We start from the raw sequence: 72,089 nt of genomic DNA, 5'->3' as shown, positions 1-72,089 counted from the left end.
TGGAATCCAAGTGGTATGTTAGTGAGAGTACAAGAACATACATGTGTATCAGCCTGAGGAAGCAACATATTAATTGTACATATAAACTCCATTGTCACTCAATATCACTGTAAAACTGTTGAGTTTTTAATAAAAGAAACAGTCTCAGATGGACCATCTTTGTGGTGTTGTAAAAGGTTTAAATGCTGCTACATGTATGAAGTCAGTGGATCATGGGATTAGCATTATCAAAGGATTTAAAAAAAAAAGCCAAACAAAGCACTACATAATCCCTCTAACTACATAATATGTATGTATGTAATGTAGTGTTTGCTCCCTCTTTACAACGTGTTGTTGCAACAGTAAAGAAATTCTCCTGTGTATTGTTTTAAACTAATCCTTTGATAATAAAAAATCATTTAAAATGCAGAGCTGCACATTCAATGTAAAGAGTTAGCATTCCAATACATAGTGGCCAACACACTTCCATGTACATTTAATGCCAGAACAGTAAAAAGCTTGCAGCCACTGGAAGTCTGAAGAGGGTAAGGCAAGAAGGAAGGTTGGAGGTGTTGCCTGCACTGCTACTGCTACTTCATAAAAAATGCTTGCGTCTACACTTAAGAAGTTTTCTGTGATTTATTTTTCTTCTGCTAAATTTGATTCCCCTGCTGTAATAAACTTAGAGAAGTTAAGCGTATTAGATGACCAACATTTTGCTGCTACTGTATGCCTCAGAGTTTTTGTCATAACCTTGTCGGGAAGAGCACCGTCACCTTCTGGTCAGAGCATTTATGTGAGTGAGTGATGATGAAACCCTTGGTAGTTTTGACCTTCATCTATCTGAAAGAGCTCCCTTGGCTCCTTCATCACACTCTACACAACCTCTGTCTCTGCCTGTCAACACCAGCATATAAAGAAAGAGCCGGCCGACAGCACACACAAACATACACACATTTGCAGACACACACCTCACAATGCAAGACAAGAGCAGTTTGCTCAGCAGTTACAGAGTGCATATCTGTCTGTACAGATGAATGGCACCACTATCCAAGTCACCCAATTAAGCAATTGGTGACACAATGACTGGCAGAAACAAAAGGGAAATTCCTGGACTATAGCTTATTCTCATCTGGCTTGAGAACAGAACCCAAACTGCCACCCTGCTGCCTCATCCCCTCTTGTCCCTGCATTGTCCCTTAAGTCCCTTTTCCTGGAAGCCCATCCCCTTGCAAACACATGAACTAGCCCCATCCACCTTACAGTCATAACTCTGACCACTGGGCACTGACCAGTAAGTCTCTGTTTACTCACCACCCTAAGCCTTGGATGAGCTGTCCTTGCTAGATGTGTCATTGGCACTACCCAGGGAACCAAACCTTTGCCTGGAAGACATGCCGTCAGATTTTGATCCATGTTAACACTCACCACCCAAATATTCTGATGCCATGGGCTATGGCCTGATTCTTCTAGTTTCCCTGCCATGAGGAACTCTTTCATGTGTTTTTGTTCTCTATGTGATGCAAGTTACCTGTGAATAGAATTTCTTTGTTTGATGATTTGAATCTCTATCTCCAATAGTAATAAAATACAATATATATTAATACTATGTGTATGATTGCATTGAAATCATCTGCCATCAGTTGACTTATTTTCACTCTGTCAAGACTACATGATTCACAGACTGCCCTGCTCTTTATTTCATCAGAAAATGTTGAAAGAATTTAACAAATCTGTGTTTTACAACTTACATATCCATATATGATATGATATGATATGATATGATATGATATGATATGATATGATATGATATGATATGATATCCAAGGAGATAACATGTTAAAGTGAAAACACTCCACACGACCAAACATTAAGAAACACAAAACATTTAATATAAAAACTAACTAATGAATGAAGAAACTCAGTCTTTTGAATGAATACACATGAAACTTGGTCGTGACTTGTGGTTTAACATATCCTCATAATAAAACAACAGTATAGCTCTAAAATTCAGCTGGCAAAATACAACCTACAGTTACCTTTCTGCCATCTAGCGGCTGTAGTAATACACTCCAGAACAATCCATTGGACCGTAATATGCTGTTTTATAAAACCATTACAAATGTTCCAAAATGTAAAAAAATAATGATGTTTATAGTGTGACAATGCTGTGGTTAAGGTCTGATTAGGTTTAGGCACATAAAACTTGGTTCGGGTTAGGGAAAAGATCGTGGTCTGGGTTAAAATGGTCACTTGAATTGTGGTTTGTACTTCCTTAAAGTTACACAACCTTCATCATCACGCCAACAGTAAACACTGTGACTTACAGTCGCAGTTGGAAACATTACACTTGTGGTTGGAAACGCCATCAACCCCAACAGGCCTTATCCTAATAAGGCAAAAAAATTCTTATCAACTCATTTTATACTGACATCATCTGAACTCTGTCACTCCTCCGGGCCATAATTACTACAGCCGCTAGATGGCGTAAATATAACTGTAGATCATTTTACCTGAATTTGACCTAAATTTTAGACCTAAATGGTCATTTTTCTTGTGCGATGGGCTTTGTGTTAAATAGGCACAAAATGACAACAGATTTTATATCCAATTAATCGTCAAATTTTAAGAAACAACAGCAAACATATACTGGTTCCCATTTCTCAAATGTAAAGATTTGCTACTTTTTGTCTTTTTTATACCATCCTCAATGAATAGATAAATTGGGTTTGAAGCTTTGGTTGGACAAATCAAGCCATTTGAAGATGTGACCTTGTGCTCTTGCAGACTGTGATGGACATTTTGTTAACAACCCCCCACAAGTGAAGGATGTTTGTTTTTCAGGATACTATGATCAGTCTGTAGCCATGACAGCTCTGTGATTCCAGTCCAGGATGCCCCTCACCTTCTCTCCTTCTCTCTGCCAATTCGCTGAGGGACAAGTCAACAAATCAGTGGCTTCCTATGCCAAAATCATTACACAACGCTCAAACTGTGCTACACTGGCTCATTTACAGAAAGACAGATATAGACATGTATACATGTACATACCCATATACATGCATGTGTACATGCCTGTAATTAACCTTATGGTTACACTTGAAATATACACTGTTTGTCACTGATTTGTGTACTTGTGTGTTTATCTGTGTTTACCAGGCGCTAACATGACAGTCACTCAGTTCACAGCCAGCAGTTTGGCGGCTGCCTGATTTAATTTTTCAGACGCTAAGAATAGACTTTTACAGGTTTCCTCTACGCCAAAGCAAACACCAACACATTTTCACAACGACAACAGGGGCTCTGAGAGTCAGTCAGATCAGCCTGAGCTGGTGCCCCAGAAGAGGCCTGAGCTAACTGAATAAGTTTCAGGTAGAAAGCAAAGAGATTCTTAAATATATTTCTCTTCATTGTCTGTCTCAGTTACTGCTTTGCTGTCTGAAATATAAAATATAGTAAAGCATTATAAAGAATCCTCCAGCCAGATGAACAGCAGCAGCTTACTCATACAAAGCAGCCGTCTATAATGTGGCATGTAAATGTCTCATGTATTTAATCAGTGGGCAGCACATGTAGCCACTCATATTTTATTAGCCAAGCCAAATGTTTAAAGGGAGCTCCCAAGTACATTTTTTCCACGATTTAAAAATACTTATGTAAGAGTATTTGAAAGGAAACAGTATACTTGCCATATCTGTTAACTGGGTGGAGGGGATATGCATGTACCATGAAAAAGGCAGAAATGATAAAGGCCTATTGTTGGCCTTCAGGGTAAAAAAATTGATCATATCTTTGTCAAAGTAAAACTACTGCATAGACAGTTGTGTGTGTTCAGTCAGGCAGAGACAGAATGGTTGCAATAATTCATGTTATCACTCTAGAAAATGATGGTTTTACTGGCTGCCTGTCAACAAGTAATGCTCTAGGAGAAGATACGGTATCAGAAAGGTGGGTTTGTGCACGTGTATGTGTCTGTGTGTTTGTGTGTTAGGACTGGTCATGGTCAATGAAAAATAGTTATCAATTAGGGTGTGTGCTGAGGGTTCTGGGTAAAGGTTATATCTCTAAGACAAGGACAAACATCACACAAACACAAGGCAGGAGTCACAAAGCATCAGAATATATTGAACATTCCAATAAAAGAATGGATACAAGATGAACTTGTGTGTGTGTGTGTGTGTGTGTGTGTGTGTGTGTGTGTGTGTGTGTGTGTGTGTGTGTGTGAGAGAGAGAGAGAGAGAGAGAGAGAGAGAGAGAGAGAGAGTCTCTGTGTGTGTGTGTGTGTGTGTGTGTGTGTGTGTGTGTGTGTGTGTGTGTGTGTGTGTGTGTGTGTGTGTGTGCATGTGTGTGTGAGTAAGAGCAGGGGCCTCTCAGAGCACTAATGACAGCTGATGATAGGCTGAGAGGAACAGCTCTATGACTGATGAAAGGTGCTGCGACACTGAGGCAGTGCGAGGGGTCAGATTGTGGCTGGTCGGACCACGAGAGATAACACTAATGACACAGCTATTTCACCATTTAACACTTCCTTACTCAAAATACAGAGCAGGAGGCTGACTGCTAAAAGTCCAAATGAGACTGCAGTTCAGTTTTGTGAGCTCTCTTGCTGTGTATTGTGCATTTTTTGTCATGGTTTAGATCAATTCAGTTACCTCAGATCAGGGGAAATACCAATTAATTCCAAAGTCAATCTGGGTGATCCTATTCATCTCTCGAGTTGATGGGAGTTGGCTGCCTGCAGGATGACATTGGCCATTTCCACTGGGTCCTGGTAGTCACTAAAATGTTTTGAGGTGCATAAAAATGATGTGAACCATATGCCATGGCCATGTCAGTCATATTTAACACTTATTAAATTGGACATTTTGGATTGGCGCCTAAAGCAGCACTTTCCACCGACTACCAACAGCAATTAAAAACCCAATAATGTAATTTCTCATGGAAGAACATTGTCACATCCGTCCTACAGAGCTGCATACTCTCATAGTATAAGATGCCAGAGTTCAAACTGTTCTGATGGCTCTGGAGCAGTCCAAAACAGCTATAAAGCTTAATATTTGTTTTACTTTGTGTTTTGGCTACCTGTGAGGCACTTGGTTTTAGTGGTGCAGCTTTTTGCAGTACAATAAAAATACATTTTTGAGCTGTCCAAATTAGCTGGATATACAAGCCAGAAAATACTTAAACTTTTGAAGCATGATGTAGGAAAGCTGAAACAAGGCTGTGACTGATGATGGCTGACTTCATCAACAAAGAACTTCAAAGGCTAGCTAAGCCTCTACTGTATAGCCTCAGGCAAACTACTCATCAATCTGGAGACAGCACTGAGGTGGTGCTATACATCCAGTAGATAGCATCATACATCAAACAAACTCTGGAAATACTATCCTGCTCCATGGCTACAGCAGAAAGCTATCTGATTTTAGCCCACACATGGCCTCATATGGAAAACATACATGTTGGAATGCTTAAATACACTAACAAGGTGGTGTTTTTTTGTCAACTATGGACTTTCAGTGTCCAAATCAGTGTTGCAATCGCACCTCACTGATCCTACATATATCTGTTAAACTCATATTACCATGGAATAGTAAAATCAGATTTGACTAAAATTGTATCCTTTTCTACAGTCACAGGTCAAATGTACACCTGGTCCTGTTGGAATGTGAATAACATGTGAAACATTCAACACACCCCTATCTTGATATGTCTTTATCCACTCCTTCCACTGCTGAATAGTTGGAGAGTGTGTTAAAAAGGAGTAGATGCTACACCCAACCACTGGGTGAAAGCCACGGTGGCCAATGTCTTACTCAATTACACCTGATAAGAGCTGGTTGGAGTGGATCTGTTGGATTTTATCTTATGTTATAAACATAAACTTCAACATTCTGTGGTTTTTGGAAAAAGTTAAATCAGTGTATGAGGTAGAGCAGTGGGAGGGGCAGAAAATTGCACACATGATCAGTTATAGATAGACATACATGGAGCTGATTGGAGACACTGAGCTGCAAACAGTAACCACACTAATCTCTCTTCAAACTCATTACTACAGTAAGTGAAATACAGCCCTTCTCTCACTGTCCATACATAAAGTGCTGTGTACAGTAGGTGACAGCATACTGATGCTCTGTTGACACAGTATACACAGACAGTAGACACATCCTGTATGTATTATAGAGTACATGGCACCAGGGAGCCCACACACTGAACACAGAGTCTTAAGCCTCCAGGCTGAGAGCACAAGAAGCCTTCATGGTGAAAGGCTATAATTGCAGCTTAAGTGTCCAGCACAAACACAAACAATTATACCATATCCTGAACAGATACAAACAAACAAAGGAAGGGAAAGAGAAATAAGAGTTACATTAAATATCATTCTATCATTACTGCTGTGGTTTTCTGGTGGCAATCCAGTACAACTTTTGCAGACAGTAAAATCAATTGTATGGTGAAAAACTGTTGTCATATATCTTATTGCTGGCTGGAAAGTTATGAAAGTATAAATAGACATAAGTAACAAGCAAAGGAATGAGAAAGTGACCATAAAGTGGAGAGAAGTGAGGAAGTAAGAGAGAGGGTGAGAGACCAAACAGGAGAAGCGGGAGGGAGAGGGGCAACGTCTGAGTGTAGGAGACCCAGGAATGTTAATCCTCTTTGTATGTCTCCCAGCAATGATTAAACTTTTCTAATATCAGGCATGACGAGAAAAAACGGGTCATAAATGGGTCAGCTGTGGGAGAAGAGGAAAAAACAAGGCTAAAGCCAGTGGTTTTGCTCACAGTAGCAAAGCTTTAAAATCACACAATGCAAAGCCACAAACAAGCCGGGGTTACTGCCTGCAGGCTTTCACGTAAAGCAACAGAACCAAAGCCTGTTGTTAGTTAGCCTGTCTCAGCTACACCGGGCTGCGTGTACATCACTAATAAAGTAGATAAGCATATTTACACCCTAAATGTAACAAAGCTACACTGGACTGTAACACGCCAACCTGGTTAGCGGTTCACCACAATAGCTGTGGCCACGTGACAAGTGAAGTACATCATGTCTGATGCTACTGTGTGAAATTGGTCCGAGAAGGCTGGCAGGATGAGTGGAGGAGTCACAGAGAACCACTTAGCGGCTACGCTAGGCTAATCAGAGGTGAGAGGTCAGCGCCAAACTGTGTGTTCTTAACCCCTCCACTTCCTGGAAACTGTGCTCTCTGGAGGAGGATGAAGAGAAGACGAACGCACATTTTCCACAGCTCGGGAATCCCTGGGGTTCTGTGGACTGGATGTATCCCTTTTTTTCCTTTTTTTTCCCCCTCTTCTTTTTTCCCCCTCCCAGACTCTCTTTCCTCTGCTCTCACCACTTTCAATGAGCTGCATCATTACTGCACATTTAAAGACAGGGCAGATGAGGAACAACACAGGGAAAGTGAGGGGGATGAGTTAAGAGGGGGCATGTATGTGTCTGTTACACACTGGTGTCAGAAGGGAGACAGATTGGAGAAGTATTTCCTTGCCTGTCAGAGGAAAAGCTCTCTCACAGGAGGGCTCAGACATCATAAATCCTCTGTGATTCTTTCCATGCCCCTCTCTCTCGCTCTCTCTCTCTCTCTCTCTCTCTCTCTCTCACTCTATGTCTCTCTTTGAGCCCAAATTCTAGCTGTAGTGTCGAAAACAATCTGATTCATAATTTCCCCTGAGTGGCTTTGTGAATTAGCCTCACACACAGCTTAGCAGGCCTCACTTTCACACGGCCTCTATTCATCAGCGTCTGTGGTCACACACTTCAAAACCTGCGGTAACCTCCACACTGGACTGTCTCCACTGTTACTTCATTAAGCCATTTATCTCTGTGATTCTGTCATGTATTACTATGTTAAGCATTATGTTCAAGCACAGTTTTATGAGGCCTTTATTGCGAAATACCATAGACACCCATACACCCACTCAGGCTCTTTCACACGCTCTCACTTGGCTCTATATATACTCTTCCATCAAAAGCAGCGCAGCCCTGATCATTAACATTCTTACATTGAAGGGCAGTTTTATCACTCCAACCACACGAAGCAGCCGCTCCCTTTGAAGCTGAGTTATAGTCAGCATCAGCTCTGTTTGCATGCTAACTGCATGGCTATCTGCTAAACTACTGCTAATCTGATGAGAACGCCATCTTTGTGTGAAGCAGCCACCCATCTGTCACACTCCACGGCATTGCAATGGACTCTATCCAACAAGGATGAGCAAAAGTGGTTAAATCTTGTTGTTTGAGAGCGATAGGGTCTCAAGTGTCTGATAGAAAGATTTACACCATCACCTCTGGACTGGTTTACTGATCGGGCCATGCACGTTCCTCAGATTCTTTGTTGGAGTGGGGAAAACCCACTGCATGAAACAGACACAACAAACACACAGCACAAGTACACACATACAGACATATACTGTGTGATAAAAGACAGTGAATATAAAAACTTTATCTGAGAAGACATGGATGCCAGCCAGTGTGTATTTATATTGCACATGACTGCCCTCTTCTGGTCTGAGTTCTTTTGAGTACAGATTTACTTTTCAGATTAAAAGATGAGAATTGGCATTTCAGTTGTTACAGGTATGTGCTGATATCATTTCTGCCTTAGAATGTCTTTATTTTAGGGAAAAGACATCAATAAGTTGCATTTTTTATTTGCTCCATCTTGACCTATAGATTTGTTGAGTTAAGGATTTGGGGAGACTTGGCGGTTTCCAAGGGAAGAGAGAAAAGTAGGACCAGAGTTCACCATGCCTTGTCCTGCAGCTCAGCGGCTCCAAAAGTTTCTTCGCTGTCTGAGCTATAATAGGGTAAAACAGTACTGCTCTGACCACAAGGACTACAGTAGGTCTGGTGGTCACTGATTCACCAGCGCATACAGATGTGGACATCCAAGAAATCCCACTTCTTTTTTTTTACCGTAGCTGCTGCAATCTTCTTCTCCTCTCTGCCGTCATAAGGCACAAGATCTGATCCGAAAGACACGAGAATCACAAACACAACACTATAACTCAGTTGCAGACTACAGCACACAACATTTACATAAAATAAAAAAGAATACAGCAGCTGCAAGTGCAAGATTCATAATATAAGGGAATAACAGCCACTTACTTATCATCAACATTTTAGGTGTAAAAGGTAAGGTGCTACAGCAATGTAAAAATCTTCTACTTGTGGACTTACTGCCCTTTGCTTTCCCCACCTACCCCCCTTGTTTGATTTCACCCCCGCTCCCTCTCTCTCTCAGGTGCCTGCAGAAGCAGAGAGGGTCCCATGTGTTCGCTCATCTGTCCCTTGACACACATTCCCTAAACAAGCACTCTCCAAAACACTGCTGGTTGCCATGGCAGTGCTACTGAGTAAATAAGAGAGAGGGGGAATAATGTCCTTTAATGTGGTGAGGGGTGGTGGTGTGTATGACTCTTTGCCATTGCACTGCCCCCACGGGAGAGCTGCCTGGTAGAATCATTACAGTCTGTGCAAACACACGCTGACATCTCAACTTGAGTTAGCCCTGCCACACACGAACACACGAACACGCACACACACGCATGCATATGAGCTGTATACACATATTTTGCTTGAGTTCACCACACGTACTCAATTAGGTGGTGTCGGTGGCTGCAGATGGTCACTACCGGCTGCTGTAGCCGAACCGTATGAGCTCATTGTTCTAATTGCATATTTCCTCATGTTCGTTTACAGAGTGGCTACTTGTAGATCTGGAATAAACCACATCTACTGTCTATGTCTGTTAATTTTTGTTTAGTCTGACATATGTGCACACACACATAGAGGTAACTATGTTTAGTCTGGCTCATTATTTTCCCTTTAATTTCCTTTAAATGCTACATCACTTATAAAAAGGGAGCTTAGGGCATCCGGTTGTCCAAAAACAGGTTATGAGTCAGCACCAGATAATGATAATTTACAATGCATCAAACAAAATCACATACAGATGAACATTAAAGCAATGCTAGTTTGAGGCACTGTTGTGTACATTTTGTATGATTTTGAGCATGGTTGTATAATTATCAAGAGAGTGAAATTTGTACTAGTGAGAACCTTCATTAAGCTACAGTAACTTTACAATAATTCCAACCTCAACCAGAAAATGTCCGCCCATTGAAAAAATGTGACCAGAGAGAAAGAGGTGGACACACACGCACACGCACACACGCACACACACACACACACACACACACACACACACACACACACACACAGAGCACCACCCAAGCAGCTAAATGCCAATTAGACACTGATGAGAGACATGAACGGAGGAATGTAGGACTAAGTGAAAGTTTAGTCCTTTCTTGTCCAAAATCCACCGTGGCTTCCATTTTTCAATCTCAGACTTGGAGAATATAACCTGAGGACCCTCCCTCTGTCCCTCAACCCCCCTGGTTGCATATCACACAGTTCAGCAGTAAATCTTACTGGGGTTTCTGGATATATCACTGTTTTAGTTGGCACTGCTCTATGTGTGCATGCATGTGCACTGCAGTTTATGAGTGCATGTGAGTACAGTATGGTATGCTGTGTTTTTGTGCTGCACATGCAGGCATGAAAATACTTTGCGTGCACTGTATGTGGCTTTGTTATTGCATATATAAACCAGTGATTAATGGAACTCAGCTCTACAGATGAAAATAAAAATGTCTGTAGTCTTTAAGAGATTTAGTTCATTTGTGATATTGCAGGACAAAGGCATTCAGCCAAATACTAAAGTTTCAGCTGAAATAATTTCTGATTCAATTTGGCCTACTTTTCAAACTTTAGATTTTAGGTCCCTTAATCTCCTTAATGTTCTAATGCCCCAGTAGATATCATACATCATAATCTAAAAATTTCGGCTTCATCTAAGTACAGAGATGATGATGAAAAACACCTTCCAGGGTGTTTTCACAGCACACGTGATCTGTCTGTGCAGTTTTCTTTCTGTGTGTGATATACGATTTATAAAAGTAAGAAAAGGCTAAAAATCCAGTTAACTAGTTCCTTGGTTACCACTAGGTAGCTTAAAAACAATCCATAAAACACACCTCGGTGCACTTTACGCACACATAAAGCATGCTTGGAATACCCATTGGAGCAATTCACATGCATGGCAGAACTACCCATTGGATCAGCTTTAAAACGCAGTTACTCCCCGCTCTATCAAAATCACTCCTGGCTCGTTGGGGGCCCACAGGCAGGCAGTAGCCAAGTCCAATTGGCCCTCCATTATGTACTTAATCATCCGGGCTCCAAAGACCACATCTGGAGCTAAACCGGACCTCTAGGCCTGAGGCGAGCCAGAGTACAGCCTGTCATGATCAACACATGCTGCAGCAGAACAGCTAAAGCACCTGGGCTCTGGATACCGGAGCCCAAGGCCTGGAGGCACAGGACACAATACAGAGTGATGTCTCAATCTGCATGCTAACTGTGCTGGTCAGATTGATAACAATTTAATTGTCCATCTGTAGCTTATAATTTAATGTAATATAAAATATATTTCAGCACCCTCTGTCTGTCTGTTAATTTAGAACGTGTTAGTGTTATGAAGACAGAAGGATGGCAAGACTGTCTTGTCTGGGTATTTGGGAAAATCCATGTGTGTGGTCATATGGGAGTGTGTATGCACATGTACGCAATGCAGTATGTATGTGTTGGCCTGTGTATGTGTGTGTGCATGTGTGCGCGCGTGTGTGCGTGTATGCGTGTATGCGTGTGTGTGTGTGTACGTGTGTACGTGTGTGTGTGTGTGTGCGCGTCTGTGTGTGTGTGTGTGTGTGTGTATGTGTATGTGTGGGAGAGTCTTGGCTCTAAGTGTTTATGATTATTCTTTATCTCCAAGCCTACATGAGCATTAGCAACATGAGTAAGGCTTGTGTCAGTCTCAGCACCACATAAATCTCCTCTCCACCCTGTCCCTGGCTGATGACACATGTCTCTGTCTTGCTAAACATCTTGTTCCAAAATACAACTTGTTCCAAATGCCACGTCAGTATGAAGCACATTTTCATTAACAGACGAGAACACACACAAAGCACTTCTCTAATATATACAGTATACCCAAACAGAGGCACACACTGCAGAGGTACACGTCATTGTGCTTGCACATGCACACCCAGTCGTGACTGTCACACATGCATGCATAAGAGCACGCACACAAGACAAGGAAACAAAGCATAATAGCCAAAATCCGAAAATCCCTCCTTTATGTAATCAACTTTTTAAAGAAGTTGCTACACAGTAGTTCCACAGTTTGAGGAAACTTTAAAGTGAACAGACAAATGAGGCTTTCTGCAATGTTATATCAAACAAGCTGTGCATTCACTCAGAGAAGATGTAAAGCAACAGGATACACTGCAGCAGCCAAACAGATACCTTCGTTTGATGATGTGGTCAGCATGATGGAGCTCCAGGTGCGATTAAGCAAACAGATCATTATGGATGTAGCTGTAATAGATGTTTAGCACAGTAGTCGTAAACCAGGCCTTTCACCTGGGCACCGTAGATCAACTTTCACCTGAGAGACATTAGTGAACCATCTTACACACACAAACACACACACACTCTCACACATACACACGCACACACAAATTACACACTGATCTCTGTATCATCTGACATTTTTCCTGTGCTGCCTGAGTGTGCGTCCACCTGAGATACATAAATCATTGACACCAGACCTATTGAGCGAGAGCCAAACGCACAAACACACATCAGAGAGAACCGCCTTGGCACTGCTGTCATTTAGGTCTTAGCAAAACAGAGCAGAACTGGAGGAGAAAACTGGAGGAAATTATGGATATTGAATTAGAGGAATAACAGCTTTCACATTCACACATACACATAATGTACATTCACACAAAGTACACATACAGTGAGGTTAGTGGAGCCCTCACAGGTAATTTTGTTTGATGGCTTTAGCAAGTCACCACTTCCATTTCTCCAAGAATGTCTGTTTAAACACTTGTTGTGAAATATTAAATGTTCTGTTTGGTCAGGCCAAATTGGCCATTTGGCTGACCTACAGGAACAAGGTAACAAGTATGTACTGCAGATCCTGTGACAATGTGCGCCGCAGAGTGGAGTGCTCCTCAGAGGTGATATTGTCACATTTATGAACTTTTGAGGACTGATTGAAGAAGAAACATTGAATGTATTTAAAATAAATTAAAACGTTTGCTTGCATGAAACACTTCACGGCTTTCACACAACAGTGCCTTCACCACCATCAATCTAGAGTTCATCTAACACATCTCTATATATAAAATTCCCTTCAGTTTCTTGGGTCATGACAAGTTCAAAAGTTTTAATAAAAAACACATTTCTACTTCTTGCCCTAAATAAGGTTGACCCAGTAATCAACATAGCAGAAAATAAGCAGATTCAATGATCTTACTGGCTTATCAAAACATTTTAACTCATGTTTAGCCACATAATTTAACTGTGACATGCAAAGAAATGAATAGCAAAGTTGCAAAAATAACTTGCGCTGCCTGATACTGATCAATATCAGAGCAAAGTGATTGTTTTGCAGAAAAAAACATGACAGACAGACAAATGTCTTCATCAGAGTCAAAATGAACAAAGACAAATACACACAATACATACAAAACATACAAAAAATAAAATTGCTGTTGCTGATCAAAGAAGCACCTGGGCTTCACATTCCTGCATGATGTGCAGAGAACCCTTTTATATCAGAATCAATAGTGTTCACTAAATGCATTACTTATGTAATACCATTATACAAGTTCAACAGTTACTCTTGAAACTTTTAACATTTTAAATTTAGTTCCTTAAATCAAACTAGGTCCATCACTGAGTTTTGTCAAAAACATTTCTTTAAATACTGGTTCGGAAAAAAATGATCAAATCTACACTATGCAAAAGGCAGCACTATGTGGACTCAGCTTATTCACTAGTCCATGCAACTTTGATACAGTACTCTGATACAACTATTTAGTTGTGATGTGCAATTGAATTCGACAGGCACAAGAATTGAGCCATTACATTAAGTTTCCCCAATCACAACAAAACTCCTCAGTGTATAAAGTCATTGTTGTACCTGTGTGCGCTGCCTGAAAAACGCTGCTGTATGCTGTATGCTGTTGTTATTGTTGCTTGTGATAGTATTGTTCTGATGTAGATTACACAATTACACACTTCCTCCGAACACTCACTCACACTCACACTCTCACTCTCACTCACACACACACACACACACACAGTCAGTCGGTCAGCCCCTCTGAGCCCTGCGTAGGCCTCAGGTAGACCCTCACTCAAACCACTACTGTAATCTAATCATCTATTGGGCCAAGGGACTGCCGGAGAGGAAATGTTAAGCACAGGTCAAAATTTCAACAAACACTCAGAAACACACATACACACACACACACGGTTGTACATACTGCCTTGTAAATGTTTTTGTTCAGTCCCAACCACAAGATCATTAATTTGGTCTTGTAAACTGGAAAGCTGAGAGCCCTTTGTTTAGAAGAAAGAGAATAATGGCCTGTTGGAAAGGGTTACCCTGCTTTACTTTCATGACGGTGGTTGTTACGGATTTCTGGGGATTTAGAATAAAGCCATTTGGGGATCATGTCATTGTTCGGCATGACATGGATACACAAGGAATGGAAATTCACAGAGCTTAGGTAGAGCTTGCAGTTCGACATGTTTAGAGATGTTGATGGAGAGATTAATGGTCAAAATCAACTGTATGCATGCCTGTGTGCATACTGTACCACACAAATGCATGCCTTTCGATGTGTGCGTGTACTGTGTGCATATGAGCATCTCTATAATCTGATGCTTCTGGGAAAATGCAGAGCCTTCATACAGTATTGCTACTTAAATACACCAAAGAAAAATGCAATAAGATCCTCTGCAGTGAAGAGAAAGTTACGGAGTGATTGGAGGAGTGGAGGGCTTGGATGTGATGTGATGAGGTAGAAAGTGGGGTTTAAGGGATTAGGTTGACCCCACCTCCCAGTAAAAGCCAGTGAAGAAAGCAATCATGAGTCACACAGCCCGCTGTCTGGGTGCAAAGTACGATTCAGGGCTGAGTTCATTAGTGACACACTGCAAAAGCATGCTCACCAACCAGCACAGAGACTGAGACATACCACAGACAGAATGCTAATGCATGTATGCACTGCAACATAATTAAATTCCTCCAGGCAAGCACACACACACACACACACACACAAACACATACAAGCACAAGCAGATGCACAGCAAATCAACACAAGTGTTTAAATTCCAGTGAGACATCTGTAATGAGGGCTGAGTCATTTGGATCTAATTATGGGCGACCAGGTGGAAAAGATGGAGTAAAACAACTAAAAGTGATTTTAGTAACGAAAACTCAATTCCAGTGAGTAAACTTAATTTGCCATAAATTTAATTAATGTTGGTTTAAATGGAAGCACTCAGCTGATTGTGCATCATAAAACATTGTTGAGGTTTCAGCTTCACTCTCTCTTCTCTCTCACTCATTAGTCTTTCCTCTTTTCGCAAGAACCAATGAGCTTGGAGTCAACAATTGGTGGTCTAGCGCCATCTTGGGTCCTCTAATGCATCCTACAACAGACCATAAAGTCTCCTCAACCCTTCTGTGAAACATACAATTAAGATTCTAAGAGCAAATTAAAAAAGTAATGTTAAAAGTACTACATAGCACAGACATATACCTATACATACATATCACTCAGATATCCAATCCAAACAGTGATAGCTTGGGTTTACAGTATGAGGCATTAGTGGAAGAACTATTCAGATGCATGTATTTTATCATCTTATATGTAAAATCTTGATTTGAAAAATTATTGTTAACTACCACTGTCATTTAAATGGGTAAAATGTAGTGGAGGACAACAATAATGTAACATAAACTTTTTTATGTTTCCAATCTGTTTATTTCTTTTTCTTTTTGTGGATTGCTGGTTAATGTCACTTATTCTGGCCTTTTCAAAATTATTCGAATAACATAATCTGCAAGGGTGGAGTCACATGTCCTATATTACAACTTGTATGCAATACACAGCCTGTGACAAGAGCTCGCAAATAGACATAGCTTTGTTAGGGGGTCATAGGCTAACAAAGACTGGGAACCAGTATCAGGTACACTGATGGAAACTGCACTGTGTTCATTTCTCCTCTAGATGGCCATGCCCACCAACTGCAGACCACAGAATTAGAAAGAGTAGTGCATTTGCAGGGCAGCAGGATGCATTAAATACTGGAGGTCAACAAAAGTCATATTGATTGTATGTTCCAATCAAGAAAGTACTTCAGGGACTGTACCTGCAGACTATTTTGACAAATGATTTATAACAACTTAACAACCTTCATGTTGCTTTGACTTAAATATTTCCATAAGATGACGTAAAATGATAACTATGGAATATAAAGAAGGTTGGGTGTAAAATGAATATGATGGATCATTCATCACACCCAACAACCAAACAGACATGAAGGAATCTAATGCATACTCCAACTCTGTAGGTGTTAGTGTAAAAATACAGGCCCAGACATCTGATGACAAGTATCATGTTGGTACGGCATGGCTGATATAGATCTGTCTGCCACCTTACTATAAATCATGTTAACAGTGCTGCAGTTTGAGGTTACACAAAGTCAGATTTTATAGTTTGTCATAATGAGAAAAGGGAGAGGTTAAAAGCTAATGATATGAGAATTGAACCGTCTTCCTGGCTGTTTTTTTCAGAATGTATTGACAGTTTAAAAAAAATAAATAAATAAAGTTGAATTTTAAAGTTTAGCAGAGACCGTGCTTATGTAAGGTCTACACATTTATTGCCATCAGCAATTAAATGAGAGCAGAGATTTATATTTGAGTTGCTTTAATTAGCTGTGGATAGTAAAGAAAGAAGGCATTAATCACGAGGATGAATTTGTGTTGGAGTTGACTATAGATATCAATTACTCTTCCCCCCTCTCTGTTTCTTCTTCGTCTGATGTCCAGGGTGGTGACAAGATCACATTCATTTTGATTTAGCCCCTTCTGTGTGCTCTCAGTGTCAGCTGTCCTCTATATATGGCTGTTTGTAAGCCATCTGACCTGTAAGTGTGTTAAGAGTTGCTGATGCTCCTGAAATCAAATCTCCTTCTCTGGATTATCCTTCACCTGTTTCCAATAAACACTTTATTGGAGAGAACATGGACCCATATTTGTGTGGATCCTCCATGTTCATCTAACTCACAAACTCCACACACACAAACACACACCTACATACCTTTTTGTGTCCCAGCAGTCCCCGTCAGGCTATTTCTGTGTCTCTGACCTGTAGTGGACGAACAAAGGCATATCAGTTTTGTTAATACTTTTGGGACCATGATTCTTGGAGCTGGTGTTAATCTTTCTTTCTCCCCAACTATAATGGGCAAGTCACCCCGCTCGGGCTGGCCACCAACTGGCAGTGCCGGTAGGCTGCTCCCGGACCTTGGAACAGTATCAAGCAGAACGGGCCAGTATCCCAGCAGCCAAAACCCGACAGATGCACTGCGCTGAAGTCGACATCACAAAATCAAGGGACGAACATTTGAAATGTTCCCTCACACATTAACAGACACATATTCACATCTAAATATAAACACTCACTCAGCTAGGGAGTTACCAGAAGAGTGGAAATAAAATCTGGTGTATCAATTTAATCTCCACTGATTTCCCTTCACCCTAGAAGGATCTGTTTCTGTATGGTTTCACTTTTACATCCACTGTCATGTGTAATAGAGCACACAAGGAAGGCCATCAGTACTGATTTTAAGGGTCTATTAAAAGTAACATTGTTACATTGTATTTGGTACAAGTCCTATATTTTCTGGTGTTAATCAAAAGCTTTACAGTATATTTACTTTGTATTCTATTAATTATACTGTGTGTCCTCAAGATGTTTTATCTGATCCAAAAGTGTAAAACTATTCATTTAGTTCACCATAAAAAATTATCTGAGATGAGTATGCAGCTCTGCAAATGACGTTGGTCCATATATAACACACCGATTGTTTCACATTTTAATTGCAACATTAAAGATTCATTTACCCAAAAATCAATAGGTGAGGGAATAAAGGAGTGAATGAGATGTCCAAAGAGTGTAAAAAGCTACTGTCACGATCCAATATTTCAAGACGGGATTCAGTCAAACTCAAGCAACACATCTGCTAGCAAATATCCAGTTCTAAAGCAAATCTCTCTCTTTGTGTCTCTAACTTTCTCTTTGGTAAGATGAACAGTTTGGTGCTGTGTTCCTTTAACAACATTTCACTATACAAACCTTGTGAGATGTTCAGTAAGAATATACAGCCTACAGTACAGACACATCGTGTTCTTTTTTCTATCTGAATACAACCTCTTTCCAAGCTCTGCACCGTGCCTTCTCTGTAGCTCTGTCCTGCAGCTCTCTAATAGTGGATTAGTTTGGGCTTGTAAATGCTGTGAAGATCTGAGAATGAGCATCGATCTTGCAGTTTAATGATAAATAACATGGGACAGACCCCAGGACCGTTTCTCCCTCCCTCCCCTCATCTCTTTTAACAAACAGACGCATGCACACAATCTCTCTTCTTTACACCAAAGTGCCTGACAATCAGAAAAACTACAAATCCCTTTGTCATGCAGCCATGTCAGCTGGAATCAGTGTTAAAAGGTGTTGCATTTTACTGGGTAAATTGGCCAAAGGCAACAGTACATGTTGTGTTAGAAGGAATGACTTAACTGTCTAGGCAAAGAAAGAATGAATAGTCACACAAAGTTACACACACTCGCACACGCATACACACACACACACAGGCACATCCTTCCCTCTTTCAGCAGACCAATGCTGGCACTATACGTCCTCAGGCCTGCCTTGGCTGGTGGTTTGATAAATTGGCCCTTTCACCTTTCATCTCGTCGATGTACATTGTGTCAGTGGGTTCGTGTGAATTCAGTTCTGCGAGTGCATGCTTGTGTGTTTCTGAGTATGTGTGTGTGTGTGTGTGTGTGTGTGCATGTCTGCCTGGGTACATTGTCTGAGCTGTGAAGTGTTTGGCTTCCTCACTGAGGGCTGCTGTCACAGCCTCTGAAAGCGTGTAATAGGCGCCCATTCTCCCAGAATGAATACACATCCATACACTAGTGAGAAAATGTGGCATTTCAAAAGGAAATAATCAAACAGAAAAACTATTTAAAAAAGGCGCACATTAATGTCATTCTTTTCAGCTAAGCTCTAAATTTGGTGCATATGATTGCTTTGCGAAGTGTGTGCAGCCCGTCGTGAATTAATACCATTTTTGATAGATCAAGAGTGGTTATTACTGGCTGTGCAAAGCATTTTGGCACTAAACATGGGGTTTCTGGGAGCTGGACTGTGATTCATGGCTGTGTAATTTGGTCTTGGTTTGACTGGGATTCAAAGGCAACTGTTTGTTTTATTCCTCAGAAATACTTCATCTTGAAATGTGTGTTCATTTGCAGCATTTTGGTTTTGCTGAGATACTGATTTGTAGACTCATTTTAATGGGACACACCACAACCATTATCTATTGGATGAGTGTATAATGCAGGTCCTCAGCATAATGTCAAGTCTGTGCAAAAACACCTTATCGATATCAAATGATAAGAAGAGAAAATGAGGCTGTAAAAGGAAAGTACAATACAATAGGCCTACTGGGTACAATAAAGTAAGGCTGCAACTTATTATGCTTTCATTATTATTCATCTGTCAATTGTTGTTTTTTAATTTTATCAATTAATTGCTCAGTCAATAATTAAAAATGGCCAGACTAAGCTCACAGTGCACAATATGATGTCTTCATTCCTATGAAAGTTGTTCAGTAGCACATGAAGGCAAAAAAGTTCTTCCACATCTGTGGGGCCCACAAAGCAGGAGGTGCAACAGTGACTTCTGCTTGCTGAGCTAGTAACTTCCTGTGTAGCCATCCAGCTAACTTGAAAGTGAAAAAACAATTCAATCTTCAGTAGGGTTGGATCATTGAATCCAAATAACTGAATAATCGTTTTTTTTTTCATTGGACATGTTTAATCAAGAGTTGAACTGTGTAGTCTAGCATGATGGGTTCATTAACAGCTACTGTAGAGCAATTTTTACTTTCAGCCACTAGGAGGATGTCTACATTTTTGTAAACCGCCTCCAACTTATTTTGAAGAACAGCCTGATACGGAGTGAATTTTTATTCCTATCCTTGGCTGCTGTGACTCGGTTGTAAGTTAGCCTGCTAGCTAGCTTTACTGTAGGGAACATGATGCAGACAAAGCCATACAAAAGTCCAGCATGGGCAAACTTTAAGAAAGTAATGGATAATCTTGTCAGGTGTGAAATATGTGGAACGGAGTTCAGCTATCGTGGTTACACATGGACAATTGCTGAGTCATCTGAAAAAGCATCCATGTGCTGTGACAGTTCCTGAGGGAGATGTGCCTGACTTTAATCACCAAATATGTATACATTTGTAACAGCTCCTTGAAAGTGTGACAAAAGTTGCAGTGAGTTAACGTTACGTATCTCATTGCTAGCATGATTGTAAAGGATATGGTCAGTGTTGTTTTTGATAGGTAGGAAAAATTCAACGCTGTTATATTTTTAGGGGTCTGTAAGCCTGTAAGATTTTTTTTCTTTTAATTAAAGTGTGTAAAGAAATGAAGGGTGATTATCATTTAAATACATACAAGTATACGCAGTTAAAACTTGTTTGTTGTAAATATTGAAAGTTATTTTTTGACTCATCATCTATTTAGCCCTTGTGAATGTCGCCGTGCAACAAATATATGATTATTCCTCAATAATGCCCCCAGATTAGTTGACCATGAAAAAACAGGCTCAGGCACATCCTTAATCTTGACGCTCATCTAGACAAATGGATCAAATTCAGGTGGTGAAATTAATCACCAACACAAAAAACATATCTGCTGATTTAAAGACATCTCTTTCACAATATAAGTCTATGAGAAAAAGTCTCATACACTTACAGTTTGGGCCAAACAGCATCACTTGATGTTGTAAACAGTGTTTGGCCACTGTATCAAATTGACTTTAATGCCAGGTGCTGCTTCTGGGGAATCTGGTTCATGTCTCTTTTTCTGAACAGTCACTTCAACTATAGCTGCTAACTGAATCTGAGTGAGTTTATAACAATTGTGATTAAGAGTGAAACTTCTGAAGACATTTCAGTTAAATCAGTGTTACAGAGTGAAATGAAATTGGAAATGTAATAATATTAAATATATTATAAATTTAATATTTTTTTGTTTTCCTATTGATCTAATTGAACCGTTACCCTTTGGAAGGTGTTATAGGTCCATCAAATCCAGAACCACCAGATTCATAAACAGTTTCTATTCATATGCTCTTAATCTCGTTGTACTGTAATGTACAATGACAATAAAGGCGTTCAATTCAATTCAATTCAATTCAGTTCCTTATTGTTATTAATTTATCTTGTGTTTTTGGGAAACTTTTGATAAGGAACAAAAATAAATCACTATTAGTAATATTAATGTTTGCAGTAGTCATACAATGCAGTAAAATTACATTCTGCACATGTAAAAAATGTCCCTGGCTCTGGATGTTCTGGGTTTAGCCAAGGATTTTGCCAACTCCTAAATCTGCCCTTGGTGATATATAATAACTTGGTCAATATTTCCACCACAGGCTGCTTTAATAACACTAACACAGAGATAGAGCCATAATAAAATCACAGGATTACAATATGACTGAGTGTGACAAGAGGATTCTTCACACCTGCAGCATAAGCACTTAATTATCACACACTCGTAAATGACGGGAACACCACAGCAACAGGGAATTTGATTACTGTCTCTGTCTCTCTGTTCATTTTATGTAAGATGATATTCATGTGGGTGCACTGTGCGGAAACCTAGTCACTCGACCAGTGCTCCCACTCACTCACTCTGCTAATCGAGCATTCAGTGTACACTATCACACACACATAAAAAACACAAACTCACACACACTATGTGAGCCGAGAGCGCTTTCTGTCTTTCATTCATCCCGGTGCAGGCTGCTTACACTTTCTCTCCCCCCCACCCCTCCACCCCCCTTCTTCCCTCCCTCCCTCCCTCCCTGGCAGTAGGATAGCTTACTTTGTTTTTGTTTTGCCTCCTGTCCGCGGTGCCTTTCGCTCGGGAGTAGTAGTGGATGATATCAACAGAGCTCCGTTTCTTTCCTCCGCGGTACTACGTAGAGAGGAGTCGCTAGAGGACACGCGCGTCACGACAGAGCAGCACGAGGCAGTTTCCCTTTTTATTTTATTTTATTTTTTATTTTTTATTTTTTATTTTTTCTTCTTCTTTTTTGGAGGGGGACGTTGCGACTAAATACAGAATATAAATAAAACATCTTTAGTGAAGAGCAGCGTTACCGCGGGAAGGACTCCCGTTAAGTTTGGACGGATTGTACGGTACAGGTGCGTTAAAGGATCTCACACCGCCGGCTGGCGGATGGTTGTCGGGTTTTGTGGAGAGGAGCCACTGCCTCTGCGCAAGGTGAGTGATGGACTCCGAGCTGAAATACTGAGGGGTTTGCTCAACAGATGAATTACTGACCTCGTCTTCAAACACCTGGATCATTATTTTGTCTTTTTCAAGCGGAATAACCAAAGTTGTGGCATCTTAAATCACTCAGTAGCCTTTTTCTATGGATTTCTTGCCGATGTTACACCGTACTCGACCCGTCAGATTATGTGACCTGGGCGCTAGAATAAGTAGCATACTCTGATCTTTTATTCAAGTAAAAGTATCAATACCACAATGTAAAAATGCATAATTGGAAGTAAGAATCCTGCATTTTAAAACCTACTTAAGTAAAAGTATTACATAGGGTACTAAATTAGAAGTACTCATTTTGCAGAAAATAGGACACTTTTACTTTAGTTGCCTAATTTAAGTAGGATTTTGAATGCAAGAGTTGTATTGTAATGGATTATTTCTACATCGTTATGCTGATATTTTTACACTTACTTTTACAGATCCTTTATTTCTGAGGATCTGCGTCCTTCTTCCAACACTGCAGGTCACAGAATCTGATGGGTCACCAAATACGGTCGAACACCTGGATTGCTGAGTGTCAGCAAAGTCTACTACAACTTCTACAAACTTTGTGGTAGGCAAACATATTGATCCATATTTTGATGTACAGCATCTACAGCTGCGGGATATTAAAACAAGTTTTCCGTGATGCTTCAAATATCCCTCTTCAGCATGTAATACTTTTTTCTCATGAATGAAGTAATTGGAAGTACAGTATACATCAGGTCTGTGTCTTTAGACTGTGTCAGGTTGTTGACCATGAGGTGTGGAACTGGTGTAATATAGGGCTGCAATTAACCATTATGTTCATTATTAATTGACTGATTATACGATTAATCGTTTTATCTAGATGTAATGTCGACAGATGTAATGACTGTTGCCTCTCATTCACCTTTTCATACACACGCACACAGAGAGGGAAAGAGAGAAAGAGAGAGAGAGAGAGAGAGAGAGAGAGAGAGAGAGAGAGATGGTGACAAGCTACCGTTCAAGTTACTGCCAAGTCCACTGGGAGCAATTTGGGATTGTGTTCATTGCCCAAAGACACATGTGGACACAAGGAGATGGGGATTGTAATTGTGTCTTGTTTTATCCTACCAATGGTCCAACAGTCCAACACACAGAGAGAATCAGTTTTTACAATGATGCAAACACAGAGAAAATAATTAAATCATAATGTCAGAGAAACCTGAATCAGAGAGTAGTTGAGAGCTTGTGCTTGATAAATGACTTTAAATGATTATCTGATTATTAACATAATAATCAGATACATTTTCTGGCAAACAACTAATGACTTAATTGACTAATCATTTCGGCTCTGCTGTAATTCTCGTGAATTTAGTTAATCTAAATTCATCTTATTGGCAAGTCTCTATAGTTTGAATTATATGTAGGGATTTTCATCACATAGAAAATCCAAGCCCTGCCCTCTCAGTAATGACTTTGTGTGAAATCGGAAAATGAGATGCACGTCAAATACAATATGGATTAGTTCTGATACTCGTTGCATCTAGTTTGACTGGCTCTGATCCATCTCATTGAAAGCCTTCTCATTGCAAGCATTTGTCACTTTGAGAAGAATGTCCAGTCGGCCTCGTACATGGTGTCTGTGCCAAGATGATACCAGCTTGCTTTTTTTTTCAAAGCACCCGCCTGCCTATCGCCACGCTATCCCTAAATATCTAGGTATAAATATATAGTCCACTCACTACAGTCTGTACTTTCCACTCATCGGGTCTATTTTTCTACAGTACATGTAGCACAACTGCCAGAGCTGAGTGAAGGCCTCTTGCTCTGTTTACTTACAGTTATCGATCAGAAGTCAGCATGAGAGATCTTCAGTCCTGGGCTGTGATTGATTCTGCCTGCACTGACTTCTACTGTACTTCAGGTCACTGCAGCAGACAGCGTGGTACAGGGTGGCAGTGGGGTATTAGGGGTGCTTCTATTTCATTTTACATTAATCTGCTGAATACCTTGCTGATTTTTGATCTATCAAATGTCAGGAAGTAATGAAGAATGCCCATCACAAGTTACCAGCACCCAAAACGACTTCAAAATGCTCTCTTTTATTGGAATTAAAACTCTAAACCCAAATAAATTCACTTCACTATCATAAGAGCATCTAAAACACCACATGTCAAACATTTTTCCTTTAAATTTTTTTAAACAATTATCAAAACTGTAACAAATTAATGTCTGTGGATCAGCTGGTTCCCTTCAGCTCTTCACCATATTCTGTTTAATTACAGTTGAAGAGTGGTTTTGTTTGTTTCACTGTGCTGTCAACATTATGCTTTGTGGTGTATGTGGTAACACTGTAAAGATAAGGTTAATAATGTAATGTATTGATGTAATTAGTGATTAGTTGAATTTTTTATAGCATTTTTCAAGCAAATGTAGTCAAACCCTCAGTGAGCCAAGGTCCTCAAATGTGATCATTTTCAGCATTTCTTTGCTTTACATTATAGAGAATTGGAACATTTTTGGATTTTGAAGTTCATTAGCATGTTCATAATATAGAACATATGCAGCGTGGAGCTCTGAGCCTCTTCTGCGTTCTCTCTGTGTCTCTCATGAGGTGAACTATGAGGGAGAATTTGATTAACCGACTGGCATAATTTACCCAGTCCTAGAGGAATAAAACGAGTAAGCAATGTTGTTCTTGAAAAGTGCCCTCTTTCCTTCTGTACATACAAATAAACTGTAAACACACACACAAAAAAAATTATATATATATACACACGCACAGTAATAAGTGTCAATAAGTGAGGCAGTGATGCTCCTGAAAAGTGGTTGCTGCTCCTTCTCTTTCTTCTTTTCTTAATAGGACAAGGATTGATTGAACGAGTGCATGTGCGCGCGTGTGTGTGTTTGTGTTCAGGGGCGTGCAATTGCTCTAGTTTTCTTTAAGATTGATAGAGCATTGTGCGTAGGTGTATGTCTTTGTGTGTATGTTCTCCTCAAGGACTACTCCATAGCAACAGGCAGCACATCTTCTTCAAATATCTCTTTCTCACACACTGTATGCTGTGACCTTTCAGCTGACTGTGTGCATGCGAGTCTTTGCATGGGTGCATCTGTGTTAATGTGTGTGTGTGTGTGTGTGTGTGTGTGTGTGTGTGTGTGTGTGTGTGTCTCTGTGCCTCAGCATGTGGGCCATATGACCTTTCTTAGTGTTCATTCATTAATAGCTGCATGATAACTAATATGGAACTGCCTGCTGTGCTTGTCTATAGATCCACACATTGAGTCTGTCTGTCTCATAGAAGTGTCAGTGCCATGACAACCTTTAACAAAAAGTTTTTTATGCTTCTTTTGCTCTCAAACAAAGCAGATATTAGCACCGTTGCATAGTATTGATAATGATTTAGTATGCGTTGAACAAGTGGCAGTTCATCTTTTTAGCCCATTTCATGTATCTCTCAACAGGAACAAGAGAGACATCTTTAATATATATCTTGACACAGCTGTCATGTTATATTAATATCAGTGTTAGACTAATAACTGGTTTCATATCCGGGCATAGGAGACAGAGCTCTTTAGAAATCAATTTTCTTTTGCTCCATCACCGGGCCTGGAAACTGGCCCAGTGCCAGATAGGGCGGGCATGAGGGAAGGAGAGAGGGGGATATTGTGGGTACATCAGTCAATGATAGGTGAAAATCTGCTCATCAGATGTAGAATTCACCCTTCTCTCTCTTTGAATTTGTCCCAACAAAGTAACTTCTCAAAACGTCTCACACGGTCCGACAAAACACTCTCTCATTAAGGAGTAGATGCAATTTGATCACAGCTTCCTAGGTGCTGCAAGGTCATGGCCTATTTAGTCCATGCCAGTATGTGTGTGGTGCACTATCCCAGCATGCAGTCTGAGCTCTTACATATCAGTAGCATATTCCCTTCTGTTCATGCGTGGTTCAGAATTTACACAGTGTATGAACACACTAAGGTATGATGTTGTATGGGCCTACATGCTGTCTTTGTAAATTAAAGCAGTGTGTGCATGTGGATAGTATATAACTTGCTGCTCTACTCTCTCTCTCTCTCTCTGCTGTAGCAGTTGGTGTACAGGCTGTTGGCCTCTCTGTCTTTTTCTTGAAAATATTTTTGGAGGCAAGAGTATACAAACACAGCCATCTTATATTCAGTTTCCTCAAGACATTCATGCTCATATTTAGAAAAATATATTCATATTTTATCCTGTGAATCAAAGTCAAAGAAGGCAGAGTTTGTGTAAATGATACAGACAGCAATTTGTACAAATGGTTTAATATCCAGGTGTTTTTTATGTTGTTTTTATTTGATCTTAATTGATTTACTTAAAATACTCCAAAGATTTAGCTGTCTTCCTTTTTGGAGCTATTTTCAACATGGATCTAACAGTTTTGCCTTTGTGTAATCATGGCAGTTGAGTCCCATGATCAATGCCATTGATTGCCTCTGTTCTTGTAGCTTCAGTTTTCAGAGTTCTCCGACACACACTTGAGAGCCCAAAACAAGCTCAATTTAACCTAAAAGCCTAAATCAATCCTTTCGATGTAATAACACGCCCATTAATGAACAGAGCTATTGGCAAAAGGTAAGGTCATCATCCGAGCAATATTTTATAAGGATAGTCCTTTAACACTATTATAGCTGTATTGTATTAAACTTGACGTTGAATTATTCACGCAGCAGGTTATGCAGCATGGATAAAGCTGCATTCAAGTTTGTAAGCTTTCATACAAACAATGTACAGTAAGAGAAAACATTGCATATACACACATACACACAGACAGACAGACACACACCTCTACGAAAGGTGCATTAATAAGTTGTCTGTTACCTCAGGCTTATTGTGGGGATCCCTGCAGTTAAACCAACTTACACTTACCCAAGCAAACACAGTGTACTAACACGCTGGCAAGATCTTAAACACACATTCACTTACTGTTACACACAAACATAAAACTGCAGAGCTGTGATTGACAGTTGATCCTACAAGGACATTTGTGTCACCTAAGGAACCAAATGTATCATTAACTCTCAACCGTGTTGTACTGAAACTATTTATACATCTGCTTTATAGTCAAACCACCAGACTTGCAGCGAGTAGGAGGGATTCAAACGAATTACACTGTGTGATATTCTAATTGGTCGAGCCTTTTGTGCCACCGAACAAAGAGCATATTTTTCTAATTAGTAAGAGAGAAATTGTCTTATTGCTAATTAGAGAGAGAGAGAGCGAGAGAGAGAGAGAGCGAGAGAGAGAGAGAGAGAGCGAGAGAGAGAGAGAGAGAGAGAGAGAGAGAGAGAGAGAGAGAGAGAGAGAGAGAGAGAGAGAGGAAAGTCATTACGAAGCATTATTATTATTTGGCTTGTATCACTACAATTGTTCTACTTATGGCAATTTAATGCTTGATTTCCTTTACACTTAACATTTTTATTTCATCAATCTCTAAGGTAATGTTGTGAAATCTGCCCATTGTTACAATACATATTCTATATGAGAAGTAGTAATGTGAGTTTTTTGGGGGGTTTAAGAAAACACATTTCTGAAAATATTGAACTGTAATTGTATTCTTAGGTGTTCTGATCCCTGTTTCACGCGTTGCATACCAAGGAGGGTCTTGTGTGTTTGTGTCTATGAATGTTATATTGAGGTCACAGAAACAGAGACAGGTATTGAATGTAGGTGTTCGGTGCAAAAAAGCCAATCAGTCAGTGATTGGTCTGTAATTACCCGACCACTTTGAAAGGGAAAATGTGATGATGAAAACTTTGCCGGGAAAGTCGCATTAAACAGGATAAGAACAATTGGACAAAAAGTGCCAAAGTAAAAACAGTGTAATTAGTTGTGAATGGAACAGATAGACCCCAACAGTTTTGTTGCCATTCAGCATAGCATCCTCCATATGTTACAGTACCATAACAGCCCCCCATTCAAACTTCAGGCTGCCTCTTGTCTCCCCCCATTAACTCCATTTGCCTAGGAGTCTGTTAGTGAACACAACACACACCCATATGAACACAGGAAGGCGGAGATGGGAGATGTGCACGATTACACTGGAAAACCTAACGTTGCCTGTGATAATAGTCTTCTTTCACCCTCGAATGAATCAATATTGTGGCCTAAAGCGATAGATCTGCTATTAATACCATTAACAATTAATGTCCCAGGGAGAGAGATTCATTCGATCTCATTTGTCTCAGATGGGCAGCGAATGTTCTTTTGGACTCTATGAATTCAACAAAGTAGCAAAAAGAACTGTTCTTGTATTGCTTTCATTTGTAACGAATGATTCCAACATTGTTATATTATTTCATTACAATATCCACTGTCAACATGACTGGAATGGATCAGAAGAACTGGTTCTGTATGTATTTAGGGCTAAGTAAAAGGTTTTGATACTGGTGTTAATATATTATCTGAGTTTTAATACAGAAATAATATATGTTTTTCAATTCCTTACTTTTGAGACCAAACAACTTTTTCATTCAACAAATTAGATTAGATTATTTTTTTTATTTTATTTTGAATGTGTGAAAGAAGAAAAAAACAAACAACATATAAAAAAGAAAGCACAATGGTCTCACTGAAAACAGTGAACTTACACCTAACAGAAAAAATGATGCAATGCAATGTCAACCACATCCAAAAGGGAGTGGGAAGAAGTCAACATTTATTGAATCCCACCCCTACTTCTTAATGCTTGCTAGAATAATAGCTTCCTCATAAATGAAATCAAATGAAGACACACATCAAATGTTGGTGTATTATAAACAGCTACACAAGAATGTTGTCAAAAACTGGCAAGATTGTGATTATGACAGTGCAGTGTTTTAATGCTTTCTTTTGTTGTTTTAATTGTTGCACCTCTGACCACATACAGCATCAATGATGTCAGGATGTACTGACCACATCCTCGAGCACTGTCAGAGAAGTTAAGCCTCAGTTAAGCCTGAGGTCAGTGTATGGATATTTCTAGACCTACTGGTTGTTTCATTTTTTCGCCTTGTCTGTGCTGCTCATTAAGAGATGTATTTACACAAAGAGATAGGAAACCAAATCCACTGTCATCTTTTTGTGCGAAAACACAGTCAAGTTCATCTGAAGGTAATGAGGCTTCGGCAGTTTGAAACTAATCAAATGGGAATCTTCCAAAGTTACAATTTTTAAGTAAAATATTCCCTCTTTATTTGATGATCCCTCTGCCACTGCTTAGCAAGGAAACACTGTCTGTGGAAACAAAAAGGGGAATTTTGTACAAAAACAGCAACTTTGGAAACTAACTTTAGCTGCAGAAGCTTCATATTAGCTTCAGCTATATCTTGGAATTCACATCCGCAGAATAATAACTGGATTTTATCCCCTATCACTTACACCGGCAACATGTCAGAAAGGGATCTTCACCACAGTATGGAGAAGAGGAGTCATTACTGAGACTAATACAGTAACTCTTTCAATGTACATACTGTATGAGCATATATACATCACAAATGTTATGAATAATATGAGCTCGGATTCCTCAGTGGAATGGATGTTTCTAACTTTGAATAGCATTGCAATTTATTTCAGTAGTAAGGTACATAATACAGTAGCTTATCTGCTGTTCTTTCTCAAGAGTAGATAAGTCTAGCCTCATGAATAATCCCCACCCTCAAGGCTGTATTTCCACCACTGGGAGAGAAAAGAGAGGAAGAGAAGGGGCCAGGGAGACAAAGAGAGATGGAGAACATAGTCTGACTGTGTGCTTGACTTTTTTTGGCCATCAATATCTACATACTCCGTACACACTGTAACTCAGAGGGGAGCATATCTCCAAGATTGAATTTGGGGCACAACAAACAGTGAGAAATGGGGGAAAAGAGACAAACACACACACACACACACACCGACTCAGTGGGAGAAGTGTGTGACCTTACCTTGGCATTAAGAGTGTATTTTTCTATACCTTGACACAACACTGTGTCTCTTCCTAGAGATTTTCTCTTCTTGGTATGACTATGTTTAAATGAATGGGGAGCTGACAGGAACCATAATCACACAATTGTGTTGCTCATTTTGGATTCTTTAGCTTTTAGCGTACAGTGTTATACTGCACAGCAAGACTTGTGTCTTTCTACCCTGGCTCTATTTGAATTTGTGTATGTTTGCAATCTTCTGTATTTAGTGAGAGCAGTACAAAGGGAGCTCCTGCAGTGCAAACAGAGCACATGTGAATTTAGAGTCAGACTCTAGCTCCAATTCCTTTGAAGACTTTATTCCCTCAGTCTAGTACCTTTGATTGCTACTGTACAAAGGGGAGGGTTGTTAATCTTGGAGCGAGTGCAAGAGGGGGGAAGACCGTGTTCGGAAAGATTACATTACCAAGAGCGAAACAGAAAAAAATACTTGTAATGTGAAACATCAAAGTGACACGGCAGAGTGCCTTTGCGATATAAGGTTCCATATTATTAACCCTGCAACCCTTTCTCTTGTTATTCCCACTAGTGACTCATTAGACAGGTCATTGGCTCACAGGCTGGTGTCAATATTTCATCGTCTGTATGCATAATTTGATAGTTAAATCAGAGCAGCGCTTAATTTCAAATGAGATAGGAAATATAAGAAAGTGCAGAGAGACAGGGGGGAACAGACAGTCCAGTTCACAGCAGTTACCCTCCTGATGGAGCAGAAATGGATAGATTGAGGAGGGAGGAGAGGAAGGAAGGAACTTAAAAGGAGCCCTGCTGTAGCAACCACCTGCTGTTCTCTTTCTATCTTTATCCATATGTCTCTCTCTCTCTATTGTCTTCTACAAGTGTGGTAGACATTTCTGCCTTTGTGCACTTGTTCCGCAGTATACATTTTACCAATAAAGAGGTGTTTCAGGCCATGAGAGAGCTGAGAATGTATGTGTTATAACAGTAGTGCCTCTGAAGCTCCCCACAAGGGTAAAAGATTACATTATATCTGTTAATGAAATAGGGCTCTCATTTAGAACACAGCTATCTAGTTACAAGTAAAATTACAAACTAATTAAGATTCTAAGCCCAGGCGACAAAAAACAGCCTAAGCGGTTATTAGAAAAGTACAAAAGCCACGTCAGATTCAGTGCCAGCATTTTAATGAATGGTTGGCCAGAGGCTGAGATTTCAAGGAGGGCTCAGAGTTCACGTCCATGTTAAATACTTGATGTGGTCTTAAAAGAGAATACCCTTAAGGTTCATTCTGTCTGCAGATGGCTTCAGCTTTCATGCGCTCACTAAGACTCATCTAGTTTTTGCAATCTTACATCTGCTTGAGTTCATACAGTATATATTTTAACACTGAAAACTCCATTTAACGTCCTCCTCCACCCAAAACTTGTCTTGTTCCTTGTTGTTGGATGTTTGAGCTTCACTGTGCAGAATGATGCATGTGCAGTGTTTGACACTGAAAGACTGTTTTCATTTTCATCTACTGAAAGAGGAGTTATTCTATGATCATCAGGTTGAAGGCGTGTACCTATGAGACTGATTTTTGACATTACATCTAGTCTGGAAGCCAATCTCGGTCCAGTATGCAACAGAATATGATGTGAAAACTTTTTTTTTAAAGTTACCACAAGGAACTTTCATTTTGTGTTGATTTTAGCAGCCCCTGTGGACAAAAGCAGGAAAGTTTTCTTGGACTGAAAAATGTATTTCCCATGAGCACCATCGCTTCGGTTTGTAAAAATCTTGGATAGTACATGTATTTGTTTTGGAAGTAAGTGAAAGAAAAGCTACTGATTTTGAATACCATTTCCAAACACAGCTGTTTCCAGGATACATAGTAATGATGTTATATATCAATTTAAGGCAATGTAGGATTAATAATTATAATATGACAATGGTGAAGCAAAGTAAATGTATAGTACTGTTCACATTCACACACCGCCTGGGCAGGGCAACATATGAGGCTGCATTCACTACAAATTCAGCAATGCATTACCCCCAAGCAGGGTTTTACGGAAGTGTGTGTAATAGCTCTGACACAAACAGAAAACGTTTTATTTATGAGATTCACTCCTTTGTTTCCACTACACTGCCACCTGCTCTCTCCATTCACACTATAGCTCACTCGAATTCCGCTGCTCTCGCACTCACTGATGCTCGCAAAGAGAAATGTCCTCACCTATGTCCTAATAACATCTATGCATTCCCTCATGCTACAGGGCTACATATTAACATACACTCTTCCGGTCTGTTTGATGACCAGTTATAAAGACTATAATAAGATAAATGGATATTTTTTGTAGAAAAACCTAATACACACATAATTATAAGCAAAGCATTTTTTATACATCATACAACAGGTCTGGAGGGGATGTTTATGTATTGTTCTATACTATTAAATATTCACAACTAAATAACAAACGATGTAAGTTGTGAGTTCAGAAACAAATGCAAATTTTAAAAAAGAGTATTATTTAGATTACACTTAAACACCACAAAACCTCAAAACATCTAATATCATCAGGCTGGATTGACAAAACATGAAAATGACAGTACCTTTTCTAACTGAGAACTACCTACTTCAAACCAATTAGGAGAGCGCTGACAAAACAGGACACATGAATGTCTGATGTGACATAACTGACACTTTGATGGATATGTTTTGTGCTCACACAGGACTCCATCGCTTATCATCAAAACAAGATTGGGAAAAATAGGTTTTCAGGGCCTTTAAATTTCTGATTGCTTAATTGATATCAGCCTCTGCTTGCATAGATCGACTTCATACAAACACTTCCGTCATCATCGATTATGATGACTGCATCTCAGCAAAAATGCTAATTATAATTGTAACTCTACTGTATGCTGAACTATAGATGTAATTGAAAGTGGAAGTGAAGCTGAACTGTCCGTTGATATTAAATATGTATAAAAGTAAATGCATTTGTGGTTCACAACTGATTCTAAAGATGCAATAAATTAAATAAAACAGGATGTCATAACACAAAGTAACAGTCCATTGAACAATCGGTCTGGTCTAATATAATGGGAATAAAAACACTTCTAATTCTAAACCCTTGAAACATGAAGATATCACGTTCAGTGCACCAATTATAAACCTCTCCCTCCCTCCCCACCTTCTTTTTCCCCCTTCTGTCTGTTCCTTTTTCATTATTTTACCACTATCTGTCTTTCCATCTTTTCGCTTCATTGGGCCTGCCATTCTATTAATCTCACCAACATATTGCCTCTATTAATTAGTCTACATCTCCCATCTTGCATGTAATAATCAGAGGTAATAGAGATATTAGGATGATACGGATATTTCTGCAGTCACAATCACTTTTAATTAGCCCGAAGATTAAACGATAGACTCGCTTCTGCCTGGCTGACATCCAGACAACGCAAGGCCTTTTCTCTTGCTATTAACTTTCCAGGGCACCTGTTCCACAGCAAATTTAATGCATCAATTTCCAAAATATCCCTGTTTCATCATGTCTCATAGGAATAGGAATAGTGCAGGTAATAATGCCTTGAGACAAAACAAGTTTCTGGCCCATCAGTGACTTTTATGCATGAATATTTTACTCAAATAGTGTATTGGAAATGATCAAGTGTGTTGTTCTTAATCAAATGCATCTGCATTTCCATTAAAATTTAATGTCTGAGAGTCTGAGAGTCTGAACTCTAGATTCAATTAGATAGATAATGGAGGAAATGGCTGTATTGCTTGTCTGTAGTTAATTGGAAGGTCCCGGGTGCACTAAATAGACAAGGAGAAAAGACAAGGGTAATTACCAGACTTCCACTTTGTGTGTAAAGGTGTGTGCGCTTGTGCATATGTGGGTGTGTGAATTGGAATAATTGTAATTATACACTAGCTCTGAGATAAAGAATACCAATTCACTACAGTTCCCTGCTGACACATCGAGTACTTTCTGTCTGATCTTATCACTAACCCTGCAATTATCAGGACACATCTAAGGCCTTGTTCTTCCAAAGTTACTGGAGCTGACCTCTGCAGCATCCATGCATCTTGGGCAATGAAGCACTTTCCCTTGCAAGCTGCTTGTCCTGTCGTTTCCTTGGGGCAAAGATCTCCTCCAGTTTAATGGTTGATGTTCCTGGACCATTCCCTAGAGGCGTGTTACTCACCCTAACCCTGTCAGAGTGATGCCTACAGGGCACACATAATGAAGAGAATAGAAAATTGAACACAAGACCCCAGAGCACATCATTAAACCATTTTCTATTATGGTACTCAGTATAGAAGTGAAAGTTAAAAAAAAAAAAAACACACAAAAACACAGCTTCCAGGTTGTTAAGAATCCACAGTCACAGTTCCCAGTGGGATGCTCAGGTCTCTCATGGTTTTACTGGTTGGCAATCCCAGCACTGATGAGGTTTTATGACACTGTTTCTCACCAGGAACATCTTGCCAGAGACCTTTTAACAGTTTACTTCAGAGACTGTAATTCTCAACAAAGTTGCTTTTGGCTATACTATCCCCTGTACAGCGTTATTACTTCCTGTTCAGTGTTTGAATACTGCGTCTCAGGGAAAGCATTTTATTTGCTTGCAAAATTAAAAGTCAAAATTTAAAAACAGCAAGTGTACATGAAGTTGGCAAGACATTTTCTGATTGCTACTTACTAGAGCCTGGTCTTCAAAAACCATTTGAAGGTTGAGTGGGGCCACAGGGTCGAGACTAACCAAGTCCAGATAGAGAGCTTTTTCACAGCTGATATTTTGTCTTGTCTGCTCTCTCTGCTCTGAACAGTATTAATAAAAACATAAAACAAGGGAGTCTTTTAGTTAGAAAGTTTAGGGGAGAATGATAAATGTTTCTTAATGATTCATAAAAAGTTTAACACTAAATGAAATGCAAAAACTCTAGCCAGAGCCTCAGGCCATTGTTTCTGAGACTGGAGCCAAAATCATCCACGAGAGGATGTTCTGACTTAGGATCAACATATTTTGGGCTGAGCTGTCATGATGAGTCTGTCGTTCTAAAGGAAAACCATTTCTGAATTAAGATGAGACACATGCATGCTCATGCACCTCTAACACAAACTGTAAGGTTCACTGACATTTTATTCCACTCTGCATTTTAATCATATTCATATTTGCGTATGTTTGGGTGTGTGTGTGTTTGTGTTTGTGTAGTCTCAGATGAAGATGAAGTCTGCGGGCGTCGTGGATGGAGGCTTGTTCACAGAGAGCTATTGTAACATCTGCAATGCCCAGCTCATCTCCGAGTCCCAGCGCACCGCACATTATGAGGTGAGTCGGTCTCCTCCCAATTTGGAGGAATTTTTTTCCTCTTCCTCTTTTTGTCAGGACTAAACATACACACGAAGTGAAGAAACACATTGAGGAATCTACGCATAAAACCAAAAAATGCTACGATTACTGCTTTGACAGGGAGATTTCTACACTGTACACTTTGCATTATGCTTATTTGTACCAATTTGTGCTTGTGCCGTTCAAAACAGTGCTCATCCATTATACATAGACTTAATGCAGCACGGTTATGCCAGTGACTCGCAGAAAAACAAACACATACTTTTTGTTTTAATATAGTCCTCTCAGACTCCCTCAGAGTGATTTAATGAATGGCCATCAGCCCTGTGCATTATTTAACTGGGATGCATGTGCAAGTGAGTGTATGTGTCCACATGCACATATGCATGTGCGCTTCTGTGTGTGTACTGCATTGAGGTCATCCTTGATTACAAGGCACAATTGAGATTAACAAGCACACTAATGAGGACAAGGCCCTTATCTGGAGAGAATTAAGCAGGGACAACGACAGTGTGTATGTGTCTGCATGCATGTGTACCAACCTCATTCACTTAACAGCAATCTATTTCTGTCCCAACCCAAGTCAGACAAAAACACACAGCCTTGAGTTGTGCAGACAAATGGGCGAGCTGAGTCATTTTGTTTCCTTAGTGTCACCCTTAACAAACAAAAGGTCTCTGAAGAAGTCAGTGGATCTAGGAGACAAAGAAATAAAACAAGGAAGGAGGGGTTTTAATGTTAGATTATAGAGACCATGAGGACAGGAGCTAGGGCAAAGCAGGGCAACTTTATTTGTGGAACACATTTCATTCACAGAGTAATTCACAACCACAGACTGAAGAGATCATTGAGGAGTGCAAAAAATGCAGAGGTTGTAAAAGGGACCTGCTCAGATTACTGTGGTGCCCTTTCTTAAAGCCTTATTCAAAAAGGATATATCTGCTCTAATGGGAAACTCATGCTTCTTTTTACACAAATGACCAAAGGCACACTTTGGTCAATTCGAGTGACCGACAAGTGACTTTTTATGGTCAATATAAGTGCTTCTTTGGTCAGCACCAAAGCCTCTGGGGACAGTTTCACCAGCTGGATGTAAAAAATTGGGTGTAAGCCTTACACTGGGCATGGCTATGTCCAGCCTGGTGATAAATATTTACACCTGTTGCACCATCTAAAACTACATTAAGGCGCATAGGCATTCTATCATAGTGATAGTTGCATTCACATTTCTATGATTAAAAATTTACATACTAGTGCCAAGGAATTGATTAAAAATGACCGATTTAGGAATCAAAATTAGCTTCATTCCCAAGTAGGTTATCAGACTACAAACGGAGAATTTGACTTGGTGTACTGTGTCTAATTTTAATCACTCTTATAAATGACTGTCTGCTCTTTTAAATGACTGTTTTTGTTTACCGTTAACTGAGCCAGAACAGATACAGTACATAAGGCATTTCACTGGCATTGTACAATTGTGCATGTGACAAATAAAATGTGATTTTGGTGTTGCTATGGTGCGTAATGGTCAAAAATACTAACAAAATTAAGAGGTCCTAAATAATACAAAAAAAAGAAGAAATTATAAGATAAGAAAATGTAAGATATAAAATATAGAATATATTCTGGTGAGAGCTTCAGATTACATTTTAAATATTAAATAGAAGAGAAATGAATTAATGTACAGGATATTAGTAAACAGTGTATGCACTATGCATTATTTATAATAGTAATACAATTTGTTAATGTAATGCACTATTTAGGATCAAAGATCACTGAGGTGCAAATGAGAAATTGTGGTGTGCGCGACATCTTATATTCTGGTGGTTGGTGGGGTAGGGGGGATAGAGTCTTTGTCAGTGAGGGCCTCGAGCCTAATTGATGAGGCCGGCTGCAGTCAGGAAGACACTATTCTTGTGGCATGAGGTTTGGTCTCGATAGACCTCAGCCTCTTGCCGGAGGGGAGCATTACAAAAAGTTTATGTCCGGGGTGAGAGGGGTCAGCCATGTTCTTTCCTGCATGCCTCAGCAGCCTGGAGGCATTCAGGTCCTGAAGGTATGGCAAATTGCATGTGATCACCTTTCGGCACAGAGGATTATACACCAGATGGTCATGGATTAGGTGAGAATGGATTCAGTGATGGTAGTGTAGAAATGCACCATCATTGGCATCAGCTGCCCCAGGTAATACATCCTCTACTGAGCCTTCTTGGTGAGGCTGCTGTTTAGTTTCCACATGATGTACTCCCTGATGATGGTTCCCATGCGGAAGGACCACTGCTCAGTTCAGCATAGGATAAATTATCTACACTTAACTTGAATTCAAATCTTGAGTTTTACGCTGCTCCGCAGGCCCAGCTGGACGCTCTTCTGTCCAGGGAGTACCATGGGAACCGCACGATGAATGACCTATGAAAGTGTGTTGCAAACTAGTCAAGACTTTTCACTTGGCATAAGACTTAGTCTCAGCACAACTCAGCACATTCTTAAAGAGGTGGACATCCAACTGGTACAACTGGCCCATAAAGTGGGATTACGTTGCGTCAAAAATGTGCCTGAAATGGCTCAGCCTAAATTTAAAGTCAGAGGAACTGCACCCTCATCAGTTTCACCCGTACCTCTTACGCCCAATTAAGGCGACACAATATAAACCCTGTAACCCGACCCAGCATGGCTTTAGAAACAAAAATGAGCGCCAATGCTCCGACTAACAATTATGTTCATTATCAATTAATCTGTCTACAATTTATCAATTTGTTGTTTGGTCCATAAAATGTCAGAAAATTGTGAAAAATGTCAGTTACTGTTTCCACAAGCCAAAGATATACAGTTTACTGTCATAGAAGACTAAAGAAACCAAAAATTATTCAAATTTAAGAAGCTGAAATCAGAGAATTCATAATTATTTTTCTTAAAAAATTATTCAATGATTAATTGATTATCAAAATAGTTGCTGATTATTTAATAGACTAATTATTGCAGCTCTACTGGTGTCTTATAGTTGAGAACTACCATCTGGGACATCTTGTGACATCCTGACAAAAAGACAAGCATTGTCAGAATTGAGCTGTAAGAGCTCATACTGCACAAAAAAACACAACTGTAAAAAAACAAAAGAGGGGGTTGAGCATAGCTCAGCGGGTAGAGCGCCCGCCCCATGTGTTGAGGCTATAGTCCTCGTTGCAGGTGATCCCAGTCTTATCCTACGTGTTATTCCCCCTCTCTCTGCCTCCTGTTTCCTGTCTATCTCCACTGTCCTGTACATTAAAGGCAAAAAAAGCCAGAAAAAATATACTTTAAAAAAAAACAAAAGAGGAATGATGTTTTAGTTTCGTCAAAGTGAAACTGTAACAATCTGACTCAACCATTCACATCACCCTTGAGTGTGATTTGCCATCATGAAAGATGGCAGGCTAAAATCGGTCCAAAAATAAGTCTGTTATCTCTCTCAGCTACATCACGGCAAGATGTGATACAGTGATCATCTAATCTGACACAAAGAGCTATCTCAGTCTCAATCTGCGTAGTGTTAAGAATGTTAATCTGAGTGTGAGAGTGAGATACAGCCTGTAAACACACTGGGAAGGTGTGGCGGATACTTTTTTATATAGTTGTCCCCTGTCCTGTCTGTCTTCTCCAACTGGATTTTACTGACAAGAAAACAAGAGGAAGAAGAGACGGACAAACAAGCATAGTCCATTAGAGTTGGGTGAGCACGGAAGGTCTGTGCATGGTAACCATGGTGACACTAGGTCTCGCTTTTAGCCCATATCCCAGAGCCATCAACTACATGACCATTTACACACCTATAAACACAAGCATACACTCAGGCACGCAAACACACACACTAACATACACACACACACACACACACACACAAGCTCTGACAAAATGCATTAAAGGAGTCTGACAAGTGAGGAGGCATGCGAGGTAACAGAGGGGGAGATGGGGGGGGACAATGTCTTGTCCTGGAGGCAAAGGATCCAATCGAAGCACTGGAGCAGCAAGTACAGTGTCATGTCAGAGCCTCCTGTTCAGTTTCTGTGCGTGCTGTTCAACTATGATATACACTTTGTATATTCCCATCTACAGAACATAATTCCCAAAATCACATGATTAAACTGTTAAGTGATTCCCTCAAAGGGAATTCCAGCTCTGGATCGAGTCAATTCAAGACATCTAATAAGCAGTCTATCATTTTAATTTAATCATATCCATCCCTCATCACTCTAATGCACTTATTTCTCCCTCAGTACTTCTTATAATCACAGCCTTGCCTCATGCGGTGGCACTTTGTCTTACAATGTGTATTTGACTGCACATGTGGCAGTAAAGATACAGTGTCTGTGACAGCGTCAACACTCGCTCCTGGAAAATTGCACCAGTGGTGGAGTTTATAGATAATAATAGATGTTATATAGTAGGAGGGAGTGAAGGTCAGAGCATGCCAATAAAATGATATGTATAGAGCGAGATAGCTGTGTCAACCTTGTACACAATTACATGCAGCCGTCTTCACACATTCGCATGCACTTATCTCTCCCCTGCAGTGTCCAGTGATTTTCATTGTTCTGCATTAAAGTGACAGTTAGCAGCTTCAAGGACAGTTCACTGTCCTTTCATATAAACCCTACTGTAAAGTTCTGCTTATTATAGTTTAGAGTCTTGAGAAAATAAATCAGCATCTAATCTGATAACCAAGCAAAAATGGGCAAAAAAAGGTTGTTTCAACTTCTAAAACGTGACAATTTCATGTTTTTCTTTGTCATATCTGATGCTAAACTGAATATCTTTGTTTTCTAGGCTGTGATCAAACTAAAAAAATGATAACAGGCATTTCTCACTATTTTTTGACATTTCATAGACCAGACTGATTAATCGAGGAAATATTTCTTAGTTGCACTCCTAAATGTGAGCCTTACAAAACATCCCCTCACTTCCTTGAGCTTTATAGTTAGAGCACTCATCATACTCACCCTCCTGTACCCAACATCTTACCCAGAAAGCTGAGGCTGGCCTGGGTCATTAGTCACCTAGCCGGGGGCAAAATGTCTGTTAGCATCATCAGCTGAAACAGAGATAAAAGCTCCGAGGGAGTTGCCAAGGTGGAGTGACAGTCATTGATTTTTTTTCCACTTGGCTCACTTGATAAAATAAAACTCAGTCCACTGGCTGACACTTTTTCTCTCTTTATGTCTCTCTGCCAGAGTAAGAAACATGCCAATAAGGTGCGGTTGTTCTACATGCTTCACCCTGAAGATGGAGGACCACCTTCCAAGAGACTGAGGCCAGATAACCCAGTATGTTCATACTGTGTGTGTGTGTGTGTGTGTGTGTGTGTGTGTGTGTGTGTGTGTCTGTGTGTGTGTGTGTGTCTGTGTCTGTGTCTGTACTGCATGTTAATGAGATTTTCCATCTCCAAATTGGGATTTCTGCATGTATAATACCAGTTAGTACACTTGTGGGACAAATACTTGCATGCTAACACGTGTGTATGTGCAGCATGTCTTTACGTCCTTGACCGTATGTCATCAACAAAAAAGCAGAGTTTACTTTCTTCAGTATAATCCTCTACTAGCCCTGTCCACTTTCAGGCTTGGCCGTGGCAGTCAAGTGCTCATGGGAATATTTGTTTGATCTTCTGTGTGTATTTGTGTGTGTCTGTGTGCTCAAAGTCTCCCAAGAGAGGTTGTGCCTTTGCTCTGGTGTTTCTGGGAAGGTTTAGCAGAGGCACACACCGCCAAGTAGCTCTATATCTGACTACTGCAGGCCATGGCTAGAGAGGTCAGTGCATTACCGATGTCTGTTATTTTCGTGGCTTCTGCTCTGCAATTGTAGCAAATGCTGAGGTTGCTTTTGCATCAGCTGTGAACTGTTGGGCTTCAAACTGTGCTGCTATTTTTCTGTTGATTTAATTATGACTTTGTGGGGTTTTGTGTGTTAACGTCTGTTTGTGTGTGTGCATGTGTGTGTGTGTGTGTGTGTGTGTGTGTGTGTGTGTGTGTTTGTGGTGAGCGAGTGAGAGCGTGAGAGAGAGAGAGAGAGAGAGAGAGAGAGAGAGAGAGAGAGAGAGAGAGGTGCCAATGAAATAACAGTAAGTTACAGATGGAAATGGAAAGAGAAGTGTGAACGTAATGGACTATTGTGAAAAAGGCACTTTACCATAGTACATTGTGTGCCCCATTTATCCTGCAAGCCCATAAGTCCCACATGGCACAATACACACACACACACACACACACACACACACACACACACACACACACGCACATGCATACACACACAATACATACACATACAGTTCACACTTTAAGGACACAGCTAGTGGAAAATTAAATCTTATCAAACTAACTGACAAATCTAGCTGTGCCAGAAAGAGAGAGGGAAGGCAGAGGAGGGAAAGAGAGGATAGCATGAGAGAGAAGAGGGGAGAGATGGAGCGTCTCCAAAAATACAGTATGTGGTACGAGACCCAAGACCTTGTGCTGCAGTTTAGGACCAATTACCCCGGCATGGCAATGACCGTCTGTTCTGGGACAAGAAAAAAAAATGAAGGCACTAAGGTAATCTAAATGATTTCAGGTTGCACCTGACGAATGAGCAATGCAAAGTTAAAAAACCCTGAGAAATGTTATTAGTATATTTGGGGCTGGAGAAAGATTAAAGTTTGTTTGTTTTGTCCATTATCACTTTCTGTCAGTTAAATCCAGCAAGGAAAACGCTTAAATACAGATCTGTTTAATAAGTTAAAATGAAAGAGCTAGTTCAACAATGTGTGGTTGGAGCTGTCTGTATGTCACATGACACCTATCATTAACCAGTACCTGTTTGAGACCACATAACACTTGATCTTGTCAATGTTCAAGGATGGATTGGTACGCTCACAGTTCCGTGAGATGTAGTGTCCCTCAATGCTCCATCCTCATGTATATTATACTATATGGACAAAAGTATTGGGACACATGTCTACAGTAAGTCATTGAATTCAGGTGTTTCATTCGGACCCATTGCCGCAACGTGTATAAAATCAAGCACCTAGCCATGCATTCTGCATTTACAAACATTTGTGAAAGAATGGGTCATTCTGAGCTCAGTGAATTCAAATGTGGCAATAAGTCAGTTTGTGATTTTTTTCCCTGCTAGATATTCCAACTGCAAGTGGTAATATAGAAAGTGGAAGTGTTTGGGAACAGCAACTGTGACAACATGAAGTCACAGACTGGGATCAATAAGTGCTGAGGCGCATAGCGTGTAAAAAGTCACCCGTTATTGAGCCAAAAAGTTGTCTCAATAACTGCAGAGTTCCAAACTTCAACACAAAAACGGCTTCATAGAATGAATTTCCATGGCTAGGCAGCTGCATGCAAGCCTTACATCACTAAGCACAATGCCAAGCGTCAGATGGACTGGTGAAAAGCATGCTGCAACTGGACTCTGGAGCAGTGGAAACGTGTTCTGTGTAGTGACAAATTACTCTTCTCTGTCATGCAGTCTGATGGAAGAGTCTGGGTTTGTCAGATGCCTGGAAAACATTACCTGCCTGACCAAATTGTGCAAACTGTAAAGTTTGGTGGAGGAGGGATAATGGTATGGTGTTGTTTTTCAGGTGTTGGGCTAGGCCCTTTTGTTCCAATGAAGGGAAATGTTAATCCTTCAGCATACCAAGACATTTTGGACAATTCTATGCTTCCAACTTTGTGGGAACATTTTTCGGGAGGGCCCTTTTCTGTTCCAGCATGACTGCGCCCCAGTGCACAAAGCAAAGTCCATTAAGACATGGTTGGGTGAGTTTGGAGTGGAAGAAGCCAACTGGCCCACACAGAACCCTGACCTCAACTCCATCGAACACCTTTGGTATGAACTAGAACAGAGATTGTGAGCCAGGCCTTCTCGTCCAACATCAGTGCTTGACCTCACAAATGCTCTTCTAGATGAATGGGTTAATTCCCAAACATAGACTCCAAAATCTTGTGGAACACCTTCCCAGAAGAGTGGAAACTGTTATAGGTGCAAAGCGGGGATCAACTCCATATTAATGCCTATGGGTTTAGAATGGCATGTTACAAAGGCCCCTGTAGATGTATTGGGCACATGTCCCAATGCTTTTGTCCACATAGTGTATGTCAGTCTCTTTGCATAGCTATATTATACAATATGGCAGTTTGAGAACCATTCTGGAAAATCTAAATACATTATTTGACCCAGGGAACAAAAATGAGACCACAGAAGTCTGTTGTAAAAGAAAAGAGAATTCAAGTATTTAACATTTTTGAAGAGGTAAAATGTGCAAATGTCACAACAAAACTCCACCAAACTGAAAACGGGAAGCAAATGGATTTAAAAAAAAAAAAAAAAATGCATGTCATATTGTGAGACAGCTGCTGGGCACCTGCTTGTGATAACACAAGCTGGACAATGAGATGTAAAAAGGGTGATGTATGTGCACCACTCTGCATACACTCATGAAGTTAGCATGCCAAGGTTCACATGGGTTTACACACACACACACACACACACACACACACACACACACACACACACACACACACACACACACACACACACACACACACACACACACACACACACACACACACGATCACAGATACTGTGGAAATATACACACCTGTGTCTCCATCTGTCTCCCTAAGTGAGTAAGACATGACTCAACCCCTCCTGGCTTTAACCTCATATGGGACACTAAATACACAGACAGCGTGCACATGCTCACTCTTCATCCACCATACTGTAGCATACTGTGAGCACCGCAGTTAGTACTTTGTTCATAACCTTTCACACAGAGATTATCTGACAATGCTGGAAAATTGATGTAAGATGAATGAGAGATGAAATTCTTCACCTTTCAATTTGGGATGAACTTTTCTCCTTTCATCTCTTTCATCTTTTTTTTCTCTCAAAGGGGAAGTTTTTTTCAAATCTCGTCTCTGCACTTCATCTGACTGTTTTACCCCTGCTGTTCTTGCACTGATTGACATGGTGCAGTCCAATGGGAATGGCAGAAAGGGATTTTGAAATGCCAGCATCTACCCAGTATAAAATGCCATGCCTCGAGCTTTGTGTGTCTGTTTATGTTTGTGTGCGGAGGTGAGAGTGTTTGTCACAGAACCAATGTAGAGAAAGTAGGTCGTGAAGGTGCTTCTAGATGAAAGGGGAGGGGGCCTGATCCATTTTTCTCCCCTATTCTCCACCCTGCTCTTTATTTCCGTCTCTCTCGGTCTGCTCATTTCTACCTGCGCAAAAGGGCAGGAGATTTTTGAAAAGAAATGCTTTTTTTTCCTCCTGTTGCCTTTTATTTTCCTATAATGCTATATTTGCACTGTAGCTCCTTTCAATTTACACTTCCAGAGCTTCTTCAAACTCCAAATGAGAGCGTCTGTTTCCCTGTGCTGCTTCATGTGTATATTTAGCAATGTTTCCCACAGCGCCTCGACACAGTGCGGTGGAAGAAGTAAGGAGGAGCAGAGAGAAAGAAAAACAGAAGGAGAGGAAGATAAACACAGCTAATTAGGAGTCTATTGTTAGGTGCATAAAGAGGATGAAACCACCCAAACACAAAATATTCAGCGATACAGACGTCATTGTCAGGCACGGATAAATAGACATGCATAAAAGCATATGTGCACACAAATACCAGAACACACACGCAACAATTAGGTCAATTGCAGACCAGTTACAACAGGTGGACAAGTTGTGACAATGAATAACGAAACAGAGAGGAATATGTAGATGAGCGCAGGCAGAAATCTGATATGAAGAAACAGAGAGGTTGATGACTTTCAGCTGAGATGAACCAAAGGAGAAAAACAGTGAGTCAGAGACACGGCTTACTGTTGAAAGTAGTTCAGTAGAGTGGCAGTTGTAATGAGCTGACAATTATTCATATGTCAGTCATCCACACACACTTGAGATTGTTTAAAACTTTCCCCGCACTGTCACTAAATCCCTGGTGAAACATCTGTCATTGTGAGACAGGATTTTCGTTGCCTTTTCTTCTTTGAAGTAGATTTTTTTGTGTGTGTGTGTGTGTTTCAGTCCCATCTCTGTCTATGGGTTCTTCTTCTACTTTTCTGTGTGTTTTGACAGGTGAGACCACTGCAGGCTGCCATAGAGAAACATCTCAGGCTTTTTGTCCTCGGCCAAAAAAAATAGAGTAGTGGGACACTGGGCTCATTGCGGTTGATTTTCTTCCTCTCGGTACAACAAGATTTCGGTAGAGTGAGCAGCAGCGTTGCCACATGGGAGGGAAGAGGTAGACAAAGTAAGCAAGGAGGGAAGTGCAGAGAAAGAACAACAGGATGAACAGTGGAGGAGAGGAGAGGAGGAGCAGAAAGTACACATTAAAGAGGAGGGGAAGAGGAATGAGAGATGATAATAAGGGAGCAGAAATGTAGGCAAAAGTGGGGGATGGGTGGGTTGAAGGAGGAAAAACTTTTCCTGAGAGGAGAGATAAAGAAAAAGAACTGAGACTCGTCCTCGTGGGCACTGCAGCTCCCATGATACAGCCATGAAGAGAGAACATGGGATAAATATAGATGAGATGTTTTAACACACAAATAAATATGCACACACATTATCTTCCTTTGGCAACATGAGACAATGCTCCACAGCGCTAACATGGCAAAATACATTTGATCTGTACCAACAGAGAAGGAGAAGGAAAGTGAGTTGGAGACGGAGATGGAGGTGGAGTTGGGGGATGGGGGGGGTGGGGGCAGTTCAGAGCAAGCCTTTAACAGGATCACAGCAGGGACAGACACGGGGGAGGACAGGAGGGAAGGCTGGAGAGGGGGAGGGGGAGGAGGAGAGGTGGCAGCGAGGCCCTGCCAATACAGATAAATATTTCATCCTACAACACACAGAGTCACTGAGACTGGTGCCCAGAGGGGGAGGGAGGATGCAGAGAGAGTGAGATAGAGAGAGAGAGAAGCTGAGAGTGAAGGAAAGGCAAAGAGAAAAAAAGGAAGAGAAGAAGTAAGTGAGAGAGGGAAAAAAAGAGAGAGATGGGACAGCTGAGAGACAAAGCTAAGCCTGGGAGGTAAAGGTGTCCTTAACTCTCACATCCACTGACTGTGATGCTAACCAGGGCTGACACAAGAAACACACACATACATCCACAAAGACACACTCACACACGCAGATATGGTGTTGCAGACACTTTTCTATTATTGTCCTCTCTCCCCACGACTGAGGTTTTTCCCCTCCGACCCGACACCTGGGCTAGAGAGAGTGCTGGTGTAAAAAGAAAGAAAGCGAGCAAGAAAGAAAGAATGAAAGACACTAAGATGAACAGACAGTAAGAATGTAGAAGTTCAATGTGAGCATAGGGAAGGAGAAATGAATTCGGAGAGGAAAGTTGTGAAATATTGAAAAAGTTGTATTTTTGTTAAGCATTACTTTTTAAAACCTTGAGCATTAATCTTCTGCTACAACAGCCTCCTCTCTACAGGGAAGACTTTCCACTAGATTTTAAAGCCTGAATGCAGAGATTTGCCTCCATCCAATCACAAGAACATCAGGTTCTGATGTTGGGTGGTGAGGTCTGGCTCCGTTTGTGTGTCAGTTCATCTCAAAGGTGTTGGATGGTTGTTGAGGTCAGGGCTCTATGCAGGCCACATAGGGTTTTCCCCACCAAACTGGTAAAACCATTATCAGACCTTTTTTTGTGCAATGGAGCCATAGACTGAATATGAAGATGTGCATAGCATGATGCAACATCACCCATTGGTTTTTGCATTGGTGCCGGCTTTGAAGCCAATTTGAAGAGTTGTCGCTTATAATAAGTCGTGCATAGTGTAACCTTTCACGATCTGGAAATGTGCCCCTAAGCAAATGCTAGCTTATTGAGAACATCAGGTGGTGAAAACCTGGGCTTAAGTACATGAAACAAGTAACATGAAACCTACAAAAAAAATGGAGTAATAGTCTGATTCATTGTAATCCCCATGTGGCAGAAATCAAAGTGTACATTAAGTCTTTAAGTCGCATTAACAGAGCAGAAATGTCATGATTGAGGTCACAATGTCCCAGAAAAAATTGACTGACTTAGTATTTCTAGAGAGAAGTTGATGCTTTTTGAATGATAGTCAACTGGAGTTAGTATCTACTGCACTTAAAAGTACTTCCACATTGGCTTCAGCCTCAAGCTAAGGTAGTGCTGCTTTGTGGGAGCATTGTCATGGTGAATCAGGAGAGTTTTTTTGTCCAAAAAATGAGAAAAACAAAACGAAAACAACATACAGTTGAAGTTTCTGTATCAATAAGTGATGTCAATTTGTTCAAATATTTTTTGCTTGATGAGATTAAAGTGTACAGGCAAATGCCACAATTCCATCAATCATTCCTTTTTTAGTTTTCTGAACATTTTTAATGACCCCTCGTCATTTCATGTTATGCTGCTCTGGTTTCAGACAGTATTTTTAGATATTTCAACATACTGATGGGCAGGGACAAACGGAGAACAGCTTGAGAGAGGGAGGAATATTGCTTGATTTCTCTGTGTGTGTGTGTGTGTGTGTGTGTGTGTATTTGTGTGTTTTGTATACTTGTGTCAGTCAGGCAGTTGGTCTTTTTGTTTGTGTTCCCTCTCTGGGGGGAGCAACTCCCCTCATCATTAGTAATGAACCAGCAGCGGTGAAAGGGCCAAGCCACAATCTCAGCCCAGAGAGACAGATGAATATTTGATTACTGTGTGTGTGTGTGTGTGTGTGTGTGTGTGTGTGTGTATGTGTGTGTGTGTATCTTTCCATTTGTCTTGTCTTCTCTACTTTTCTCACCTTCACTTCTCCCCCTCTCTCTTTTCACATCGTTCCTTTCATCGCCTCCACCCATCTCTTATCCTTTTCACCTCCCTTCCCCTACGATTCATTTTTCTTCTTTAACTCTTGTCCTCTCCCTCTTCTCTTCCTGCAGGACTGTGCAGAGACAGAGGTGGACAGGAACAAGTGCTGTACCTTGTGTAACATGTTTTTCACCTCTGCCATTGTGGCCCAGTCCCACTACCAGGGTAAAACCCACGCCAAGAGAGTCCGTCTGGTGCTGGGGGAGCCGACCAACCTCCCCACAGCCATGACCAGCCTTACAAACACAGGTATCTCTCACTTCCTGCCTGTCTCACATGTAGTGTTTAAGTCATGTATGTTACTTTGCTTGTAGCTGTTTCTGCACTGGTGTCAGACTGATCAAAGCAGGTATATAGAAGCACAAGATATCAAAGAAGTCAACTAGTGGCATTTCAGTGTTAGGAAACAGAGATGAAAGAGTAATAAAATGATTCTGAGTCTTCAGGTCAGATTTGAAAGTGAAAGCTTGACAGATCCAGTCGCTCATTGTTCTGACGTCGAAACTGGCACTTTGGTGATCAACAAATCAATACCTGTATTGGATTCCAATTGTGATTCTTGAACGCAGAGACAAAGGTGGTCGTAAAACATACTCCGTGTCACACATAGACAAGGTCAATGATTAACCGATTAATCGCTGTTAATAATTAAATTGATTTAAAATATATTACTTGATGGTGCAGAAGACGAGGGACATGAAGAAAATTTACTGTTGATTTTTTCTTACTGTTTAATGACAATATATGTCATTAAACAGACTAATCCAGCTGAGCAGCTGTTTCCAGCAGCTGGACTAACGTTAGCCACAGTGAACGATGCATATCACTCAAGTTTGCATATTTAATATAAACCCTATCAAACTGAAGTCCATTGTGGGGAAAATTCGTTCACTGGTAATTGGCGCATATTTATTCTATAATGTCACAGGTGATTTACTGTTGAAAGCTGCAGCACTTCTGATTAAGGAAAAATGGGTCACATTTGTTTGAATTGTTAGATATGTCCAACACATCTAGTCTGATCTAATTTATGTCCTCTAACAACTAAAGTTTATTACTATATTAACACAACTTCCAGCTTCATTAAAGATTTAAGGCAGTGTCAGGCTGCAACCACCTTTGTTGGCCTGGTCTGGTCCACTGTCAGAGGCAGGAGAATATTCACCACACAGGCAGATAGATGGTACAAAAATAGTCTTTTTTGAAGATACAAATTAATTAAGACTACAACTAGACATCTAAAAGCAAAAGCCCCCACAGAGGTCAACCCCTAAAAGCCACAGTGGGCACCCTACCACCCTACAACACAGTGCTGCCAGTGAATTAGGATAAACACACCCTGGGAGAAACACTGCACACAGAACTAAAGGCACAGCATTCGGTACACTGCACATTAATGGAACAAAATATCAAAATGCACATTAATCAATAAGGACCACTCTGTAGACAGGTCACAACCATTTCTACCAACACGGGGAAGCTGGGGGTCCCATTACCGACTAGCATTGACTCTTAATGGGCCCCTGGCAGGGTGTCAAATTACTAAAATCTAAAAAATTACTTTTTTTAAATGAATCATAGACCAAGTAAAAAAACAAGACAATTAAACATTTAACATTAAAGTGTGTTAGACTTATCTCTTGCCACACTCTGCTGACAGGACCCCTCTGTGGGGTGCAAACATGGAGTCTCCCCTAGAACCAGGAAGTCCCCACAGAAACACTATGGATGTATAATGAGAGCTGGATAGAGCGCTGGATAGTTGATTTTTATGGAAGCGTATCTGCTCCTTTATTCAAATGGCAATGCATTTTGCAAAATGGCAATTCATTCTTCAATTTTGTAATGCAATTTGAAAATGCATTTGGCAATTCACAATTCAATATGCAAAGTGATAATGCAATCTTCAATACAGTTTTAATTATCTCAATGAAAATTAGGAATTTAAATGAAATTATGTGAATTCCTAATCAGCATGGTGTTCTTGCACCTTTATTCAAATGGCAATGCATTTTGCAAATTGGCAATTCAATCTTCAATTTTGCAATTCAATCTTCAATTTTGTAATGCAATTTGAAAATGCATTTGGCAATTGACAATTCAAGTTGCAAAGTGGCAATGCAATCCTCGCATCACTTTGTATTTTCTTAGATTAAACAACACAATGAAATAAAACAGTGCCCCTGCTTACTGGATTGCATTTCCACAGGCGTTATCTGCACCAAAATTCAAATTGAGAATGCAATCTGTCAGTTCTCTCATCAAGGCGGGTCTTCCTTAACAATATCACGTGACTTCTCAGCTGTGTTCAGGTATTGGGTAATACAGGTGGATGGATAGCCATGTAACCAATCAGAGACAGGGAGCGTTCATGCGCGCGCAGGGGTCAAAAGGAGGAGGCTAGAGCGAGAAACTGTGAATATGGTACGGACAATTAAAGTGGAGAAGGAGAGAGTGACTGAGACTCTGTCTATCATGAATATTTGATCCATGAAGATTTTATATATGTAAAACCTTCCTTGAGGTGAAAAAAGCGATTTAAAAATCTGTGGCATCATCACAATGTAATGCCAAGCAGGAACTTATGATAGGGCCATCGGAGAAACACTACTGTGTATATTCAGTTGGGCAAATAATGCAAAAGCAAACCTAGATGCTAGAAACTTTTTTGGCATATGCTCCAGCCAAGCATTCTTATAGGACAGAATTGGTGCCATTTTTGGTCCAGTGTACAGCTCTTACAATACATCCATGAAAAACACTTGCTGCAGCCAGAATGCTGAACCAGTGACGGCAGACGACCTGCTTGAGACGGCATGGCAGCGTGAGGCGAATCACAATGATAACAGCCCCGCATGAAGCACTGGTAAAGGCACTTACTAGTGTCCAGTCTCTCTCTACCTAACAGAATACTGGTTGCTCTCTTCATTCGTGCTCTAGCTTGTTTGACCACCAATGCTCTCATGCTCTTTTTCTTTGTCTTTTTTTAAAATTAGTCTAACTTTACTTTTACATTTATCAAACATCCATTCCTCCTAGTAACATCTTTGTATTTCCTCATGCAACAAATATTGAATGTAAATGCAGGCTCTTCTTCTCTCTGCACACCAACCATGATTTTGCAGGCGATCTGACCCGGTTGTATTTAGAATAACTATAGAACCAATCAATCTTCTTGCTGATGGTCTGTTTTGCTATGTAGGTCATAAATAGGCATCCATATTAAATTGAAACTGTTTCATAACCAGTTCAAAACTCCTTGTAGTTAATTGGAAATTTTCATCATCACACATCTCATATACCTCTGCTCGAACACACCTAAATAACCACTTTATGCAACATGTACCACTGAACTGAAGACTATTTTTAGTTCAGAGCATATTTTTATTTTATCTGAAGTGGATTTATAAAGCTTTAGTCATGCTTCAGTCGAAAAGTCTCAACTGGGTATCAAAGGGGAAAAAAAATTCTGGAAATGCTAACATGCCAGAGGCCCAAGAGGTAAACTCTGAAGGTGAAGCGCACAGACTTTCATTCATAAAAGTATCATGATTTTTTTTTTCAATCTCCTTAACAAATGAAGGCATCCACAAATTGCTTTTGTTGTTTTGTTGTCATGCTTGTTTAAGTTTTTTTTTTTTAATGTCAGTGCTGGTGAGTCGTCTCCAGGGGAGCTTTACATAATGTGATTCAAATTGGATTCAAAGTGAAATTCACAGAGCTATAAACACACAATTGCCACAAAATGGAGTGTTAGAATCAAGCCCCTGAGTGACTTTTGCTAAACTTTGGCCTACTTTGAAGAAGTGTCACTTCTGTACAGCCGCCGCTGCAGATTTGCGCTTGTTTTGTGACAGTGGGACCTGAAGGAAAAGAAACAAGAGAACAAGAGCAAGAAGAGGGGAATAGTGACCTGGGAGAGAAGAAGAGGATTTCAGGAGAGATTAAAGTCAAAAGTACCCTTCATGACACTCTGAGATGAGCGGTCCACCGTAGATGCACAGTCAAGCTGACAGGCTTGTGCACGCTCAGGCATAGAAACACACACAATCATCAGAAACACACGTAAGCAGGATGACAGATGCATGCACATTCATGCATGCACATGGACACTAACTAACATACAGAAACATGCTCAAGAATACACACAAAAAACAGACCGCACAGCAGGGGTGATTTCAGAGCGTAGAGAACCCCTAAATTTGATCTCAGCATCCCTGAAAATGAATAAATTATCGGTAATTATTAATTATACAGCCTGAGGCGGCCCACAGTCTACATAACCCACCTGTGTCTCTGTCTCTGATGCACACAGAGGGCTCAGCTACAAGCGGCTAACATTAGCCTCCTTTATAGTTTGCTGTCATTTCTTGTCGCTGCTCTCCCAGTTACTACTTTATTCTGCCTCACTGTTCTGTGTAAAAGGTCCGGACACTGAATGGGGGGACAGAGTTGCCCCACCAGTAAGCAACTACAGAGGTAGTCACAGAGCTGATGTTTCAGTTTCATTGGTGACCGTGTTAAATGGTGACTTTCACATAGGTGTTCTCTTAAAAGCCTTAAGTAGTTTAATCCTTTTTAAATCTGTGTTTACTATTGAAGTTACGCTAGTTAAATGGTGCTCAGAAGACACATTCACCTCTTGTAACGTATATTGTAATGTGAGAAAGTCAGTACTTAACACGGTCACCAGTTAAACTCAAACACCGGATCGACTGATGCTTCGGACGAGCGAGCTAGAGAGTGATTGAATAGAGGGAGCACTGGCAGTAAGAAAGCCAGTGAATCAGTATAAAAAAACATTGTTTTCTTATTGTTTTACAGTGGTTATGTTCAATGGTAGAAATACACTTCCCCACAAACGTCCACTCAACCCTGCAGCTCTGCCTCAAACCTCTGAATCTGAAACACCGGCGTGCTGTTTTAAACACAACAATGTAGAAAAAGTTATGTTTGGTTTAAATAGTCCAATAAGTGCTTTTTTATAGTTATACCCTCTTAATTTCCTCTAAAGGGTCGGATTGAGGTCCACCCACCATAGCCTCTCAAAATTCTGTGGGAAACACTGAACTATATTGTATTTCTTTTTAACACTTGCAGGACGTTGAATGTCACATTCTCATTAGGAGCTGATCCCCCCTAAAATTCTAAACCTACAATCGCCTCTGCCACACAGTGAAGAGTAAAATAAGGATAATAATACCGTGTGTTGGGGAGGCCCTCAAGATGCAGAGAGCAGAGACTGTACCTGTGTGCCCTCACATCACATCCCCACACACTCTAAACCCCTGCCTCCTCCTCCTGCACACACACTATCACACACACTGCCTGTGCCCTACTCCGTGAAAAACACTTACTTCTGCACCAGTGTGCAGAAATCACAGTCAGAAGAAAAGAAAGGGTGGTAAAACAAGGGATGCAGAGGAAAAATACATCTTTTGTTGTTGCTGCTCAGCACGTGCTGTTCAATGGAGCTGTCGTGGCTCAGGAGCTTTACTCATACACACATACGCATACACAGTCACAGGAGAGGGCTCCACCAGACATTTTAAAATGGCCTTGTGTGAGAAGAAAGAAGAGATGGAAGGTTAGTATAAGAGTAGTAGGGTTTTGGTTTGTAACTGAGACGCTAGTGTGGCGAAAGCAAACACAAGAGAAGGGAATGTGAGTGGGTGTGGTTGGCGAGATGAGCAGGGACCACAGCCATAGATACAGTAACTATGTGAACAGAGCCCGAAGACACATCAAGGTATGAGCAACCAATCAGCTCACAGGGCAACAGAGTCAAGTCAACACAGGCGCATGCACACACACACGGAAAACACACATCCATGGTCAGTGGTCAACAACTATTGCATGCTCTTCATATGTTATCAGTGAGCTGATGGTTTTTGTGATATGACTCATACAGGCTTATAAGTGTGTGTGTGTGAGTGGGCTTTTGTTCATGATATAAAACGTCTATATGTGTGTTATTGTGCGTGTGTAGTCATAGTTGGTATAACTCTAGAGTAATTGACACATTGTAAATGGCGAATCTGCACATTTGGACATGCCATCTGGCATAATAAGCTTTCTCACATGATTTGGCTGTGGACTTAACACCCCCCCCCCTCCCTGTGTTCAAATAAACAGTTTCAGCAGAAATTATTTCATTGGTACACATACAGTACTGCACCTTACACATACAGGCAACCTAATCTGGAGCTTCATTCACACACACGCACACACACACACACAAGCTTTCACACATTCTCTCAAGCGTGGATCATGCATTCAGTCTGCCACCCAAACACCCACACGAACACACAAGACACACGTGGAGCAACACACGCATGTACATAGTCCTCACTGCGTGAGCCACGTCTGCGTCCTGTGGACATGTCAGTGCCTCTTGGCTATTAATGGGCAATCACCATGGCAACCAGTGTCATGTCATGAGTAGCAGGTCACCTGGAAGTCTGCCATTTCTCTCTTTTCCCCCCTCCATTCCCTCACAGAGGAGAGGGAGAGGAGACGGAAGAAAGGGAAGAAAAAATATGAGAGAAGATGAAGTAGGTAAAAAGAAAAGATGAAGATGGTCTCCTCTTGACTTCCACAGATAACAATAAATATAATAATTTCTTTTTTATAGAGTACTTGTCTAAACCTGTTACAAAGTGCTTCAAACAAGACAACAACTTCAAAACAAGCAAATCATAAAAACAATATCTGATAGAGTAATTTAAAACATTTAAAAATATAAAACCAATTACGGCGTTGCCAGCAAAAGGGCTGTCAGTAAAAATCTACCAATTTTAGGAAAAGCTCTCTGATAAAGTAAGTTTTAAGAAGAGATTTAAAAGAGGTCACTGATTCTGCTGACCTGATTTCCTCAGGCAGCTCGTTCCATGGCTCCAGGGCTCTGATTGCGAATGCTTTGTCACCTCTAGTTTTCAGCCGCGCCCTGGGAACAGATAAAAGACCTCTGCCTAAGGATCTCAGGCTACGTACTGGCTCGTATGTGACAGATATATAGCATGGTGACGGGCCATGAGGAGCCTTAAAAGTCAACAGATCTTAAAATCAATACTAAAACAGGCACTCTTGGATCTTGTTAAAAGCCTGGTTTGTTGATAGATTTTTGGTTGAGGCAGTTGCAATAACCTGAGGCGTGAGGAGATGAAGGAGTGTAAAATGGTCTGTGTCTGAAAGAAAAAATAGGTTTTATTATGAAAATATTTCTAAGATGATAACAACAAGACTGCTCAAGAATCGTTGTGTGCTGCTCAAAGCTAAAGTCACTATCAAACCAAATGCCATTATTCTTTGCAACAGGCTTGATGTGTTCCAACAGCAAACCGGCGGATGGCTAAATTTGTTTTGCTATGTTCTGGGAACCAATTACAAAGATCTCTTTTTTGCTTGAGTAAAGCTGCAGAAATTTTTGTGACATCACACAGGCAGTCATGTAGTGAAGTCGCATGCCAGGATCAGTGGCTCTAACGGGCAGGTATGTTACACCCTTAAAAACAGGGAGAAATCATCATGAGAGTAATAGGCTGATGTTTCCACAGTGAGAGTGAGGGCAATACTGTGGTTTCCTCTGGTTATGTGGGTGGAGACAAAAGTAATCCATCTCAGGCTTGAAGATTAAAACTACTTTGCAGATTAATATTACTATAGTTTAACTTTTAAGCATAAATACTGAAATAAACAATGAATGAATTAAAGACTTCTAGTACCCTTTTTTATGAGTTTTTATTGTTTCAAACCAATTAAACATGTCATTAATTGTTTCTCATGACTGTCAGTCTCATGATCATCACAGAATATTAATCTTATTACATTTTTATTTTTATGGATGTCTATGGATAATATGTCCTATAGGGAAGCATGCACAATGAGAGTAAAACTGGTCCCAAAACAGATCTCTGAGGGACACCATACTTGACAGGAGCAAAACATGATGTGGTTAGAAGTGGAGAAATAAGACCTTCTGTTTAACAGATATGAAAAGAGCAATTTTTTAAAGCCGTTCCAGATATTCCCACCAAGTGCCTCATCCTGTCTGTGAATGGTGTGATCGACTGTGTCCAAGGCAGCACCAAGGTCTAGAAGAACAAGGATTGAGTACATCCCGTCATTGGCAGCCAGTAAAAGGTCATCAGTCACCCTGGGAAAGGCTTTCTTAGTCCTATGATGCTTGCGAAAGCTGGACAGATTTTTTGTTTTTAATGTTATTGTGTTTTGCAATTGCTTGGATACATATTTTTTATCATTGGTTTTGTATAAAAAGCAGCCTTGAGATGGCCAGTAATTTGGTTTCTGGACTTTTTATCCAAACATAACCGTTAAATAAGTAGATAAAACACTGACAGCAAACAGGGCCCAATAAATTCAATGACTGACAAAAAAATGTGTTGGACTGAACTGGACTGAAAGACACTGGAGAAAAGTGATTTAACGTGCTCTGTGGTGGGTGATGGACATCAGAGTATGTGCTGTTTGGGATGGGAACTTTGAAGGACTCTGCTTTACCAATGAAATAGGATAAAAACTTTTCACACTCAGCATTGCTTTCAGCTGGGGCACAAGGAGGGGTTTGCTTTACCAGCTGATCAACAGTTTTAAATAAAAATCTGCAGTTTGCTGATTGGCAGAAATAAATTAAGAGAAGAGAAGTATTGTGCTCTTGCTTTTTTTTCTTTTTTTTTTCTTTACAATATTATTGTAGTGGAGTAATAACTGCTTCATGGCCTCATAGTGTACGACCTGATTTCTTCCATCTATGCAAATGTGGCCTACAGCAATCTTTTCTTTGCTCTCAGTCTCAATCAGTGCAATCTTAACCTAGAGCTTTCAAATGTGCATGTTACACTGTGGGTGTCACAAACCGGGCCAGTTAGTGGCAAAAAGGGAGACCACACATGAAATAACGAGTATAAATGAATTTATTCATAAATCATTTTAACTTGAAAGTAAATAATGGTTAAATCATTTAAGTAGAAATTAGGTCACACTAAACAGATATAAGGTAAACTTAGATAGAAATAAACCAAAAGTATGTATGAAATGTAATGTTGAGGTTCAGTCATGTTTGCAGTGTATGGATGAGTGGATTATGTTGTGTGAAGTGTTGTGTTGTGCCTGAAACTAAGTCTCAGTCTGGAGGCAGCAAGAGAGAACAAATGGTTAGACAGCCCTTAAAACCCCAGTTCCCCATACACCCACAGGTGAGGCAATTTGGCCCGACGACCTGTCCCAACCTCCACCCAGGGAAGTCACACAGCCAATGAGTAGACAGAGGTGCAAGCCATCACAGCATGTATTTGCGTTTTTGTCTGTGAGAAGAGACTGAACAAGAGTATGAATGTGAATAGTTTAGATTTACATGAAAATGTAATTTCATGAAAATATTTCCATCTCATATCATTTTTTCCCTCGAATGTAATTTGCATTTGAATTCATGTTTAGCTCCCTTACTGTCTTTCATTCATCTTCCCTCTGCAATCTTTCACTCACCACTCTGCACACCTTCTTGTTCCCTCCTCTCTGCTAAATATTCCCCCAGATTCCTCCCCTTCCACCCCACTACCAACAGACCCTGCTACGTGTCCCCCAGCTCCTCCTGCTCTGCCCTGGCCCATGGCTGTGGTGGGAAACGGCGGAAGAGAGGCCGGGAAGTACTGCTGCCTGTGTGGAGCCTGGTTCAACAACCCACTGATGGCCCAGCAGCACTACGAAGGCAAGAAACACCGTAGGAACGCAGCCCGAGCACGCCTCGTGGAGCAGCTAGCAGGCAGTCTGGATGCCACGGAGAGCACAGGTCAGTGTCTTGGCCCTGCACCCAACTCAAGTGACAAGTGAAGGGTATGAAAGGTGTTATGACTTTGTACAATGAAAGATGAGAAGGGTGTGATCACTTTCAAGATCTGTGGCAGTGTGGACTTCTGAAACATTTATATGGCTTTCAATGCAGTGTGCATTTTATATATATTATACTGACTTAATCATTTATATAAAATTAGCTCTATCAACCGATTACTGTTAAGATCAGCTTAGTCACATTTACCATACAACTGGGCAGAAACATAACTTCTATATGACTAACTGTCTTTCTGACTGTGCCCTGAACCATTTGTGTTTCCACTAAATCACCCTCATGAAGAATGAATATCCTAAAGATGACAAGAAATCTCATAATTGCCTTTAAATTTAGGAAACTCCCTCTAGAGTTGCAGGGGTGCTCTCTGTCAGGTCAGAGAAAATGGCTCAAGTATTAAGTATTTCAGCTTGGCATGGAGAGTACTGATTTTATGAGAAAGCTTATGTTACAAACTGAGGAGGGAGGGTTTAACAAAAGATGCTTTTAAGTTGCATCATGGGAAGTGTATGTCTGGAGCTTGACCCATATTAGGGACTTAGGGTATTTTCAGTCCTATATTTGCTTGCACTGGTCTGAATCAGTTGATGAGTTAGTAAACTTGGTGTTTTTTTCACATTTCTTTTCACACAGAGAAAAATCCAAGCAAACCAAAACACATCTCTACAAGCCACATGAGAATACTCATTGAGTCAGATGGGTTGGAGCAAAATCTTAATTTAGGAAGAAAGTCCTGGACAAGCTCTTATATGCCCAAATACACAACATACTTTGTTGCACTAGTCCAGGTCTGACCTCAATTCATTCTTCAACTAGCTGCTGTTGATTTTGTTGATTTCGCTACTGGACCCATTTAGCTTGTAAGGGACACAGAGTAGATCTAGGTCGTATCATGTTCTCAACACTAATGAACCAGTCTAGAGTTCACTTGGGATCAGACTGAAACCACATCCTCTAAAGGATCTCGGTATGGTTGTTTTGGTTTGTTGTAATCAGATCTGCTCAAATGAATTACACCAAGGGAGGATAACGAGCCAGAGTCCAATTCAAGCAGACTAAACAGTGCAGGTCTGAAAGCACCCTAAAAGTCAGCTGGTCTCTGTCTCTGCTGCATCAATTCTGACATCTCCCTGACAGAAATGGAATGCAAATTCACTGAAGTAATCTTTTAAATGTGTTTACAGGGTAAATAGTCTTAAGGGTTTGTGTCTGTTAAGAGTCAGGTCATCCATCATCTCAAGAAAACATTTGTCTCTCTCTCTAATTAACTGTGTATGTCAGTCCAACTGGAATTTTGACACATCATTCTCATCATGTGTTTGCCACAGTCTAACCTTTCTATGACGGTTGTCTGGGGACACAGTCTCCTCAGATTACAGCACAGCTTTCACACTTGTTAGTGCTAGCATTGCGATGTGTAAAACTGTCAAAGTCATAGGATCTCTGTTGGCACGCTGCATAAAGTTTACTTAAGAGAAAACAGCTCACAGTACTAAACTCAGGCAGCTAAATAATAACATGTAAAACACTAATATTTCTAACACTAAGGGGTCAAATGAGGGATTAAAATTAGATTATTTCATAGTGTATATAACTAATTGGTAAAACCAAGATCAAATTACAGTTATCATAACAAGCACTGGGCTTTAATTACTTTTCTCTTTCTCTCTCCCTCTCTCTCCCACAAACACTTCCATGCACAAACAAAGCAGATTCACATGCACATACACACATTTCTGCCAGAAGGATATATGAATTATATTAGTAATAGTATTTGGCACATAAAATGCTTTTCCTTTTCTGGTTCCTTTGAGTGATATGATCTAACGTCATCCCACTGCAGCGGGCAGCACAACATGCACGTGAGCATCACACAACACCGTCAGATTTGACACACTCATACCGCACGCCTGGCACGCAACCACCACACACACGCACACACACACACACACACACACACACACACACACACACACACACACAAATCATCCAGGAGCCTAAGCCGTGCTGTTCGCTGTGTGTGCTCCAGGTGCCATGACACAAACCATCATCTCAAGAAGCCAATCATATTAAAAGCATGAGTCATGTTGCCGCCTACACTGGCTCAGAGGCTTTAAGTGGTGTCATGTTGGATGTCGTCCTCTATCCACACACTGTGACCCAGATATCACAACCTCAGTGCTTTTTTGGGGAGAATTGGACTTCAAATATCAGGATGTAATAGAAAATGCTAGAAAATTGTTAATATAGTTTGTAAATATAAAATGTAGCTTTCCCTGCTGTGTAGATTAAACCGAGATGTTTTCACTCAAAGAACAGAGGGTTGAAAAATCTATCTTCCTTTTCACGGGCTATGAACTGGTCTAAGATTTCTAAGTGAGCTCGCTGCTGACATGATCTATTATATGTGCCATCAATCAAGTGTTTATTCCAGTGCCTTTACTCTAAAACACTTTGTTCATCACAGTACGGCTCAATTGTCAGCAGTCGTTTCTTCTTCAGTGAGACACATTTTCCATTTGGTGCAAGATTCTCACATCTGATTGGCTTTTATCACCACTTCAGGTGTGAAGTCACAGGTGCGCCGGGTGTAATCTCAGAGGGAGGGTCGAACGCGAGGCGGCAGAGAGAGAGGAGGAAGAGGAGGGGGAAAAATGAAAAATTTAGTCTCAACCAAGTGTAGATTCATCTCTGTCTTTTGTCCTCCTTTTCTCTCCGTGGAACCGTTTTCTGTTTACATTCTGTTTTATATTCTTTACCCACCCACCCACCCCCCACCCCCCCTCCTATCTCTATACTCCGTCTTGTGTTTTTGTTTGTTGATGCGATTGCTGTTTTGTGTGTGTGTGTGTGTGTGTGTGTGTGTGTGTGTGTGTGTGTGTGTGTGTGTGTGGGGCTCACCAGGGACTCCGAACTCGTCATGTCTCATCTGTCATTCTCATTAGCTCCCCACAAGGCACAGGTGAATTACTTAGACACCAATATTTCCTCTCTATCCAAACTAGTCTGGTTGTTTCCTATTGATGATACTGATCTTTGTTTGTAGGCCTACTTGCATATTCTCTCGTTATCTCCCTCTCACCTCCTTTCACACCCCCACGACCAAAACCTATCACAAAATGCCAGTGACATTTATATCTATCTATTTATATATTATATATTTTTTTTACTTGGATTTTTCTTGTGTAACTGCGCAGACGGGCACAGGGGAGTATGTCGTTATTTTCCACGGCTAGGTGCCAGACAGAACCCTTGGAGATGGATTACAGAGGTGGATGAGGGAATTGCAGTGGGGGTGGTTACTGATGAGGGACGGAGCCCGGCTGACTCGGCTGTGTCTTTACATAAATCATGACAGGGGTAGAAACCCCTCAAGACAGAGCCGGCGCATTGTCTATTCTCTCTGGAGACTCGAGTCGAGAGTTATAAGCAGTGAGATAAGCGTCTCGGATTGGAGTGTACGTGTGTGTGTGTGTGTGTGTGTGTGTGTGTGTGTGTGTGTGTGTGTGTGTGTGTCTGAGAGAACCCAAGAGAGGGTGAACTACCAAAGCAGAGAAAATTGTGTGTAATTGATGACTGTGTCTGAGTGGGGAGACAGGACTGACCTCCTCTCCCATAAGACAGCATTCAGTGTGACACAGTGGCACTAGCAGGCTTACATACATGCACACATAAACAAGATATATAGTAGAAGCACCTACGTAGTGCCCGCAAATAAGCTACATCTGGGTGTGGACACTTTCCAACAGAAATTTGGCATTGGATTCTTAGACTTGTTTACTTATTCTTTGATTAGATATTTCCACAACAGATTGAAATTCAGAAAACTTTTTGAACTACATAATATTTAGGCAAAGTTCTCTTCTTCGATACTGATGCATTGAGCTATTCAAAAATTTTTAGTTTGGTTACATCTCACTATTATTGTCCTGTATTAAACTGCCCATCAAAAGTTCCCAGGGCCCAAAGGTAACAGTTTTGTTTTGTCGGACCAACAGTCCAAAACCCAAAAGATATTCAATTTACAATTATATAAAACACCTCACACTAGAGAAACCAGAAAATGTGACTTGACTAAACTTTAATTTTCTCAGAATAATTGTGGATTAATTTACAATCACATTCATCTACTAATCGTTTCAGCACTACTACTGTTCATTTTAAAAGAACAAAAAAGTTGAACATATTTATGTTTTCCAAACTAGGGCAGTGTAAAAAGTTTTGATTTTGTATCAGTACCAAATCTGTGGTAGTGTCATATTTCACAATACCTTAATATGAATATATCCTTATAAACTATCTTTTATTAATTTGTTAACATGAGGATAAACAATGCAAACTACAATGAAACAACAAGAAAGACTTTCCCGTGTGTGACAAGTCTTTTTGAGGCTAAAACAGATGGTCTTCCCAGTTAATGCGACATTCTCTGAAAAAAATAATTAGTCCCTCAATAGGACCTTCAAAGTTTGCTCCTTGGTAAAATTCCACTTGGATTCAGTTGGAGTCTGACCCGATGCTCAACCCCTCTCTGTGATGGTATTTGTGATATATTCCTGTGAGACGTGCTGTCGAGCGTTTGCTGCAGACTTTTGGTTTTGATTGCATCTCAATGGGCTTCTTTTTGGATCCAGCTCCTTTTTAATCTTGCAAAGCGCATGGTAAACTAATGGTGTTCCACAGCACAAAGGCTCTGGGGTAGTAAGAGCTCTGTAAACTATTATCCTGCCTCTAAAGCGAATAAAATTAAAAGATGAGTACTTTACAATGAGATTCTCAGCTGCAGTTTGTCCCATAGGAAAGAAGCAGAAAATAGAGGAAACTCTACAGTACCTTGAAATGATCCTCATTTAATTTGATGTTCAGTGGTGGTGGGTATACAGCGTGACACATTTCCTCCCTGTGCTGCTCTGTACAGTACCGTCCCACTATTTAACCAACAATGATTATTTAACACCAGATTTCATGATCATCAGCACTGACCACTACCTAAAAATCCACTTGGGAATGATGAGAAGCTGCAGTTATAGCCTGGCAGAGCATCCTAATGGAACAAGCCAAGTGCTGCGGCTAAGTGAAAATATATCAGACACTGACTCTACAGGAAGACTTTGGATTCCTTCGCAACAGGGCTCTTGATAAGAACACAATTTCCTCCATTTTCAGCTCATTACTTTTCTGACAAGCATTTAGGCGCCTCCATACCAGTGGTGCCAGCAATGCCAGAAGGCTCTGTGCATTAAACAACAGCCACAAACAGCACCACACCCACTGCCATGAGCTCATCTCACCCCCTCTTTTCTCTCTGCCTGGCATATCGTCTTGTGTAATTAGCAAGGCTTAAAACACCCTCACAAATACTGGTCATGCTCACAAAAACCCACATTCACAGCCCTGCGCTGCGTGCTGTCGCTCACATTGCATGCACACTCTCCTTGCATGTAATTAACATGGATTATGGCACAGCGTGGTCTTCTGCCAGAACTGCTTTATTAACCAAAACACAGTGTCTGTGTATGTGTCCCTGTGTGTGTGCATGTGTCTGTGTGTATCTTCATGGCTGCATGTTCAATCGCCTGGCACATGAGCATTGCACATATTCTGGCGCCGACGCAAACTGCAGCATATTGTAGATCAGTGCTACTCGGCCAGGCAGCAGGGAGGGGACATCAATCAGACCGAAAGCAGGGAAGCTGCCTTTGTGTGTGCACATGTACGCACAAGCACATAAAACACACTTAATCGTGTATAAAAGAACAGACCTCTTTGTGTAATCCTGGCGGCAGTATAGAATAACGGAGTAGAAAGAGGGAAGGAGAATGAGAAAGACTTATCATTCTTCTTTCCTTTCTGAATTATCTCTTCTCCAATTAATAGCCTTTTCATTAAAAGAGAACAGAAGTAATGACATTTTGGGGAAGAGGATGTACTGTCTCTCTTTTTCTCTCTTCCACACATGCACACACAGAGTTACTGATTATCTCCTAATAAATGCAAAATATCAACATTTAAACCAAGACCGTGCTTACTCCAGGCAACTAATTTAGTCGTGGCGTTCTTGTAAATGACTGCTTGTCCTTAATCACCCCTGAAACAGACACAGTGACTGAGAGATAACAGGGAGTGGATATGCCACATTATGCAGCTCTGGCCTAGTCTAAATGACCTCCCACCACTCCTAACTATATTACAAGTTCCATCTCCCAACATACTTCACCAATTACCGCCTCTGAAGGTCAAAAGGTGATGCAATACACAGACAACTCATAAATCTTAAGGACAGTAATGACAACAAGGGAAATGGCACCCACACACATATGAGCTGAACACCCATCCAAATTCATCTTCAAAAAATTAAAATTAAAAAAAACAAGCAGAGACAGAGCAGAGGGGAGGGAGGATGGGGAGGCGGGTGAACAAGGGCAGGCCGGGGGGCATAGTCTCACAGCAATTAATTTTCGACTGTTTTGTCATACAACCCTGAAGTGACAAGGTTGTTCATATCAGATCTGAGGAAAGTTCTGCAGTGACAGCTCTGCCTTTTGTAAAATGTGAGAAAACAAAAATAGCACTTAATTGGCTGAGTATTCTCTGTCAGAAATGCAATTAAGTCACGTTGTTGATTGGCTTATCTGCATCGACACAGACGCTTAATTGCATTTCCTCTACTTCCTCTACTTGTGGAAGAAAGAAAGATTTCAAAATCAGTCACATGTGTGAGGGAGGATGCACATGTCATGTTTCCTCGTGTGGTCATTAAACAGCATCATGCATTTTACATCACTGCTGCAGTGAGACAACTCACTATCCTCATCATTTCTCCATCTCCTCTCCTTTATCTTTTTATACTTGTCTTATTTTACGCCGGAAATTTTCTCTATTCATTCCTTCTGTCTACCTAATCCACCAGCCGCCCCTCCATCTTGTTTCGCCCCACTCTGTCAGTGTCTCCCATCCTCATCCATCTATTTTTGGGTGTTCATCTCGACCACCTGCAAACCCTCTAATTAGTTCACATCTGTGTCTGAGCCGCACCATCTCAAGCACACATTCACCAATACAATACAAACGTGCGTGCACAGCCATACACAGTGCTGTACGCGTAGAAAGCTACTGCGCTTTTTCTTTTCTTCTTCTGTCCTAATTCTTCTTATTCTTCTCACCCTGATAGAGCTTGAAAAGACACCTCACACACACACACACACACACACACACACACACACACACACACACACACACACACACACACTCACACGCACACACATCCACACAGATACTAGAAAGAAGGCAGTGATCCAAAGATCTAAAAATGTAACTGGCTTTCTGCTAATGATTAGTATAATCAAATCTTTCTCCAGATGCACTCTAATTAGGAAAATTACCCTGTTCTGCAGAGTTAAAATAGGACAGTTATTTGGTGTTAGTTCAGTTTTTACTGTTGTTCCTGTTGGCCTCACTGCAACTGCTGGTGTTACTTCAGATGATGATGATGGTAATGATGATGGCAGCTTTCAAGGGCTTTTATGGTCCAAACTTTTTGAAAGTGCCTTTACAGTAACTGTTGTACCTGTGTACTTCTCTCTCTCCAGGGCTGCGCAGTAGTTACTCCTGTAGTGTCTGCAGTGTGGTCCTCAACTCCATTGAGCAGTACCATGCACACCTCCAGGGCTCCAAGCACCAGAACAAGTGAGTACAACAACTCATCACCGTGTATGTGATGAGCATGGTCACTCCCACAAACATACACTTTAAACGTACTGTATATTCATTCATAGTACACACCAAGGATGCAAAATGAAGAAATGGTAAATGCAATCAACAACATTAATAGTTTCACGAATTAGGTTCAAGTTTTGTACAGACTGCTGAGGGCTGAAGGGATGGCATGGTCGGCATGGTTTGTCATTAAAATGATCAGATTGGATCCAAACCTGACTACCTGAAATATTTTGCATTTTTTTGAGACAAGCAAAGATTGTAGCCATGATTGCACTTTCTATCACGACAATGAGGAAATGTTGATCATTCGTGTGTCTTCTAAAGCGTAAAATGTTAATTAAGATTGTATCTGAAAATTCCTTTGGTTTTCCTACAATATCTGCTCCTGTAATACAGTATCCACTTGTAGTGAGTAACGCTTGATATAATGTTTTATGGTTTTGTGTTTAGAGGCAGCACTTGGTTAAGGTTAGGGAAAGATCTGGTCTTGGATTGATACTAAGTCCACAGCACCCACCATCATTCCTGATACCTCTGTACATTTACCATCAGCCACATACATATATCTAACCTGCTCCAGAAAAATGCTACCTGTCAACATCATGTTGCAATCATGTTTCTCTCCAAACATAACTGGCAAAACAAATGAGTACTTTGTAAACATCATTTCGAGGAGACAGATGAACATATGTATAGCAAGAGAAAAAGTCAAAGTGCTGCACTGGGCAGGACCGCCTCCAGCTATGAAATGATCAACTATGCTGAGTCTACATAAGCTACACTGACGTGATAAAATAATGCACACAGATGTGGAGCAGACTGGCAGCCTATTGTAAATAATAACAATAACACAATGAGGCGGTGTGGCCATTTTCAGTATGGATTTAAAGAATGTAATCCCAGCCAATGTGAGGGGGATTTATATCCACCAGCAGAAGGGACTGTGATATGGAACAGTTACATTTCATGCATTTACCATGAGGTAGCTGTGAGCATGGCTATAGGCAGAGTGTGAGTCTCTGTGCATGTATGTGTCTTTCTATATTTAAAGCAGTGTAATGGAAATTAAGTGTGTTATGAAGGGACTATTTGTCAGATAAAAGGGCGCTTGAGGATATAATTTTGTTGTTGTGGCTGTTTCTTGTTTTCTTTTCCTTTTATTCTATTTTTTTTCCTTTCTTTTTTTTAAGTTAAGGCACTTCAGCTCAAATGTCTGTATTTGTCCACCCTGTAGCAGAACTTGTCTGGGCTATACCAAACTTCTGCAAACAAGTTGACTCTTAGACAGAGAGTGGTGGGTGTAGTGAGGAAAACAACGGTAACGAGGATGAGAAAGGCAGCGAGTGAAGGACCAAGAGACAAAATACAGAAGGTGTCTGTATACAGAAAGTAAATAAGATGTATTTTCTTTTAGCCGAGGGTAAACTCCAAACTCTATTTTTGGTTATGATGAGAATCATCATGTATGCTCTGCATAGTATATGCAGCAGCGTGTGATCTACATGGACACGTCATAGTGGTCATATTTTTCTCCTGTCAGTGCAGTTAAAGGCAAAATCTTTCCTTATAACAATTCACTCAGTCTGAGTCAGGATCAAAGAGTTATGTTTTATGAAGCAAGGGAGAAAAACAGCTAGTCAGATAGTGGATTCCTCTGTTCTTAGTGAAATCTCTAGAGATTTATGAGAAAGTGATAAGGAAGAAAATGACAGCTGATTCTAGAGATTTCTCAAAATGTGTTTGAAATATCCCATTGCTGGATGTAATTTTGTTTCAAAGAACTTTTTGTTTGCACTCACTAATAGACCATAATATTTTTGGCTTTTTTCCTAATATAAGAGTTAACATCAATGTAGAAAGTGGAAAACCAAATTTGGTTAGTCAGCTGAGGCTAATGCTGGAGATGTGGCCCGAGGGTAAAATGAGTTTTTAAAAAATGTGTTGGGATGGAAACAGGACACCTTGAGGCATTTACGTTGAGCCTGACATCCAACAATACAACCTCTTTTTCCACCCACAGTGTTAGCAGTACATTCAGAGTTTCAGTGTGATTTGCTGAGGTTCAGAGATAGCTGCTCACACCAGCACAACAGGACTTAACTAGAATTTGGTTTGTGAAGCTGAAAGCAACAAAATCTATATTTGAAATGTTCAAACAGAGTTGAATACAGTTGCTGATGTTATTTGGGATTTCCCCCCCCTTTTTTGCACAAAAACAGATTGCATGTATATTTTGGTAGAAATTTGTTCTCAAAGGTTTGCAACTGAAGAGGAGTAACTGCATCATTGTATTTGGGGAGATATGTTGTTCAGTTGGAGGCAAATATGTTGTATTATTGTGTTTTTAGGTGAAACTGAAGGTCATAGAATTGATGTTCACAGCAGGCAATATCCATTAATAACTGCATGTCAGTAAGCAAAATAGTTAATGCCTAACATAGCTCACACTAAGTCAGTCTGAATAGGAGTGGCTGGTAAACTCCTAAAATGTGTGATTGTTGAGGTGTATAATATTTCTGCACAAACGCTGTAACTCACAGCTGGAACTCACTGGGTCATAACTCTCTCCCGATGTCAGTTTTACTGCCGTAATGCAGAAAAGAGGGCAGGACACACTGTCAGAGTCATGTTTATGAGGGAGGAAGCAAGACCGATCAACACAAGAGAGACAGTATGCACCACAGACAAAGAGAAACAGATAGGCAATGAGACAGAAAGAGGAAAACAAGGAGGAGAGATGGCAAAAGACTGAGGAAAAATGGATAAGGAGAGACAAGTGGACATGGAGAAATATAGTAATAAAGACAGGAGCAAGATGTATGAGAGACGAAAGGTGCAAAGAGCAGGAAAAAGTTAAACAAAACTGCAGTATAAAGACAATCTCCTTAAATTGAATGGAAAGGTGGAACCAAAGAGATAAGAAGCAGATTTAGAGTGGACACTAAGGTGAATTCAGGGTTGCTGACAGTTGCAGAGCTTTTCTGCCTAGGATGGAGAGGGTGGATTGACAGGGAATTATGGGATAGAGGGCAGTGAGAGACAGCCTGAGAGAGAGGAGTACCAGGGAGAATTATAGGAGTAGTACTCATAGGTCATTGGATAGAAGGGGAGAAAGTCCTTCATCCACCCCATCAGACAGAATTACAGGAAGTGGTCTGAAGTGAAGGAAGTTTAGGAGACAAGTGTGCAGAACTGGGCTTGAGTCTTACTTCAAACCAGTGGAATTTACCAAGAACTGTACATGGGGATGTTGACAGGAGGAGGAGAGATAACGCTGACATTTAGGAGCACAATGAGTGTTTGATGACTATTTGCAGGAAACTATGTTTTTCTCAAAAGCTCAGTTGTGATGAGACCTCAGGATGTCGATAAATGTATACTCATTTTTTAGCAAGGTGTATAACTGATTTATGGAATCAAAATTCTAAGTAATAAACACTAAGATAGTAAAATAAACAAATAAATAGACATGCATTTCATGTTAAATAAATAACTACAATAATGAGCCTATAGATTTGTAACCAATTGAGGTAAAAACCAATAAATGTGAAATGTGAATGCTGACAAGCTTCTATTGTTCCTCAAAGCTTTATTATTATTCTGTACGTTTTTTAGATTGGTAACTATACTCCTGCATACTTTCAGATATAGAAACTATTCAATTATCAGTTGTTCAGTTCTGTAAGGACATTTATGGAATGTTTTTTTTTCCTCTTTCCAGTATATTCCAGCGTTTTTGTACATTTCTAAAATGTTTAAATTTAAAGTCTATGGTATAAATGTTTTAAAGTAGTTGTCTCAAAGATTAAAAGGGCTTAAGTATTCAGACTTCATGGACAGGTCTCCCATGTGGGAAATGCTTAATATATTAAAACATGATACCTATGGTGCCACCATATGCTCAGTTATTACATGTTTTACATTTTGGGTAATAACCCATGAACTGTGAGGCATATCAAATCAGTATTTGCACAGTTTATTCCTTATAAATGAATATTCAAGCTTCTGCCAGGCAGATATTACATTTAATCTCCAAAATTGCAAAATACCATATTTAAATGACCCTGAATAAAACTCTGCAAAGTTGATGCTGAACAAGTCTATAGCATTTTCATGCATGTGTTGTGGTTTATTTCAGCTGTCAGCACTTTCATACAGAAAATGGATTTTCCATAATGAATTAAGCATGTTTATTTGTACTTCAATAGCAGACTGTTAATGTTCTTACATCAAATAATATTAAACTATATTTGGAAATTGCTGTCCACTATTTTTAATGCTAAACTTACTGTATATAAATTATGAGTAATTCCTTCAAGTAGCTTCTGCAGGATTGCAGATTTACAGACAGTGAGCATGAAGTGTGAAAGAGTCCATGAATGAGCCCTGAAAGCACAAGCGATTTACAGCACGTCAGCCCTGAGCCCTCACAGAGTTATTGAAAAAGTCTGCGAGAGTGAAAACTGGTACTGAAAATAAGTCTTGCAAGCTATGTTGCACTGCCATATCAATCCCCTGGGAAACACAGAATTAGACCAAAGGTTCCACCTCATCGACTTCATTTCCTCGCCTTCATCGCCTTCACCCAGTTACTCAGGTGAAACACAATACGGATACATAAATGCTAGTTAGAAAAAAAAACGAAAAAAAAACTATATATACATATATATATATATATATATATATATATATATATATATATATATATATACTGTATACACACACACACACACACACACACACACACACACACACACACACTCCGCCCATTACAACATCAATGTGCATTTTATTCTAGTCTTTGCAACACAGGCTAGTATGGGGGCATGATATGATAGCATATAAAGTCCCTGTCACATTGTATTGTGCAGCACTTCTCTGCTGACATGGGGATGTAAATACACCCATGCACACACTCAACAACCTCTAAGGCACTTCAAGATAACGGGACATAAGGGTCCATGAATGAGTGCTGTGTGTACTGTATGTGTGTGCATTAGTATTAGCTTCTTTTTGCAGCTCGTGGCATGAATACAAACGTTAAACCCAGTCTCTTCCTTTTAAGAACAAACAGTTTGATTAAGCAGTGCATTTTATATTTGTGTTTAGCTATTTGCATGTGTGCATGCATGTGTGCAAATGTCGATGCGTTTGTGAGTACCTTCTGTGATTTTTCCATTCATATCTTAGGATGGGACAAGGCTTTGCCAAAGTGACATGAGATCTTCCACCCAAACTTTGAGTATGTGTGTTTTTGTGTGTGTATGTGTGTATGTGTGTATGTGTGTGTGTGTGTGTGTGTGTGTGTGTGTGTGTGTGTGTGTGTGTTCTTTCACACTCAGGATGAGCTTTGGCTTGTGTAAGAAGCTTTCCGGAAGAGACGAAAGCACGGCTGACAGCGGCAGAGGATTAGCTCTCACCAAAGAAACATCCATGAAAACTGTGTGTGTGTGATGTTTGGCATGAGGAATGTGTCATCATAAAAACAACAATGGATTTCTCTATTCTTTAAACAGCTGGATGCGTCTCTCTGTCAGCCATCCTTATCTGTACCACACATCTGCACACAGTCAGCTGCAGGTCATTTTGGATGCTACAGACTGTTAAGTAAGACAGTTACTCTAGACGGTCTACAGTAATTGGACCTGAGCAGGAAGATAACAGCAGAGATATAACTAGATCAACTTGGCAGAACAATTTTACAGTTTACAGTATGTTGCAATTAAGCAAATGCACTTTGCTGGCCAGAAGACAGGAACACTAGTGGGCTGCACATAGAGCTGTACCAGAAAACTAAATAAATGAGAAACCGCCACGTAGGTTCCTGGCATGAATGC

General features: G+C 40.4%; 1 protein-coding gene across 1 annotated transcript; it reads left to right on the top strand.

The window, feature by feature from the left end:
• The first annotated feature begins 35,677 nt into the window (after nt 1–35,677).
• zgc:171482 (zinc finger protein) lies at nt 35,678–66,223 on the top strand. Its single transcript, XM_053332620.1, has 5 exons — nt 35,678–35,788; nt 41,017–41,109; nt 48,740–48,917; nt 58,222–58,476; nt 66,123–66,223. The coding sequence occupies exons 1-5, from the start codon at nt 35,678–35,680 to the stop codon at nt 66,221–66,223; spliced, it is 738 nt and encodes a 245-aa protein (XP_053188595.1).
• The last annotated feature ends 5,866 nt before the right edge of the window (nt 66,224–72,089 follow it).

The sequence above is a fragment of the Scomber japonicus genome, chromosome 14 (genome assembly GCF_027409825.1).
Source record: "Scomber japonicus isolate fScoJap1 chromosome 14, fScoJap1.pri, whole genome shotgun sequence".
NCBI lineage: Eukaryota > Metazoa > Chordata > Actinopteri > Scombriformes > Scombridae > Scomber > Scomber japonicus.
Note: the sequence above shows the minus strand (reverse complement) of the source record. Positions and strands in the feature narration are given on the sequence as shown.

What these genes read in the sequence shown, in the direction of transcription:
- zgc:171482 (XM_053332620.1), top strand. Translation starts at nt 35,678, where the DNA reads ATGAAGATGAAGTCTGCGGGCGTCGTGGATGGAGGCTTGTTCACAGAG. An exon ending in GACTGAGGCCAGATAACCCA is followed by an intron (nt 41,110 to 48,739) that starts GTATGTTCATAC and finishes CTCTTCCTGCAG; the next exon opens with GACTGTGCAGAGACAGAGGT. An exon ending in GACCAGCCTTACAAACACAG is followed by an intron (nt 48,918 to 58,221) that starts GTATCTCTCACT and finishes ATATTCCCCCAG; the next exon opens with ATTCCTCCCCTTCCACCCCA.